Here is a 71,570-nt window from a genome sequence, read left to right as displayed (position 1 = left end):
CTAAATTCATCCATGTTTGTATTCACAATCTGAAATGAAAAGCCCGGTGGCTCGACACCTTTAAGCTGGAATGTGTACACAATTAGTCAAGGTAAACAACGCATCAAACATTAGTCAACATTGCAATCTAAGATGGCGTTATGAAAAAGCTGAAGGATATAGCCCATGTAGATATACACGGCTCCGTAGAACCCCACGACATGCTCCCAGGAACTGAAGGTGACTCGGACAACCAAAAAGTTCCACCTTCTAGAACCTCGACCTGCATCATGTAGCACAATAAGCAATTGATTTTGGCAGCTAGGTAGACACATGAGACAGCACCAAAATGATGACTTGTAGAAGAATAAAGTGTTTCACCTTTTCCTTTTCGTAAAAGATTGTACAGTGGTGATCAGAAGTATCTTCAGGTCCTTTTCTTGAAATTCCAAGTTGTGCATAACCTTTTCAGCACAAGTAAATAACTCGCATTAAGCTTTTAGTTTCAGAACAATAATGTGAAACTGCTGAAAATCAACTTCGGTAAAGAGCAATTTCATTAGAAATACAAGAAAGCGTATGAACCCAGAGGTACAAGAGGACAAAGCCTCTATCAAGTATCCAAAAATACACTCCATGAGAATGATCATTCCCAGGAGAAAGGAAAAGTTCTACTTTCGCATGTTCATTGGGTTAATATCCGCCCGCAATAGACTAATGGCAGTATTCCAAAATGTCGACTTATTTCCTAAACAAATAGAGGGGACTTACTTCTGAAGTATAGGAAGATCCCAGAGATTAAGTTTCTGTAATTTTACAATCAACACTCTTTCAAATTAATAATTATCTGTCTTTCCTGAAAATAGTTTGCTACATGCAATAAACTTGATTCTTCTTGAATTTCAAGTCGAACATGTAAGACATGTATGAGCTGATTTGCGGTCCCATAATCAATTGATTTATTGATGTAAGAGAGAGCAGGTAAAAAACTCTCATGCATTTATAACGGTAGCATACCATGGAGTATTCAAGTAGTCAAGGGGAAGCTTTGCAAGTAGGTAAGGGCAAAAAACTCTAAACCAGTGTAGAATGTATAAACATAATATATTGTTATCTCGGCGCATCAATATATAAGATGATTAAGATCCACACCTAGCTATTTTTCATGAAGCAGAGCGGAGACACAAGGTGTTTGGTAGTTGAAACCAATCAACTTCAAGTATTGCAATTGTTCGGTTGAGTAACTAACACATAGAATATGTCTATGTAAAAGGTGATGCACAATCTTCTGCAATACAAAATTCACTGGCTAATACCAAACCACATGCAACTAATATAAAATTAGAGTAATCCCCAAGGCAAAGTAAACATACTTCCATATGCTAATGTGCAAATCTTACGTCACAGGGCTATAATCAAGCTGGAACAGAGTTCCTTTAGAGGCACAATAAGTCAAGTTAGTAAATCTGCAATGCTAACAGTATCCCAAGCAAGAACTACCATTATTTAACTAGGTATATAAATCAGATCACCAATGCTTGTCATGTATCTAAGATCACTCCATTATTTTCACATATTAAAGGGAGAGAGATATCCCTTTCCCATCATAAATGAAAAAGTTAATGCTAGCAATGGACATGGAAAAAACACAAGAACAAATATTAGATGTGCCAACTTAACTACTTCCAACAGATTGAACAAAACTGGACAATGACAATCACAATCAAGAAATTTACCAGGCAAGCATTGTTGTAGGTAGTCCAATTGTGACTTCACCCCTATAAAACACAAAATGGTCAGAACTCTTGCCAAAGCAAATCAAACCCTAATGGTAAATCCAGATCAATCATGTCAAGAAACACACAATCCCCAAAAAACGAAGATTCTAGAGCGTAGTGAGAGACCTTGCTGTGTGCAGAGGATGATGGGAGAGTAGCTAGTGATGACTGTAACACACAAATCTTTCCTCTTATCCCATGAATTAGGGCTGTCCTCCGCCTGATCTTCCAGGAGATTAAAGGTCATTACAGTCAATGAAACGCTCATCTTTCTTGTTTGCTATGATTTTTTACTTCATCTTTGACTCAGAATCAACTCGATCACAGAATGGGACCTATTTTAGAAAATTTGCAGAAATCGCTGCTTGCTTTTCGGGAATTGAAATGGAAATCAACAGATTAATTGGAGTGGGAATTGAAACAATGTGGAAAGTGGAAACGGACATTTCTGAGAGGGTCATACAAACGGGCAAGTGTCGGGACGGCACGTGAGGCTTTCAAGACAGGCACGTGAGCCTTTTAACTCATCAAATTTACTTTTATTTATTTGTCTTGTTAATTTTTATGGTTTTGTACAAGTACTACTCCATATTATTGTTGTTAATTTTTATGGTTTTGTACAAGTACTACTCCATATTATTGTTGCTCCACTAAGTGTTCATGTAGTTAGTTTATTCAGTCTGCTTCTATTTTATATACATTTCCTTTTAAATTTTATTTTTACAGTTTTGTCTCACAAAACATATTCGGGATTTTGGACTAACTATTGTTTTTATTTCTAGAATTATTATGATTGTAATTCATGCTGTTTAGTTTAGAGGTGAATGTGCAAATACATATGTACTACTACTATTTATTTTATTGAATAGGTCCAAGGTCAATCAATCTCTTTCTTTAATGAATAGGTCTAAGGCCCTCGCTAACAATGATTATCTATTAAACTACAATTAGTTATGAAAAGCAATGTCACATCTAGTTAACACTACTATTAAATTAGAGTTGATTATTTTCTAATTAGAGCTGGTTTTCTTAACAATAATGTCACTAAAATAATGGAGTACCGAGTAAGAATTGTACTACTAGTTAACTTCGGAGTTTGGACTAAAATTTTACCACTTTTGCCTTTTTTTCTCTCATAAAGGAGGAGACCAACAATATACTAGGTAAGCAAGTATATCTGCATTTTCATTCAACAAATATGTCATGGTTCACTTCATTAACACATTCTGCCATCTCCAAAATGAAATGAAACACACACACATTCTGCCAACTCTATGTTGCAAATTCATTAACAAATTATCATCAATCAGATTACAAGCCACCATTTCATTACTCAATTAATCTCATTCACACACATGATAGGAAGTTGTGCAAAATAGACGATAGATACTACGCCCGACCAAACCTATAGAGCGTTGTAGAGAACAAAAACCAGCTCGCGTAAAATCAGATTGAACAAGAAACCACTTAAAATTAGGCAAGAAAAGGAGTTACGTCCATGAAAAACAACCCCCAGCCACATTTCCCACACATCCTTTATTACACATGCTAAGGCATGCTAAATACCCCAATATTCATCTGTCATTACTCAGTCGCCTCCTAGGACGAGTTCTTCAGCACCCACTCGACCAGTGTGGATATGCCAAACCCGGTCGCCCCCTTCTTTTTGTCGCTATAAACAGGCCCAGCCATGTCTATATGCATCCACTGCACTTTCTCGTCAACAAACTGCAAACATACCATTGTTCATCACATTACATAGCTACAATGAGAATTGGGTTTTAAATGGTTGACGCTTTTACCTGCTTCAAGAAGAGAGCTGCAGTGATGGACCCGCCTTGGCGGCCACCAGTATTTACCATATCAGCCACACCTGATTTCATAGATTCCCAATAGCTTTCTTCCAAAGGCATTCTCCAAAGTTTTTCCCCACCAGCCTCTGAGGCGCCTACTACCTCTTTCGCCAACTCATCACTAGGAGTAAATACACCTGTTTTCATGTACTTGTTTGTAAAATGATACGACCAATACTATCGACTTAAGACATCATTGTCAATTTGCTTGCTTCTGAATCTCAAATGGGATTTTCCCCCAATTCATACCAACTTAAGTCAAATGCACCTACCAGCAATAGAAGGTCCCAGAGCAACCACACAGGCCCCTGTCAGTGTAGCAAGATCAACGATCTGCATATCAAAAAAAGAAGTCTTTCAGAAGTCTACTTCAAAGTGACCCAAGAAGCAGTATTTTAGTTTTAATATTTCTTATGTTAATGGGATATTTGTTCCTCCCATCCCTATTTCATTCTCATAGCAACAGAATTCATCTTTTCTGATTAAAGAAATTGATATATTTAGCCTTCTTCAAGAATAATAGAACTCAGTAAGTGAATGCATAGGCTATTTCTCAAGAATACACTCTTCAGCCAACAATTTACAGACTAGCTAATTTCTGGTTGTCATTTCATGCCTGGGTTTTTTTGCTCCTTGAGAACAATGCCTCATAAAAACTGAAGACGCCAAAGAGCATTAAAACTTAGAGAATGTAATTTGCAAAACAGACAGCTCGGCCTACCTTCTCAACTCCTTGATTACAAGCATACACCAAAGCATCTGCAAGTGTAAGTCTGCCTTCTGCATCTGTATTGTTTACCTAACATCAAATAACATATGATATCAATAAAAGGAACAAATATTATTCCATACAAATATATATGATCACACAAAGCTGACAATTTACAGCTTTCAGTTTAGTAATATTTCATTTTTAGGATGATTTGTACTAATGTATCAGTTAATTTCAGTTCTAGCTGAAGGCCTTCCATATGAGGCTGTGATGATGTCTCCCAGTCTCCCTATCCAAAACTGATTGTAGTAGAAAAGCTATTTTAGGGAGAATAAATACCTCAATTGTCTTTCCATTTGAGGCTGTGATGATGTCTCCGGGTCTCATACCTTGATACGAACCTTGTTCGTATCTTTTCTCCGGCGTCCTTGCGTAGGATCGGCGGAGGCGAAGATCTGGCTGTGCGCGGAAGACCTATCCGTCGGGCAGCGCAGAATCTATGTAAAAGATAATTCTCAACTCGTCGTTGGGCAAAAGATTAATATTGTATTTCGTTGATTGAATGAATAAAATGATAACAATCTATCCTATTTATAATACTAGAATACTAGCTTAGGGAACAAGAAATAAATATAAGAAAAGATATGCAAATCTCTAAAATATCTCAACAAATTAATAATTCCTAAAACTAAGACTCGTATCAACTCCCCCACGGTTAAAATCCACCTTGTCCTCAAGGTGGGAACCACGAACTAAGGACGAGAGCTGAAAGCAAAAGCTTGGCGAGGCGTCTCCTCCTGGATCAAACACACACCGAGCAGTTGCTCGTGTCCCTTCATCACCCCCATAAAAAAGCAACGAAGGCCGACTGATGTGGTCACCCCAATTCCATACTAAAACAAAAGCTTTTCCGTACCTCGCAGAATGCCCAAACATGATGTTGCATTGCGCGGAGGAATCAACCTAGCATCGAGCGATGTTGGTCGATGATTCATACTTGTAACATCACCGACATTCAAATCCATATGGACATAAGCAATCATGGGCAAACCAACGTAAGAACCACCTCCTTTCTTCCCCAATTGTTTAGACTTTAATCTCGGCTCTTCTTCAAACAAGCTTCTCCTCACCTCCATTTTTACCTTAAGGTCCGATTTTGTTGTCTCACCTGCAGTCTTGTACTCAACTATAATATTCTCAATCTTCATTGGCTCTTTTCCTTCTTGTGTATTCGTTTCCCACTCTTTCTTCATGGAGCTCGGGATAGCAGCTGCTGGACGCTGAGTAAAGGTCGCAAATGGTGTCGTCACAGGCGGCGGGGGCACGAGCTGGAAAGGTCCCGGTGCGGAGTCGGACAACAGCTCCAAGGGCGGTGCTGGACTCGGCTGTTGCGGTTGGAGTGGTGGAGCCGCTGAGTCCTTGGGAACAAAACGTGAAGGCCCACAAGAAGCCTCATTATTTCTTGATGGAGGACATGCCATCTTTCGGAGTGGTGCAGAAACATGGGGCTGATCAAGATCGGGCTCGGGCTGCGGTAACGATCGTAATTTGCTGAACCGGCGATTTGTGGCTTCGAACCAAGTTTCTATCTTGTCACATGCTTCCATTAAGCGGTCTAACTTTGCGTTAATCGGGTCCTCCGCTTTGGTGGCTGGACGAGGGTGATATTGAGGCTGCCATGGCCGATATCGGGCGTAGGAGTTTCGCGGCTCGACGTATGAATCCGGGACCATATCTGGATCACGATACGGTGGTGGATAACAGTTATCGGTTCGTTGTCGGGGCGGATCCCAACAAGTGGGGCGGCGCGTCTGGACAGACCCCATTCGGTGAGGTTGCGGCGGACCGTAGGGTTCACGCCTGTACCTGGGTGGTGGCTGATCATAGGGCGGAAAACCCGGTGGATCGCGGCTGCCTGGAGGGTCCCAGCAGGTTGCACGTCGTGGTCGGAATAGCTGCTGTTGATCCAGGGTGTATTGTGCACTACGCCCAACTCCGGCATAGCTGCGTGACACATGGTTCTGGTCGAACTGGCGATGATAGTTGTAGGACATGATAACAGAAGTCGGAGGATGAAATCACTTCGACGAAGCGCGCGGGAATCCTTCCCGTCAGGCGTTGGCGAAGTAAGGTTGTCCGGCGGGATTCGAGATGGTGGGAGGGTCACCTCTCAATGAGAGCACCAGTTGATACGAACCTTGTTCGTATCTTTTCTCCGGCGTCCTTGCGTAGGATCGGCGGAGGCGAAGATCTGGCTGTGCGCGGAAGACCTATCCGTCGGGCAGCGCAGAATCTATGTAAAAGATAATTCTCAACTCGTCGTTGGGCAAAAGATTAATATTGTATTTCGTTGATTGAATGAATAAAATGATAACAATCTATCCTATTTATAATACTAGAATACTAGCTTAGGGAACAAGAAATAAATATAAGAAAAGATATGCAAATCTCTAAAATATCTCAACAAATTAATAATTCCTAAAACTAAGACTCGTATCATACCTGTTCCACTTATCATATTCTCACAAGCAGCAACTATGAAGTGAACCTGTGCACACATAAAAATTATTGGATTCACTTCTAGTCCCATGTTGAAATTGTGGAGTAATGGCATAAGATTGTATAAAATGGTGATAACTTAAACACAAGACAAAGAGGCAGGCCAACACATCCCGCCAGAAAGAAAAATATCCACCTCTACTCCGGCAGGCTTGATTTGGCCAAGAGCTTTTGCTGCACCAAGTACTGCTGCTGCACCTCCCATGTCAACTTTCATGAGTTCGATGGAACAACCGGGTCCAGTCTTGATGTTGTAGCCCCCACTGAAATGTAGACAAGAATTCAAGAATTTTAATAAGATCATCTTCACAAAAGATATTGATTAAATGGAACATCAAAAAGGCTCTCTTATCACCTGTCAAAGGTCAAGCCTTTTCCAACTAAGGCCAGCTTGTTTTTTACTTCTCCATTTGGTGGCTTGTAGCATAAATGGATGAAGTGAGGAGGATTATTCGATGCTGCAGCAACACCTAAGTAGGAACCCATTTTCAACTCTATGCATTGCTCCAAATTCAATATCTTTGCAGACAATACATCACTGTACTCAGAAGCAATCTTCTCGGCTTCCCCGGCAAGCACTCCTGCAATGTATTGAAATCAAGATAAAAAGTTACCACACAAACACAATCAAGTAGTAATATGATTGTAAAATAAAGCTATTAAAGCAGATAACTACAAACCAACCTGGAGTAAGAACATTAGCTGGAGCATTTACAAGTTGCTTCCCTAAGATGACGCCGGAACAAACATCTCCGGCATATTTGAGTTTCTTTTCAATCTCAGGCCCGGTACCAAGACCAATGATATCCACCGACTTGAGAGTCGCCTGCTTTGGCTCCGACTTGAACCTAATATCATCGAAGGTGCCCAACACAGCTCCTGCACAATTCAAAAATCAAACCAAAGTCACATTCATATAAGCAAAACAACAATAGTACTAATAATTTAACATCCAACAAGTGAAGTTTACCTGATGCTATAGCTGAAGCAGTGGTGAGCTTCAATTCTGCAGGGATCCCTTCAGGGGAAGCAAGAGTAATGGCAACACTGGTCGAGCGAGCAGACTTGGCGGCCGCAGCAGTGGCCTCGCCAAGGCTGCGATACGTTGATGTTGCTGATGCACCTGAGCCGAGTCCAATCAAGCCAACTCTCTTGGCACCAAGACCGGGAAGTCGAAGAACAGTCGACTGTCCAGTCTTTCCGGTGAACTCTTCCTCGGCCGAAGCTTCAGACAACAATCCTTGTAATTTGGAATCTAGTTTCTGAAGAAGTAAGTTCTTGAACTTGGAGTTGTCGTCTCGAACTAAGTCCTTCTCTGTGACACCCACAGCTAGTAAATCCCCCTTCCATTCTACCAAATCAGCATCTTTTGCAGCAAATGAGATCTAACATCATTCAATTAAACAAATTAGTCTACTTATAATCCAGCAATCGATCAATCAACCACACTCTTAATCACAAAAACATGCAATACAATTAAGAAAACAAGCAGAAATAATCAAACAAATCATTCCGTTTCAGGCGATTTGAATTGTGACAGGTGATCCAAACGAAAATTTCAATCTTTTTCGCAAACACTTTGAAAAAGCATGGATTGAAAAGAAGTCTCGGAGAAATGAGAAAAAAAACAGTGAAGTGATGGGATTGGGAGTCATAGAAACCTTTGGAGGGTCGATCTTGTTGGGCTGGGTGAGGCCAAGAGTGGCGCGAGCAATTGAGTGCGCCATGCGCTTTGAAGAGATGGGCGTCAAGGTCAATTTGACGAAAATGGAGGAAGAAGGAGCGGCGGTAGTGAGAAGAGTGAAGGAAACGGAAGATACTAGTCACAGAGTGACCATTGTGGCGATATAAATAGATACAGATATTATATTCATATATTTTGATACATACAATGTGAACACGTCAGTAGAGCCGGGCCAGAATGGGCCGAGCTCCGATTTTCTTCGGCTCACGCCTTATATTCTCTTGGGGAGTATAAATTCATAAATTTATCCGGCAATGTTGGGTTGATAGGAAAGTAAAGTTGGTATGAAAAATAATTCCCGGGAAAAATGAATCCCGAGAATATGATTCCTAATAACTTTATTTTAATGTGTTTAGAAGATATCAAGATTTTAAATTTTATATTTTTTAAACACCAAACTAAAATTATATTCTCTTGAACGAATTGTCTCTACCAGAAAGCACCGACGAAGTTGACAACTATTTTGTGTTTGCCTTGCCACTATGTACGTAGATATATTGAGTATAGTATCTTGATTGTAATACTTATAAATAAAAATAAACTATTTTTTATGAATGCAAGACACTATTTTTAAGGAAGAAAAGAGTTTTTCTATGTATAAATATTTTTAAAAAATAATTATATGCTATCTCACAAGTTGTATTTTGATCGGGCTCTAATCAAATAGACAGTATCAAGACGATTTATGAAGTTCATTTACATAGCAAATGGCTGTCATCTTAAATTGTGAAGCAAGATCAGCTATCTAATGTGTATTTTGGAAAATAAAATATAGTACTAATATGCATTATTATCTACGATTCAATTAATAAACATTTAGATATTGATGTGAATAATTTTCTTGTTCGAAATTCCGCTTATAATAAGTAATGAACATATACTATTGACTACACGCGGCTTAGTGAAAGAGAAAGATGACATCACTTTAATTATTAATAAGTACTACGTTTAATTATTAATAAGTACTACGTTATGTTTCATCGAGTGAACTACAAAAATATCCCTGGACTATGGATTTATCTCGCTCATAGTCTCTGGACTTTAAAAATATCACCAGACATCCCTAGACTAAGGGTTTATTTCGAAATTGGTCATTTTACTATTTTTTTATATGAAAATACCTCTTTGAGGGTTTGGGTAATTTGGTCTTTTTACACTTTTAACAATTTAGATTTGATATTATTTCACTGATGTATTAAATCTGATATTATTTCAAAATTATCATTCTTCTTCCCTTTTGTCATCCTTCACTTTATTTCTTTATTTCAATATTAGATTTAATTTTATAAAATTAAATTTTAAATTTAGATTTTTAAATGTCAATGAGTTTTTTATTAATTAAATTTATTAATTCATGGACACTATAAATATTGATTAAAACTATTAATTTTTGTTATTTAATATAATATTCAGTTGAATCGAAGAAGAACAGAAAAATAATATTAATCATGATGGAAAACTAAGAGCTATTTTACTTAGCCTTCGTTCGGTTGTTATAATTGCTTGTGGTTATATATTATGAAGTTGACTAAAAATTTGATACTACTAAAAATTTTATATAGGAGTATTTTATTTAAATTTTCTAGTTAATTTTGATTGTTTTCAAATAAATAAACGAAAATTATATTAGTCTTACATTATATGCATATTTATTTCAGAATAATCGTGTTATATGATCTATTTATGATTAAAACTATTAAATATTGATTAAAACTAAGTTGGCGTCGTCATACCTTATTGATTAAATATTAGACACTAAAATATTGATTAAAACTATTAATTTTTATTATTTAATAATTTTAATAATTAATAAAAATTTATTGATATTTAAAAACATAAATTTAAAATTTAATTTTATAAAATTAAATCTAATATTGAAATAAAGAAACAAAGTGAAGGATGACAAAGGGGAGAAGAATGATAATTTTGAAATAATATCAAATTTAATACATTACTGAAATAATATCATAATTAAAATGTTAAAAGTGTAAGAAGATCAAATTGCCCTTCCCTCAAAAGGGTATTTTTGTATCAAAAAATGCCAAAAAGACCAATTTCGAGATAAACACTTAGTCTAGGGATGCCTGGCGATATTTTTAAAATCAAGAGACTATGGACGAGATAAACCCATAGTACATGGATCATTTTTGTAGTTCACACTTCTTTATTATATATGGAGACAGCCAATGTAGATGGACCTTTTGGCTTTTCTCCTTGTTAGTTTTGAAATAACGATCAGTTAATTAAAGGATTTAGGAGTATGGATTCATTGTCATCATAATCTAGTTGTTGTCATTAGATTCGTTCAATTTTTATTTGTTGCTCTACCAATTATATGCTCAGAGATAATTTAGTATTCGAACTGCCCATTGCATCATGAATGTTGTGTTTAATCCCATTTCCAAATATATTCATGCATATGCATTTTAGTATATGGTAATATTAATTTCAAACTATTAGAAAGGATGTAGAACAATATTTTATCATATTTCAAGAACTACCAATCTCCTACCGGCTACCGCACAATTTAATTTTGCCACATTTTGTCGCTTTATATGGAAGATATATTCATATTGAAGTGGCCTAAAAATTATAAAGAAAATGTCAAATGTCAAACTATCAGAGGATAAATGGCATGAAACTAGCAACATATGATTCTTTAACTGAAGAGCATCTTTATGTTTAAATTTTAATGGATAATACCAGACGGCCACTATTACTAAATTATTGATGCTTATCATTTTTTAGGTAGTGTAATTATTGAAGCAAGTCCATTTATAACTAAATACCACCAATTTTAAGTTTTACTATTTAGTTTCCTTATACCATTCATATATGTGTGGCGTAAGAAACTTGCCTTCTTTTCTGTATATTTATTAGTATATCCTTTAAAAATTTTCATGGAATAGTTTTGGAGTAGAAGCTCTGAAATCCTGATGAATGTGGTTACATTTATGGATTTGAAATCTCATTTATTTAAAGCTCCTTCAATACAAGCTCATATCTCACTGTAATAGTCCTGATGAATGTGGTTACATTTATGGATTTGAAATCTCATTTATTTAAAGCTCCTTCAATACAAGCTCATATCTCACTGTAATAGTAGTACTTAGTTCTTAGAAGAGATATAGATTTCAAGTCAACCCCATTATTGACTTAATAAAAATCTAAGTACCCTTACTGCTTTTCTCTTTGATCTAAGAGAATTTCAAAAGTTCATAAACATTATTAAGCACCTAACTTTGTTTCTTACCACATATGCCTATCAACGATTTATGTCTTAGTACAAAATAACTTCTATGTAACTAAATCAACATCATTAAATTAACAACAAAGTTCAGTTTCTCTTAAAGTGTGTGTAAGAATTAATAGGAATCCAAGAAAATCAAAGATTTCTCAACCTACAAAAAGGATTCGATTCATTAAGTGCTAAGGACCTAAATCCTTAACGTCGATTTCCATACAAAATCAAGAAATGAGATGTCGTCGTTGTCGAGCGCCCAACGTTGGGTCGTGACTTGGACGGCAAAAAAGGGAAGCTAAGCGCGAGAAGTTCTCATCGGCAGCCTTGAGGGTTTGTTTCTTGATGCAAAAGCAATTGAGCCAAATATACGTTTATTTCGTAGATGATTGAATAATTGACTCCTTATTATGGAAGACTCCACACATATTTATAATATATGTGGATACAAAAAAGATATGCTAAATCCCTATAATATATAAACAAAATAATAATAGAAGACTCTTATCAACTCCCCCACGGTTAAAATCCACATTGTCCTCAAGGTGGGAACCACGAAGCAACGATGACAGTTGAAAGCAACAACTTTGGCGAGGCTTCTTCTCCTGGATCAAACACATATCGAACAGTTGGATGTCTCCCTTTATCACCTCCATAAAAAATCAACGAAGGTAGACTAATGTGGTCGTCCAAATTCAACGCTAAAATGGAAAGCTCGGTCACACATTCCTGAATGCTTAAACACGGCGTGTTATTTCGCGGAGGAATCAACCTTGCATCGGTGTCGAGCGATGTTGACCGTTGATTCATACTTGTAACATCACCAACATTCAAATCCTTATAGACACAAGTAATTTCATTGAAAACAGTGTAATCACCACCTCCTTCTTTACTCCAACAATTTGGAACATCATGGGGTGACTCTCGAGCAACATTAAATGATACTATGACCTTCACTTCACCAATAGAACCCTCCTCCTCTTTACTATTATTGGGGTTGCACAGCTGCAAGATTGGGGCCGATTGGGGCGGGCCATCGTCTAACAACTCCTCTTCAACTCCAACTTGATCCCGGCTAGGCAATCGAACCCTCACAAAACTAGGACAAGATGTTATTGATCCATCACTATCCTGTTTTGTTGTCTCAATTGCAGACTTGTACTCAACTATATTATCCTCAATCTCCATTCGCTCTTCTCCTTCTTGTATATTCGTTTCTCGCTCTTTCTTCATGGAGCTCGGGATAATAGCTTGTGGTTGCAGATTAGAGGCCGCAAATGGTGCTGTCACGGGCAGCGGGTGCAAGGGCTGGAAAGGTCCCGGAGCGGCGTAGGGTAGCAGCTCCAAAGGCGGTGGAAGACTAGGCTGTTGTGGCTGGCGATCTGATCAGGGCAGCGGTGGTTGGTAGTTTTGGCGAGGCTGCTTTGCGACAATGGTTGCTGATAGAGGTGGTTCGAAATCCGACCTACGATTTGTAGACTCAGTGGTGTGGTGTTGCGGTGGAGCCGATGAGACCTTGGGGTATAAACCCGACTGCCCAAGAGAAGCCATATTATTTCTCGATGGAGGATATTCTAGCATCCGGCGCGACGAAGAAACATCTGGCTGATCGGGCTGCTGCCAGTAGTGGTCGTTGGAGGGTGGAGCGGACGTTTCCCTGCAAAAGGTTTGTCGCGCTTGTGATGGGGCCCAACAAGAGGGCTGGCGCAGCCGGGGCTGGTCGTCGCGCTGGAGACCGAGCTTCTGGTGCCGTACAGACGGATCGTCCCACGGCTGACGGACTGCTGGCAAGTCCCAACATGTAGCTTGGCGTGCCAGGTGACCCGGCTGATGATATGCTGGCTGAGTATACGGGTCGGTGCGGGGGATAAACATGCCGCGATTCCCTCTCTGAGGGCGCTCGTTAGGGAGCTGTTCGCAAAACACAGGATTGCGGTTTCGAAAACGCTGACCATAAATCGGTGCGCGACGACACCTGTGATCGTCGTATTCTACCCCATAAACGCCGGGAAAATCGTAAGGTGGTTCAGGATTGGGCCGTGGCGGCGGCCGAAACTTCTCCAGTCTTTGGTCGTTCGCGTCCAAAAGCGACTCCAATTTGTCGAACCGCTCCATGATCTTCTCAAGCCCTACGGAGGAAATATCGTCTGCCCCCGTGATGTTGCGCGCGGAATTGCTCGATTCCTATGGCCTCGAGCCCCTTACCGGGGCATCACATCACCGTTGGTGTGGCGACCGCGGCTGTTCTCCTCCGGTGAATGCACCTCGGGGTCACTCATACGATAGGGCAGTCCTGGATCGAGTGGGCGCAACTCCCTGAATTGTCGTTGCCGTCGTGCTCGCTCCGATTGCACCAGCGGGGGTTCGCGCTCACGAGTGTAGATGTCAGGCAATCCAGATATTATATCAATTGAGGCAGAATCTATTGATCAATGATAAAATTCCTTTAGAGCGAATCACATTTTCTGCTTAAATTCCTTTCACACGCCTTCTGTCCAATGTATAACGTGATGTTGGTGGTTTATTTGGGGAGTATGGATGATGACGACGGAGGATGCTGAGCTCTGGATGAAAGCACCAGTTGTTAAGGACCTAAATCCTTAACGTCGATTTCCACACAAAATCAAGAAACGAGATGTCGTCGTTGTCGAGTGCCCAACGTTGGGTCGTGACTTGGACGGCAAAAAAGGGCAGCTGAGCGCGAGAAGTTCTCGTCGGCAGCATTGAGGGTTTGTTTCTTGATGCAAAAGCAATTGAGCCAAATATACATTTATTTCGTAGATGATTGAATAATTGACTCCTTATTATGGAAGACTCCACACATATTTATAATATGTGTGGATAAAAAAAGAAATGCTAAATCCCTATAATATCTAAATAAAATAATAATAGAAGACTCGTATCATTAAGTCAACAATAATTTTACATAACTTACTCCCTTTAAGGAGATGGGAGAAATAGCAATTGCACTACCATTTTTTTGGTCGTGACACTTCCTTGGTATTGGTGTATCATGATCATGAATCCCCATGTGTGTAATCACCACAACACTAGAGTTGTCAACTTCCATTGTAATGTGTTTTCAAACAGTACATCCAGCTGCATCTATAGTAGTTCCTGAAAATTCAGCCACGAGGTTTAAATTCAATGGAGCCAGAACGTAGATAGAATCTTAACAGTTTGGTCTTTCTGAATATTTAATTAAGGATTCTTGAGGCATAAGGTGGATGCAGATTGCTAAAAGACAAGCACTTTCAGGATAAAGGATTGTGGCCACACTATCCATGGTTTAATTTTTCCATTGGCCTCCCAAACATTATGAGCATTTTAGAAATAATGAATTACAATTGTACTTTATCTAATGTTCAAATTTGGTCGAATACATTTATTCTAAAAAAAATTGGTTTCATATATTAAGTATGTTATTTTTAGCCCTAAACATATTCTTTTACCTACAATTAAAATTAAATTAAATTAAAATTTATAAAATATTCACAAATATCATTTTTATTATTTGGGACCAAATCATATTGATTGAAAATACTATAAGATAAAAATATGCTTTAGAAAAAAAAGATTTTTAAAACAATTATATAAAGAATCAAATTTAGACTTTATTCTTGTACTAATTTATAACGATCCACTGTCTAACAATAATGGGAAATAATCACTGGCCAAATTTAAACACGTCTCAAGAGCATCCATAATAGGAAGGACTTCCCCACGGACTAGCACTATGATATCCCAAAAACACCGATTGCCATATCACTAGGACTTCCCACCCCACTGCCACATCACTAGGACATCCCACTGCACAATAGTGGACAAGCATTAGGATATCCCGACAGACAAGCACAATAATAAAAATTCACAAATTCATAAATATGCAATTAGGGAATTAAAATTTCGACACGAATACGGGCAGAGAAAGTGCAATAATAATTTTATTAAATAAAAAAAATTAAAATAATACAATGCAACAAAAAAACAACAATTTAAACAAAGTTTAGTATGCCTTGAATCTTTATAGTTTGCCACTAGCCGAACGAGGTCTTGCTGGGGGCGACGCCCAATTGCCTGGGGGTTCGGGGGGCGGAGTGCCCACGACCCAACGGTATGATATGTTTTTGTTTTAGGCCTTCATTTTCGACGATCGTTGTGCATGAAATGAAGTGCAACGAGACGAATATAGAGAGTTGAAATTACAAAAAATCGAAAAATGCTCTCGTCCGTCGGGATGTCCGTTGAGCACCCACCGGACGAGCGCCTTATCCGGCTCGTCCTTCGCGCGTTCGTCCACCCCATAGTGGACGTCCCGGAAGGACGACCCGCTTGCCGTCCGCTATTGTGGATGATCTAAGAAAAAATGAAATAATTGTAAAATTTGTGAATAAGTAAACTTTTATATTGGAGTATACTGTAAAGCTGTATATTCTCATATTATAAGATACACCTCATCATCTACTCCGATAGTATGTAGGGTTTAACTTTATAAGTCGACGCCGACATTTTTCTCAATATCTCTCATTGTTTCTCATGAAATTCAAATCCAATCACATAATAATGTTTTTTTTTATTTTAGGTGCTTTTGATCAAAACAGATAGTAACTTTTTAGATTTTAGATTTTAGATTTTTTTGAGCTGTGTGAGTCAGAGAGAGGGAGGATTTTTGGATTTATATACGACGGCGACGGAGACGATGATCAGGTCCAACGGGGCGGCCGCCCCCCATGAACCGGAATCCGATTCAGCGCTGTTCCATAGGAGTATTGATTTCCACCAGGCGAGGAAGCATTACAATGGGTTTGGAAACGAAAGTAGCAGTGATTTTAAGCTGGTGACGCTGAACCCTACATCTGGACCGCTCAAGCCTTCCGGTTTGGAAAAGATAACGGAAAAATCATCGGAGTTTTCTGAGGCTGCGTTGGATCCTGAGCTCAGCTTCGAGATTACGTTCCGCCGAATTGTGAGTTTCTTAACAATGCTCTTAAAATATTTAAATTTTCTGTTTGTCTGTATTGTGTAATGTGGTTTACAGTGATATTTAAAATTTTGGAAGAATTTTCATGAGATAGAAACCTAATTGCAGAAGTTCTTGTTTCACGTAAGTGGAAAGTTCATATTCGGTACCAATTGGAGGAAGGAAATTGTACAATGTCTTCAATCTGCTATGCATGCCCTGAATTTATCTTTTCAGTGTTGCATAGAATCTACTGCATGCTTGTGTCTCCTTCTGGTTATTTTCTTTTAAGAATGCATTTTATCTTCACATCATTGCTGAACGTATAATATGAGCAATGCTTTAAAGGTTACCTTAAAATGGATTCTTCCTGTACTGTAGCAGACCAGCAGGCATGCGTAGTAATGCTCCTACCGGCTTCACTTTGCATGGGCTCCCATTTTGCTTCTTTAAATTTGTGATGACTTTCGAAGGCTGTCCCTTGACATCCATAGTAATGCTCCTACCAGCTCTGATTAAAAAATCTCCTAAACTTGACTGCCCCTCTGAAATGTAATGATTAAAATTAAGTTCCTAAAGGAGGAGCTTAAATACCAAAAGTAATAAAAGGAACGAGGTCCAGCTTCACCTACCTAGTTTCACTTGTCTATTGATGAGGCTGTTGGGCGTTTTGTTATTTACTTTACTTTAAGTCCTATCTATTGTGATCTACAGTTTTGAATTCTTCTTTATGGATTCACATACCATGTAAAAGGCTCAAACATATTTCAGGGTGCAGGTTTGCGTAACCTCGGAAACACTTGTTTCCTTAATTCAGTACTGCAATGTCTGACCTATACTGCACCATTAGCCGCCTATCTTCAAAGTGGGAAGCATCAGAATTCTTGTGAGTTTTCCTCATTTTATCAATTATCTATCACATTAGTTTCCTATCTGATTTTAAAAAATGACTGGGCAGATATTTTTTGTAACTCATTTTCTAATACTCGTACTTGTTTATTATGACCTTCTATAATTTATGAAGGTCGTACTGTGGGGTTCTGTGCTTTATGTGCTATCCAGAAACATGTTAGTCGAGCACTGCAGTCAAGTGGGAGAATTCTAGAGCCCAAGGATCTTGTTTCGAACTTAAGATGTATCCTGTCAATGACATGTTCTTTGCATTGCAACCGATTCAGATTGAAAGTTGCAATCACTCTACCAACCCTTGCTATGATCTATCCTGTCTCTGTAAATTCTCTGGTCACTAATTATATGCTGACCAATGTTATTATTATTCTAAAACTTATCTAATGAAAATTCATTGATAGTTTAATATGCTTTTGACCATGAATGATGTTGTACTGGCTTCTCTCTGTTAATGATCCAAGTTAAGCACATATGTTTTGCTTCTTTGCTCTACGGTACTATTTACCACTTATCTCCCTCTGTTAGCCTACTCCAAAGGGCATGACCCTATAATCTAGCATACATCTATAGGCATATCATTTTTTAAAAACTTTTGCCAGGTCCTACTGATGATGTTGCTCAGTTCTTATTTCTTAAAGTATTTAATGTGAAGGTAGTCGTTTAGAGTCTCCTAGCGTCACATAATCATTCACATTGTTGCCTCTTTCCTCCTTAAGTTTGAGTCCTTAATCAAAATATTAGGCATATCTCGGAGTTTTCGAAATGCCAGGCAAGAAGATGCCCATGAGTACATGGTGAATTTGCTTGAATCAATGCACAGGTGCTGCTTACCGTCTGGAGTGCCAAGTGAATCTCCTAGTGCTTATGAGAAAAGCTTAGTCCACAAGATATTTGGTGGTCGATTGTGTAGTCAGGTACTTTTGTGATATGCATTATTTTCTTCTTGTACTGAAGTTGAGGCTCCCAGTCTTTTTTTGTTTTCTCTTTTGTGCTAATTATACTTTGTCATTTCCTAGGTGAAATGCATGCAGTGCTCCCACTGCTCAAACAAATTTGATCCATTCTTGGATCTAAGTCTAGAAATACATAAATCAGACTCATTGTATAAAGCACTTGCTCATTTCACCAGCAAAGAACTGTTAGATGGAGGTGCTAGGGAATATCAGTGTGATCAATGTGAGGAGAAAGTAAAGGCTTCCAAGCAGCTAACAGTTCACAAGGCACCCCAAGTTCTTGCTGTTCACCTGAAGCGTTTTAGTTCATATGCTCCTGGCCAAAAAGTTGATAAAAGAGTTGCCTTTGAACCTACCTTGGACTTAAAACCTTTCGTCTCTGATCCCTATGTAAGTTCTACTCTTTTTTTTTATATCATGTTCTCGACCAATTTAATATCTTAACCTTTTTGTTTATCTAGTGCTCCTACTACCATGCTCCTGCTCATCCTCCTGTTTGGGTCTTTTCCTCCTTGTATTGCCTTAGTTCTATATACTCCCTAGTCCCTCTGTTCCCTCATAGCTGAGGCGGAACTTTTCGGTACGGAATTTAAGAAATGAATATTTAATGTGTTAATTATCTAGATAAAAAATTAAGATAGAGAAAAAAGTAGAGAGAATAAAGTAAGAGAGAGTAAAGTAAGAGTAAGAAAAAGTGTTTGTTATTACTAGGGAAATGACTCAACTATGAGGGAACTTCCCAAACTGGAAAACTGACTCAACTATGAGGGAACGGTGGGAGTAGCTGTTTATCTTCATTGCTATCCGCGTTAAGTTATAATGACCTTGTTTTTCCCTCACCCTCCCCCCCACCCAATTATGTTTGTTCTCTATCAAATGCCTTCAATTTGTTATTTTCATCATATTTCCTCACAAGATTTGTAATCAAGGCCAACTCTTTTTAAAACAGTTCTTTTGAGATGGCCACTGGTGTAACTTGCCACCCTGGACATCCTGGCCTATGTGCATGCATTCTGATATTATGTTTTTTTATGTAACAACTTCAGGATGGGGATCTAAAATACACTCTCTATGGAGTTCTTGTTCATTATGGTTGGAGCACTCATTCTGGCCATTATTACTGCTTCGTTCGCACATCAAGTGGCATGTGGTATTCCCTTGACGACAATCAGGTATGAGAAGATGGCTGTTACTTTTGATGTGGGGATTTTTAGTAATTCTCATATGTTCTTCAGTTAAAATGCCTGTGCCCCTCTGCTGTAATGTGGTTCAGAACTTCAGATACAAACCTCTTCCATTTCTGTTTGCAAACTTATTTCAATTTTGGGTTGAGACATAATTCATGGGTACCATCATTTTGACATTTAATAGGTTTTCCAAGTTAATGAGAGGAAAGTTCTGGAACAGAAGGCCTATATGCTTTTCTATGTTCGTGATAGGAAAGACGTTGGTACAAAGAATCATGTTAATACCCTTCAGAAAGATAAAGATAACATGGTGATGAATGCTATTGGAAATGTAGCATATTCAAAATTGAACATGGAATTGAAAGAGAAAATCCAAATTGGCTCAAATGAGAGAGAGTTAAATGGCTCTTCAGCTTTATCCGGGAGGATAGCACCAGCGACAGCTCTACCTAACGGCAAGTTGACAGTGGAGCCTTTGGACCTTGCGATAAATGACAAGTGTGCATCAATGAAGCCACCAACAAAGTCTCCGCTGAAGGAAGATTCTCCAATGGAATTAAATTCAAGTGTTAATGGTTCTGATGGTGCTTCAAGTGGAGGTTATGTTGCAACCTGCCACAGCATCTTGAGTATTGTAGAAGAGCATAGTACAAGTTCTATTGTATTGTCTGTTGAAATGCCGTCAGGCTGCATGGATAATGACAAGGTAAAACCTAGCGAATCAACTCAGCAGGCACCAGACAGTGCTGTACTCAACAGATTATCTGGAGATCAATGCAAAATGGATCCCCCTATTTCTGAAACGGTATTTTGCTCATATATAGTCGGTTGCTAAAGGCATTATTTTAAATAAATACTGTTACTTTTTGCATTTTTGCTTTCTCTCATTGCTTCTTTTCATCCACTCAGAATGCTAGCACCAGGAGTTTGCCCATGGGAGCTATTGAAGAACCAGAGAAAAACATTTGCGATGGGCGGGCACCTGTCTCCTCTTGCATTGAAGCTTCCTCCATGAAGGCTGTTGGTCCAAATACTGATGTAACTGTTGAAAATGGGCAACGACTGGATGTGGAGTCCAAGTTATCAAACTTACCTGCAGCCACCACTGATCCTATCTCCTATTGCATTGAAGCTTCCACCATGAAGGCTGTTGGTCCGAATACTGATGTAACTTTTGAAAATGGGCAAAGACTGGATGTGCAGTCCAATTTATCAAACTTACCCTCAGCCACCACAGAGCCTGTCTCCTATTGCATTGAAGCTTCCACCATGAAGGCTGTTGGTCCAAATACTGATGTAACTGTTGCAAATGGGCAAAGAATAGATGTGCAATCCAAGTTATCAAACTTACCTTCAGCCACCACGGAGCCTGTCAGACTCAGGATAACTAAGAAGAAAAGCCAGAATCTTAAAGTAAAATGGAAGCTCATGAAGTATCAGGCAGTTGCCACATCACTCAGCTCTAACATTGTATTAGGTGTGGGTCTCTGCTTAAAAATTAAAAAGCACAAGAAACTGAAGAAAACGCATAGTTCTATGCTGAAGAAGTCTTCTGGTCTGAAGGTCATCTTGATTGAGAATGCCTTACCACCAAAGGTGGGGCAACCTGCATCTGTAGAAGCAATTCCTTCTGCTGTTGACCAATCTACCTGCTCCCGTAAAAAGGAAGGCAAACGTGTTTCAGATGAGCAAAACCACAACCCAAGCATACAAAACACTATTGGTGATAATAGCATATTAGGTGCTGCTATTGATAAGGATTTCAGAGAGAGGATTCTTCTCGATGGATCCACAGTTTCTGCTGCAAAGCAGCTTGATACAAGGCTCTCTACTGCTCAAGGAACTGGGATATCTGAAGAGCACCAAAGAGAATTGAGGCAAAATGATATCATGAACATGCTTACCAGGGGCTTAGATGAGACAACTGGTAAAGAACAGTTTTTTGTGATTTTTTACGAACTAACAATATTTATTTTCATTTATTTTCTTAAGTTTGTGTGCCTGATTGCAGTTGGTCGCTGGAATAATAATGGTGCTGCACTATCTACTAAATCTAAAACAAGAGCACCTGGGACTGTGCAGATCGGTTATATTGGTGGTGAGTGGTAAGCAATCGCACACTTACCGAAAGCTCAACTGTTAGATCATCTTGAAATTATTGTTTAAGCATGCCCATCGCTTTAATACAATAATTTATCCTTATAGATATGACAACCATTTTAGCATCTTCCATGGAAGATAAAAGTTTATTCAGTTCTTAAGCACACTCATGTATGGTTGTAACACCCCTCACTGACAGGGATGAGGAGTATGACAGAGGAAAGAGAAAGAAGATAAGGGCTCCTGTTGTTAGCTTTGATGGACCAAATTTGTTCCAAGAAATTGCAGAAAAAAGATCGAAAACAAAGAGATCGAAGCTTGAGAGATCCAGAGATGGGAACCAGCCATTTAGGATATGATGATAATTGGGGGTGGGGGGATGTCTTGACATTCCATGGAAGATAAGCTTACATTTACTGTGTAGTCCTAATGTAGTTATCGTGAATTTTGGTGTTGAGGTGGTGTCACAAGGCTTCCAAAGACCAGTATTCTGCAATTTTTCCTTGGTTTCTATTCATAAGTATGAACTTTCTGGTGATGAAGTATTCATTTCCTGCTTTCAGCTTCATTTTGAGAAGAGGCTGGAAGAGGGTAGGTAGGTAGGGTATATAGGGTGAGAGAGTGAAATTGCATAATCCCTCAAACTGTCCATCTATGTACAAAGGTGCAATTGCATGAATTGATTTACTTCTAAACGTCTGGATTCTGATTTTGATTCACTTGATTTAGAAATACTGTTATGAACTTTATTCTAATATTGTTCAAGTGACTCCCTCAAACTGTCTATCTTTATTTCTACTTTATTCTTTCTCTCACTTTATTTTTTCCACTTAACACAATAACATAAAATCTAATGTTGAAGAAATTGAATAATTAATCACATCTCCTAGACTCTAGTCATTAATCTGCTGCCCCTACAAATGCCCCTAACACAATATTAACAAATTATACACAAGATAAACACCCTTGGACTATCTTATCTACGTGTGCTCCTAATTTCAAAAGAAATACACAGTTGTATTGTACCTCAACTTTGACTTTAATCCTTGTCATGCCTTCCCTCTCTTTCAACCTCAATTAATCCATGATTCTCGATATTCACATCAGCAAATTACGATTTCCAATAAAAAAAACGGATATCTTTGATACTTTAGTTACCTAATCATAATTTCCATTAAAAATCGATCTCAAGATATAATTGTTTAAAATGATATTTTAGGTATTAATTATAAGTTTCTTTAAATCAAAGTGAAAATGTAAAACGGATAATATTTTTTTGAAACATGAAGTTTAGGTATTAATAATAGAATATTCCACACGTTCCATGAAAACAATCACTTTTTTTTTCATTTTGATTCGTCCCACAAAATTTGTCAATTTTTTAATGCACTCCGTTCTCAACTAACAATACTTCAATTATATTTTCTTTCTATCTTTTTTTTATCAATTTACATTAAAACCCATATGTGAAGGTAGGCATGCACAAGGGTCGTAAACCGCCGGTTCCGGGCCCGAACCGGCGGTTCAAGGGTCGAGATATTCACGAACCTGAACCGGCCCGACTAGCTTCGGACGGTTCCGGTTCAGGTTCAAAAACCGGCGGGTTACCCGGCGGTTCAAAACAGCCGGTTTTCGGCTTGAACCGCCGGTTCCGGGCCGGTTCGCCGGTTCCACGATTTTTTTTTTTTTGCATTTTTCAACTTTTCAATTTTAATCAAATTACATTACACTTTTCAAGTTTGTTTTTATATGCAATGTGAGTAAATAAAATTGAAAAAAATACGGCTAAAGTTGCAATTTTATTGAAATTGCATGTTTACAAATTACTCGTTACAAGTTACAACAATTACAAATTGAAAACATATGGCGGTCTTGAAGTGTTAAACAAAATTTAAATACAAATGAGACTACTAGTGAAGAACTAATTACAAATGACAAGAAACGACGTTGAAGTTCTTAAACGTATAAGTGTATTATATATATACTCTTAACCGGCGAAGAAGATCTTTCTACATAACTAAATTAAGGACACCTTTAGCAATTCAACTTTAAATGTTGAGTTTCGTCTAACAATCAACAATTATAGTAGAATTGTCAAAAGTTTCCCTCATTTAGCCGTATAGAGAAATATACTTCATCGACTAGAGTATATACAAATACAATTATGTAATTGTATTTGCATATTTTTAAAGTAGGAATTAATGGGAAAAAAAAGAAATAAAAGAAAAATGACTTGAGCTCAACTTAAATTAAAAATTTAAGTTGAGGTGCCTACGTATCCCAATTGCTCATTTGCATTAGGGAATCAAAGTCCACGTAGTTCTCTTACCTTACTTACCTATTTGGCTTGGCCGGCGGCGGTTGACGGTTGGCCTAATCTTCATCCCCGGTGAATTCATCTTGTGATCCCTCTTGACGATCATTCCAATCATTTTCTTGTTCTCGGACGTCAGCTTTGGCCCAATCATCAAGTAACAAATTTTTCATTACTTACTTGCATGCGTTCGGCTGCCAATCGGGAAACCTCTTCCATAACATCTCGACGACTAGGTCGTCGAGATTTTGAGGGACGCGTAGTGCTTTGATCTTGGGCTATTCCCTTGCCCCGATCACCACGTCCCGATCCACCACGAGAAGAAGACATATTGAATATATTGATAAATGAAAAGTAATATGGACTTGGAATGAAATATGTATTAAGACGTATAAAAGAAGTGGTAAATTATGAGCACAACAAGTATAGTAGTGACTAGTGAGTAGAAAGTGTAGAATTAAACTTGCGCAATTAGAGAGAATGAGGAGAGAATAGAGAAATAGAGATTGAGAATGAAATTCCGAAAATTCAAGGAATGAGGCAAGGAATAATGTAGGAGAAGTGGGGGTATTTATAGGAGTAAAATTGGATGAAAAAAAAAAATTTGAAATTTTGAAATCTGCCGTAAACCTCCGGTTTACCGCCGAAACCGGCGGTTCAACCCCAAACCGGCGGGTTGGTCACGGGTTGCGTCAGAAAACCGCCGGTTTCTGACCGAAAACCGGCGGTTTACGACCGGTTTTGCAGGCCTAATCACTGACCCTACGACCTAGCCTCTGAAAAGTGGCCGGAACCGGCGGAAACCGGCTCCCGAACCGCCGGTTTACCCCGACAAACCGCCGGTTTACCCCTTAAACCGGCGGTTTACCCCGCAAACCGCCGGTTCCAACGGCTATCCTCAACCCCTACGCGAACCCTACGAACCCCTAACCTACGAAACACTGTTCGACCCTTTGAACCGGCGGTTCGAACCGCCGGTTTTGAACCGCCGGTTCAAGGGTCGAGATATTCACGAACCTGAACCGGCCCTTTCGACCCTTCAACCCGCCTGCCGGTTCAAACCGCCGGTTCCGGGCCCGGTTCCGGTTCATGAACCGGCGGGCCCGAACCGGCGGTTAACCGGCGGGCCGGGTCGGTTTGTGCATGCCTATGTGAAGGTGTGACCGTGCAAATGACTGAATCAGTTCGAGCCGGGAGCCACTGGGCGGCTCAGTGAGGAGAGGCAAAGAGTGAACTCGGTTCATGAAGCTCAACTAGCCGTTGTAAACAGTTATAACATATTTGCAAATTAGAGTGAGTTAGTGAATTTTGTACTGTAATCTCTCATATATATAGCTCGATGAATCAGATAAAACACACAACACACACATTCTTCAGCTCACAGTTTCAGTTTGATAGTTAGCTCTACTTGTGATTAGCTTAAGCGTCTCAAATTGTAGTGAGGAACTCATTCTTCTCCTTCACGTTTGATCAATAAATTCCGTTGAATCTTCTCCGTGGACGTAGGCAATATCTTTGCTGAACCACGTAATTCTTTGAGTGTGCTTTAATTTCTTCGCCATAGTTCTTGTTGTTCTTGTTTGATAAGAGCGCAAATCCTTACATCATATCTTCTCTACAAGTTTTTATTTTTATAGAAGAAAGGGAGTATGCAATTATGAAATTTCAATTATTTCATATGCATATAAAATGATGACATTTAGCGATACCTTAAAACAAGGTGACATCATGAGGTTAGGAGAAAAGAAAAAAGTACAATAAAATGATATTGTTGCGAACCTTAGACCATCCACAATAGGAATAGCCCAGCAATAGCCTAGCCACTGCCACATCATCAGCACTAAAAATCCTCCTGCCACATCATCAAAACAAGCAACTAGCCCAGCAATAGCCCAGCCATAGCCTAGCCACATAATATCCACATCACTATTAACAAATATATACAAAATAAAATAATTAACAATCACACAATATACGAAATTTAATTTACGAGACATATACGGGAAAAATTTAATAATAATATTAAAATTTTAAAAAGTACAATAATTTAAAAAAATACATTAATTTAAAAATAAGTGGTGCGAATGAAAATGACGAGCAAAACGCGTATATATAGTGTTTCGGAAAAAAAAAATTTAAATTTCGCGCTAGGCGGTACGCTGGGCGATCCGGGCGCTGCAATAGCGCCGAGCGGACCGCCCAGCGCCACGCGACCGCCCAGCGCTGCACGGTTTCTCTCTCCATTCGCCGGCTGGGCGACTGCAATAGACCGCCCAGCGCCGGCGCTCGGCTGGGCGGCATTGTGGATGGTCTTATCAAAAGATAAGATTTATACACGAATGAGATAATCGAAAATTAAAACTTCTTAATTTAATCATATTTTCGAATCTATTAGATAGTGGCTGACATAACGTCTGTTTTTTAGTAATTGCTTTGATATCATATCGATAAAATATATACTTTGATTATTACTCAATATATATTCAATAGTACGAAGCTTTAGACGAATCCTATACAAACCCGGGTCGGGTTAGAAAATCATTTTGAGCTGAATTAAAAATCTGAGCAAGAAATCATTCTATAGCTGCACAATCAATCCCAAGGCCAAGATAATTGAAAATTTTCGTACTACCATTTTCCCCTTTCCCGGTATCATTAATTGGATACTCCAAAAGCCGTTGCGTAACGATGGCTGTCATTCCATTATAAAACCGTTGCATTATTCATCAATCTTGGCATAGTTGTCCCTTTACCTTTATTTGCTTTTGCAGACTCCACGCAACAACATTCGATTCCAACGCAACCAGCTCGCTCGCCTCATCTTCTGCAAAATATATTAGGTGCCCATTTTGTCAATTCGTTTTTTTCCCTGAGTTTATCTTGATCAATTGGAGCTAAATTGTTAGTTGTCAAGATTTCTTTTTTTTTTTGTTAATTTGTACTGTTCTTTATGAGTTATTGGAATAAAGAACTTATGGGTTGGGAATCTTGATTTTCTCTTTTTGAATCCTTTTCAATTTTCCGGTTAATTTACTTCATTTAGCATTGTATCGTTATCGGTGGCAAAAATTTGTTAATTCCAAATTTATCTTGTATGCCTTGTGCCTAAAAATTGAACGAGAATTGATTTAGAGATTTTTCGTTTCAGGCTTTAAAATGGAAGGCATCGTTGTTAGGAGAGTTATCGCTTCTGATAATAGTTGCCTCTTCAATGCAGTAGGGTAAGCTGGAGTTGTAATTCGTGTTTGACTTGTATTTGATGGCATGATTTGATTTGTTTTGGTTTGGTTTATGGCGGTCACATGCTTTTATATTGAATAACTGAGTTTTGGAATTCATATTGCAGTTATGTCATGGATCACGACAGAAACAAGGCTTCCGAGCTGAGACAGGTCGCCGATTAGATTACATTATATGTTTGCAAATATAGGATTTCTAAACTATGCCACCCTTTCTGCTTTTTAGGAGGGAAATTTGGATTCTAAAACCTGTTACCTGATTTCCGATTTTTTTCCCCTTTGTATGTTGCACATATCCATAGTCGAATGCGCTAGTTCTAGTTGCCATTTAACAAGTGGGGTGGGATTTTAGAGGAAATCAAATTATATCATGACTTTCACATGGCTGGGTACTTTTGGAAAGATTGCATTATGAAATTCATGCTCCTAAATCAATCCTCTTTATAGTTCTACAAAATGTAAAATAGGCAAACAATAATACTTTTATTTTACAAAATTGTTACAATCTTTTTCAGAATCACGATCTTTAAATCTTGATTGTGTAATGGACACTGTTAACTTAATTAACTATGGTTAGAGAGTGACATTGGTGTGGCTAACTTAATTTATTGTATTGAAATTTTATACTCTATGTACTTACTTGAACTGGCCATTGTTGACTTTCAGACTATACATTACATCACAACTCATATAATGAACATTGAGTACGAACAATGTTAATTCTTTGGTTCTTTTTGGTTTATTTCTTTCTTTCTTGACGACAATTGTGATTTTGAAATGGTGAAGGTTATAGCAGCGACAGTTGCCAGTGATCCAGAGAAGTATTCCGAAGCATTTCTTGGAAAGACTAATGAAGAATACTGTGAATGGATTTTAAACCCAGAAAAGTGGGGAGGTTAGTTGGTGCTCTGAGGATTCTTAGTTGGGTTTCTGTATCACATGATTCATTTCTGAATTGCACAGAATTTTATGTTTTTGTTATGTGTTGTATTGGATTCACAATCCATATGTTACCCTATGTAGGAAGTGTGTGCTATGTGTTAGTATTTTGTATGTTGCCTATACAATCAACTCTGGTAGATGTCTTTCGTTGATTTTTGTTTTGTCGAAGTCTTATCATTATCTTCTAAGATGGTGTTTGGTTTACTAGATGAAATAGTAGCAAGATATAATCTAGGATTAAGTTGTGAGATTATTTAGTAGGAGGGGGTTGGCTATGACTAATTATCACATGACTATCCATCTAGGATTAAGTCATGTGATTCAATCTCATGAACCAAACATAATACAAATTTAATAATCTTGCAAACCGAACACCCCCTAAATCTATAAATCAAACACATGGTAAATATTACTATGATACTCAAAGAAGCTTTGACAGAATAGCTATATGGGGTTAGTGGAGGTCTTAAGACATTGCTGAGACTGTGTGTTTTATATCTTTAATTGTGACGTAGCTCCTGATGTAATGTCTTCATGCCCCTTATATTTTGTACAGTATGATTTATGTCTTATGCTTATTTATGTATGTATAACAGCCTTATCTATTGCTAGTTAGGCCGTATTGATGCCTTTTTGTTGATCAATCTGTCAAGAACGGGGATACTTGGTAATTTGAAATTGTTGCTCGAAGTATGTAGAAACTTTTCTTGCCCCTATCTGGATATACACTCTTTATATAACATTTTAATAACATACCTTCTTTAGACACACACAAATTCCTGGCAGCTTAGTGATAAGATGTGAGACCAGTGATTTGTATTCCTCACACGCAAAGAAAAACTTAAAGCAGTGGAGTATGTTCATCAAGGTCTGATCTTTTTCTTGGTTCAATAGGTGCTATTGAGCTTGCAATATTGGCTGATTATTATGGACGAGAGATAGCGGCTTATGATATACAAACCACTAGATGTGATTTGTATGGGCAAGTAAGTGCTGGCAGCTAGGAGTCCGACCTAGGTTCATTCTTTTGAAATATGTCCTGGGTGGGATTCTTAACCATTCATTCATTTGAATTGTTGCAGGGAAAGAACTTTGGGGAAAGAGCAATGCTTATATACGATGGCCTCCATTATGATGCTCTAGCCGTATGGTTTTATCTCTCTACCATTTTTCCTAAAGATATGTGTGCATTCATGAGTATGTGATAGAGTTAAGGCCACCGAATTAAATGGTCACACTAGAAAGGAAAAACACAGATAGAACCAATGAGTGGGAAAAGAGAGAACTCGGCTTTATTGATTGAATACTGTAATGGAAATAAATTGAGAGAACAATCCTCACCAAGGAGGCCTGCGACTACGTGCCCAAAATACTGATTTCCCAAGATGATTTCTCTTCTCTCGGTTCCTCAATATATATAGGCTTTACAATAACAGAAATTGCTAAAAAGATGTAACAGAAAATCAGGAAATATCAGCTAACAACCGCCGAGATATTGTAGCTTGACTTCTTCTTTTACTCAACCGATTGGTTGGGCCAAACTACATTCCTACTTCCACGCTGGTACACTCTCCAGCGCGTATCAACTGCCCCGGCCATCGAAGAAGCCTTGTCCTCAAGGCGGAAATGAGGAAATTGACCCTGCATATACGCCACATCAACCCACGTGGCGTCGTCAACCTCCTGACCCAGCCACTGAACCAGGACCTGATCATGTGGCTCCCCATCCCGAGACACCGAGCGTCGATCCAGCACCTGATCTGGGAGCACCGGAGGGTCTGCCTCCCACAGCGAATCAGGTAAATTGTGGTCGGGCACCTCCGAACCTATCGCTCGTTTCAGCAAGGAAACGTGAAAAACCGGGTGTATACGAGAGCCCGCCGGAAGCTCCAAACGATAGGCAGTCTTGCCTATTCGCGCTCCCACCCGAAAAGGCCCGAAGAATCGAGGGGCCAGCTTCCTATTTGGCGCCAAGAAAATAGTGGCTTGTCTGTGCGGCCGAAACTTAAGGAAAACCATGTCACCCACAGCGAACTCCACATCCCTTCGATGCTTGTTGGCGGAGGCGACCATCCGCTGCTGGGCGCGTTCCAAGTGAGACTTCAATAAGACCAACATTTCGTCCCTGGAGCGAAGGCCGTCCAGTACTGCTTGGGAGCGGACTTCTCCTGGTAGAAGTCATGGATTGTGGGAGGAGGGCGACCATACACTACCTCGAAAGGGGACATGCCGGAGGCGGAATGGGAGCCGGTGTTGTAACAGTATTCAGCCCATGCCAACCACTTATTCCATCGTCTTGGCTGGTCAGAAGAGAAGCACCGCAAGTAGGTTTGAAGGGTGCGATTCAGCACCTCCGTTTGCCCATCTGTCTCCGGGTGGTAAGCCGAGCTCATCTTGAGTTTAGTGCCCGTCGCCCGAAACAATTCGCGCCAAAACGAACTGAGAAAAATAGGATCACGGTCAGAGACGATGGACCGGGGAATCCCATGTAGCCGAACCACCTCTTTAGTGAACACCTCAGCCACTTGCTTGGCGGAGAATGGGTGGCGAAGACCCATAAAGTGGGCATACTTAGATAGACGGTCGACTACCACGAACACACAATCCACGCCTCCAGCCTTCGGCAGGCACGATAAGAAATCCATACTCACATCCTCCCATATGCGCTCCGGAATGGGCAAGGGTGTCAAGAGGCCCGCCGGGGCCTGGGTCTCGGATTTGCTCCGTTGACCGGTTGCGCAAGCTGCAACGAAATTTGTCACGTGCTTGACCATGCCGGGCCAGTAGACGTTCGAAGCAAGGCGTCTATATGTCCGGTAGGCTCCTGCGTGTCCCCCACTTGGGGTGACGTGGAACTCTGCCAGCAGCTTTGGGATCCAAGAAGAGTTGGACGGAACAACGAAGCGGCCCTTGTAGAAAAGGATGCCATGAACCAGCTCATAATGTGGTGCAGCAGGTCGGCCGGCCTCCAACTCCGACTTGATTCTCTGGAGCGGATCGTCTGCTGTCAATGTGGATTGCGCGGTAGACCAGTCAGCCCAAACTGGTCGTGAGAGAGCAGCCAGCTCCAGCTGCTCAGTGTCCCGGCGTGAGAGGGCATCGGCAGCCCGGTTGAGCCTTCCTTCCTTGTACACAATTAAGAAATCATACCCCAATAATTTGGCTGCCCAGTTCTGTTGTGCTGGAGTAGAGAGGTGGTGCGCCAATAATTGTCGCAGTCTTCGTTGATCTGTGTGGACGACAAAACGTCGGCCTAAGAGATAGGGGCGCCAATGCTGGATGGCGAGTACTAATGCCATAAGTTCCTTTTCGTAGGCTGATTTTGCGAGCCAACGAGAGGACGTCTTGCTGAAATATGCGACAGGTTGGCGGTCTTGCATTAGGACAGCGCCGAGGCCACGACCGGAAGCATCGCACTCGATGACAAATTCCTTAGAGAAATCTGGAGTGCGGAGAAGGGGGGCTGTCGTGAGAGCGCGTTTCAAGGTGTGAAATGCTTTGTCTGCCTCGGCTGGCCAACTCCAAGTGCGTCGAGGTGGGGCCGGTTCTGCTTTCTTCAATAAGGCGGTGAGAGGGGCTGCAAATTTTCCATAATCTTTGATAAATCGGCGGTAGTACCCGGTGAGACCTAGGAACCCGCGAATTCCCTTGAGAGTGGAGGGGGTCGGCCAATGCATAACAGCAGAGACTATTGAGGGGTCCATTCTAACCCCAGCGAAGGAGACAATATGGCCGAGGTACTCCACCTCCGGTCGGCCTAATATACACTTCTTTGGGTTAACCACCAAAGAGTGGGTTTGGAGAAGCTGGAAAACCTGTTCAAGATGTCAAAGGTGTGCCTCCCATGAGTTGCTGTATATTAAGATATCGTCGAAGAAAACCAGGACGTGTCGTCGCAAAAAGGGGCGGAAGATGTCGTTCATGAGTCCTTGGAAGGTGGTGGGAGCATTGGTGAGGCCGAATGGCATTACCAAGAACTCATAGTGTCCCGAGTGTGTACGAAACGTAGTTTTGGGGACATCCGAGGAGGCGACGCGGATCTGATGATAACCGGCACGAAGATCGAGCTTACTAAACCACCGCGCGCCGTGTAACTCATCTAGCAATTCTTGGATAATAGGAATCGGGTACTTATCTGGTACAGTCCGCTTATTTAATTCGCGATAGTCCACACAGAATCTCCACGAGCCATCTTTCTTTCGAACGAGGAGAACAGGGCTCGAGTAAGGGCTTGTGCTAGGCTGAATCACGCCCGACGCCAGCATTTCAGCTACCAATTTCTCCATTTCATCTTTCCGAAGGTGGTTGTTCCTGTAGGGCCTGACTGACACGGGCTGTAGGGTGATGCGATGATCAGACTTCCGAGCTGGAGGGAGTGACATAGGAGCGTTGACGACGGCCGGAAATCGAGCAGTTAGCCGGCGTAGCTGCTCTTGTTCTTTCGCTGATAAGGCTTCGCTTAGCCCAAACTGGTCGGGCGTAGCGGCGCTGACCATTGAGCGTAGAACCCAGCAAGAATCGCCCACGTCTAATGTCTGGATGTCGCGGGCCGAGCCCGCCCGCCGAGTCAGGGAGGGGTCACCCCGAAGCACCACTAGTCGACCCTGTACTGAGAACTTCATAGAAAGATCATTTTAGTTTGCTGTGACATCCCCCAGAGAAGCCAACCATGATACACCGAGGATGATATCGATGTTTCGCAGGGGAAACACGTAGCAAGAAATAGTGAACACCTCAGATTCCAATGTTAGAGCGACATCGCTACATATTCCGGTCGCCCGAACCTTAGATCCATCTCCTAATGGGACGGAGTAAGGAATTGTTGGGGTCACCCGTAAGGCCAATGAAGTGGTGAGTTGTTCAGAAATAAAACAGTGGCTATCCCCACTATCTACCATAATCAGCGCCTTATAGCTACCAATATTTCTGCATAGCTTCATGGTTTGGGATGAATCCAACCCGTTTGAGGACATTTCAGATAACTGCAACTCCCCCGAAACATCCTCCTCGTCCAACCCTTCGGATGGGTCGACCTCCTCCTCGTCAAACACCAACACGTTGAGAGTTTTGGGGGGACAACGATGTGTAGGACCGAACTTTAGGCCACACCGAAAACACGTGCCTGCTGCGAGATGCTTCGGGTATTCCTCCGTTGTCATGTTTCGAAACCGGCGTGATGGGTTTCGGTTGGGTCCCCCGCCCGATTGAGAGGAAAAAGATTGGGAGTACCCTTTGGAGACCGGCCGACCAAGAGCAGGGGCCGAACTGACGGCCCGGTTGGAGCTGAGTGAGGGGCCGGAGTCCGGCGGATGGGACCCAGGGGTCTGGTCAATGTCGAGGGCAAACTGGACCGCATCTGAATAGTTAGTGATTTTGGCTGCCTTCATCTGCAACCGAACTTCAGGGCGAAGGCCAGCCAAGAAGAAACCCAGATATTGGTGGTAGGCCAAATCTGGTACCAAAGCGAGGCGCGATTCAAAAACCGCTACATAGTCAGCAAGGGACCCGGTATGGCGGACAGCAGCGAACGCTTCATATTCATCCAGAGCGCCGTTGTTACCGAAGCGTTTCATTAGCTCTTGAACAAAATGATCCCAAGAGAGAGTCGGGGTTCGTTTGATCAAGAGTTGATACCAAGGCAGGGCTCGTCCAGCCAACGCGACCATCGCCACCTTGACCCGATTGGCCGCTGGAGTATTAGAAACCAAGAAGTATTGCTCGGCCCTGGCTAGCCATCCGACAGCCTCGGAACCGTCGAAGGGGGGCATAGTAAGTGACGCAGCGGTCTTGTCCGTGGAATTAGAATCCACGTTGTCAGCAGATTCCTCATCATTTGGCCCCATTTTGCCACTGGATTTCCGCATTTCCGCGATGAGCAGCTCGAGTTGAGAAGCCACCTCAGCTATCCGGTCGTCCGTTTTTTGGGATCGGGCGTCCAACACGCCCACTGACGCTTGCAGCGAATCAACACCTTTCTCCAATTCTGCGGTCGCCTTCTCTAATCCTTCCAACCTGGAGTCCGTGTTACGAGTACCAACCATCGTCACCGCACCAATTTGATAGAGTTAAGGCCACCGAATTAAATGGTCACACTAGAAAGGAAAAACACAGATAGAACCAATGAGTGGGAAAAGAGAGAACTCGGCTTTATTGATTGAATACTGGAATGGAAATAAATTGAGAGAACAATCCTCACCAAGGAGGCCTGCGACTACGCTCCCAAAATACTGATTTCCCAAGATGATTTCTCTTCTCTCGGTTCCTCAATATATATAGGCTTTACAATAACAGAAATTGCTAAAAAGATGTAACAGAAAATCAGGAAATATCAGCTAACAACCGCCGAGATATTGTAGCTTGACTTCTTCTTTTACTCAACCGATTGGTTGGGCCAAACTACATTCCTACTTCCACGCTGGTACACTCTCCAGCGCGTATCAGTATGCTTTTAGGCCTTTAAGTATGTAATTAACTTATACAAGAGTTTTAACTCTATATGATTTGTCTTTTCAGAGTGTAATTCTTGCGCATATGTGCACCAGACTCACTTATTTTGAGTTATTTACATTTGATTAAGTAGGGCTTTCTTTTCTGTTGTAGTCAAGTATACAGGTCACTAGGAGCTTTCTCAAATGAGTTATTTTGTCTAAGTTAACTTAATGAAAGCACTTGATGCCTAAATGGGTGCATCTTGATGTTGAGATTTGTCTCGAGAATCTGGTTTCCTTCAAATATTTATGTGTAATTTTGAATTGAGAGATGTATATTTTAACAGATGTCGCCCTCTGAAGGAGCTCCGGAGGAATTTGATCAGACAATATTCGCAGTGCAGAGTGACCGAAGTGTGGGTGCAGTTGAGAGACTCGCCCTTAATCTTGTACAAGACCAGCAGAGGTTTACCGAAATAGCATAAGCATTTTTCTCGTCTGTTGATTCTATTCCTTCCCTTCAACGCTTTCATGTTTATATTATTATTTTTTATGTTAGGTTCCAAATAGTTTTTTTACATGAGAAGGGTTAATTGGATAATTAGTAGTATGATATTTATTTCTTCATTTTGGCCAAGGTTGCAACCAATTCTAAATGTTTATATCCTTTTATGTTTTTGGTAAAATGGAGGAAGAGGAGCTATACAGATACTGCAAACTTCACTCTGCGATGTGGTGTGTGCCAAATTGGAGTTGTGGGGCAGAAGGTATGAATGTGATCTTGGTTTCTTCATTTCTCGAATTGTAGACGACACAGAACAGAGCTTGACTTTCGATGATGCAGGAGGCGGTCGAGCATGCCCAAGCGACGGGACACGTCAACTTCCAGGAATTCAAATGAGGCCTTCATTCTCTCGAATTTGTTGTTGTAACACTTTGGGAAAATCCCTATCAAACAAATAAATGGTATGGTATGTTGTTAATTCATATAGAAGAAACTCGTTTAATGATTTGCATGATGGTGTTACTGTTACCCCTACTACCATACAATTTGTTTAATTACAGTATATCGGGTTCTGTTAATCCTGTATTAGGGTGTTTCTTATTCACAATTAGCATTTAATTAAGGTGGATGAGCTGAGTGTGAATCATTATATATTTTCTATTCTACTAAAAAAAGAATAAGAAGAGATGAAGCCCAGACGTGGGCGTATATGAGCAGTTTGTTTGGTGGAAAAAGTGGTTGGAATAAGAATTATTTTGTTAATGTTTGGTGAATTTTTTAATAAGTTTCCAGAAACGAGTACAGCCTTCCTTGTAGATGCGTCAACCATGGGATAATCATACTTAGAAATTTGATAAGTTTACTCTTTTTACACTTCAATTTTATGTTGAAGGTCAAAACAACTAAAAGCAATTGAGACTAAAGCAGAAACACACCAAATGTTTGGACCTAATTGCAAGTAGCAGTTCTAACTGCTCACATGCGTGGGAGGTGTTTTATTCCACAAAATATTACAGTATCCAATACTATAAGGAATCATCTTTACTAAAGTAAAAGATAAAAAATTGAAGTATAAGAAAAAAAGATTGCTGCTGCTGAACCAACCCTCTTTGTTCAAAAGAAGCTTGACCTTGTCACTTTTGATGGCCCCATAAAAACAATCAGAATAATCAATAGAGAGATACTAATAGATAGAATTGGTCCCATTTAAATATCAACAACATCTACCAAGACCTAAATCAACTGTTGCATATGTAAACACAAGCATCATCCAGTAGCATCAAAGACAATCCAATCATATACTCTTGTTAGATCTATACACTCAATTTTCACTTTCTATAACCAACTGATATATGAAAAACTAAAATCTAAACCAAGATAGAACTAAGTCAAATTCAAGAATCACATAATTGGAGGAAGCCTAGTCTCCCACACATCAAACACATTCTCCTCACTATGCAATGCAAAGAGCCTATCTCCCCCAATGGAGAAGTCACAGATGGAGCCACCGTAACCGTTCCTCAGCCGCGAAGTGAGCACCCAATCCGGCCCACAGAAGACGGATATGGTGTCGTTCATAGACGAGAACAGCTGCCCCTGGTGCAGGGCGAGCTTAGGGTAGCACGGCTCATCCGGCATCTTCCCCTTCATGAGCCGGCTCCTCGATCTCCACCTCATCACACCCCCGGATCTCCTCAAGTCCATGAACCCAAGATCCTCAAACTCATTCACCACACATATAGAGCCACACTCCTCCATAGCTATGGCGTCCCTCACCCTACGCTCGTCCCCCACGGGCGCCCCTGCATCCGACCACGCCCACACCATCCTCTCCTTGTCCCGAAAGTCCAACAAACTAATGTAGCAATTGTCCTTCCTAGGAAACAGGGTAGCCACCATCAAGCAGTTGGCGCCGTGCAGCCACTGCAGCTTGTCAGCCTCGCCCAATGACCATCCGGGCGGCTCGTAGAAGAAGTCGACTTGCTTCCCGGTCACCTGATCCCAGACACCAACACCATACTCATTGCTCCTACCTCTGCAACTAGCAAACAGCCTATAATCAGAGTAATTCAAGCTCAACGCTCCACCAGTGAAGCTCTTCACTTGATCATCATGACTGACGTGGAATTTGTGTTTCAATTCACCAGTAGAGGCATTGAACAATCCCATCCCACCATCATCCCTCCCTAGCCTCTCGCAGGCGCTCAACACAATGCTGTTGGAGTCCACCCAAACGGCGTCGTTTACCCTCTGGTAGTCGAGGTTCATTGGCGGGTGCTCCTCCATGGCCCAGTCGTAGACGTGGACCATGCTCCCGTGGGCGACGCAGCAGCCGCCATCTGGGCCGGCCCGGATGGCGGTTCCGTCGCCTGGGGCCCGGCCCGGGATGGAGCGGGAGAGGCGGAGGGTGTTGCCGTCGAATGGGCCCCATTTGGCGGCGCGGAGGTGGTCGGAGAGGCCGTAGAAGAGGGCCTCGCGGTGGAGGAGGCGCTCCGGGATGTTTGGGGGGGTGTAGAGCTCCCCCGTGCGGAGGAGGTCGAGGAGGACGGCGAAGCAGTCCGGATTGCGGTCGATGAAGTGCTCGTCGGCGGCGGCGGTGGGGTCCAGATCCCAATTCTCATCAAACATGGCGCCGAAGAGGGAATTCCGCCCCGCGATTGCCAGCGTCGTCGCCGTCGTCTCGAATCGCCTGCCGCCTACGTTGAACTTCACTCTGTCTTTCTGAACTCCCATCGAATCAAATGGAATACTGACTGTAGAGAAACGGGTTTTTGATGCGATTATAAGAGGAGAAATCAATAATTTTTTAATCGAAGGGGGAAGGGGATACGAATTCAAAAGTTTGAAAACTCGTTTTATCACGAGAGATCTTTAATTGAATATCGAATTGATTCTGGTAAATAACGATCGCGCATAAAACAGTTGGAGGAAAGCGCGTACTGACATCGATCAATCAGAGATGACGAGTGCGTTGGAAATCAAACATTTACTATTATATCCGATTATTTTAGGAAAACGCAATCAAAACATGATTCAAACTCAAGCAATTCCATCTGAGGAAGAAGGGAAAAACGACCAGAAAATGAAACATCTCGGAAAATCTGGGGATTTGAGGTAAGAGATTTGGAGAGAAATGAGAATTTCAATTGATTTTGGGGAACTTAATGAAATTGGAAAAAGAGAAAACAGAGCGGGTTTGAGGTGCAGAATTATGGATTTGAACAAAAATTAGTTTTTATAAAAATCAAATGGACTGAAAATGGTGGGGCACTAGTTTCTTCTTCTTTAGTTTGTAGCCGTTGGATCTTTGAGGACTGATTCAACGGTGTAGGGTACTGAGGGGATACGTGAATTTTGGTTAAGTCAATGAAGTCAGTCAGCTCTTATACAATTGGGTCGTTTATCATAAACACTTCATGCTTTTCCAAAATAAATTACTAGTACAATTTAGGTAATCTATTTTTTTAATCATGTCTATAGAATTTAATGCTACTATATAATATAGATTGAAGTATACTTGAAGTTAGGGATTTGAGCTGACTGGGTTGGCATTTAACGTAATATTTTGGGAATCTTTGAAATTTCTATTTTTACATTTATACCAATACTAACTTTTTGTTTTTATTTTATAACTCTGTCCAGCAAAATTGTGTGTTTCGAAAATCATTAACGTGTGATACACATTTGTTTTGGAGAATTGGACATTTCATGGATAAATGATGTAGAAAGACCCTTAATAAATTATTGTATTAATCTTTTTGTAGTGATTTGAATTAGTGTGTATTGTCACAAAATAGTACTACTCCCTATTACATTAAGCACAATCTTATCCTGTCGATTTTCACACTTGTATGAATAAATTGTCATATAGTACTATATTTTTTTACAAGAAGTGATTTATAAATAGTATCATATGAATTATAGGAGTACTATGGAAAAATAAAAGTGTCATCCAATTTATTAGGTGTGACACAAACCTCTCAATTTGTAAAAATGCTGATGGCACATCTCATCTCCATGTTAAGATTCCTTTCTATAAATGCTCAACTAAATAAACAAAAATAAAATTGTCAACTCTAAGAGCATCCACAACCGTGCTCTTGCCAGCGGCACGGTTGTGGGCCCGGGCGGTACTATTCATGTCTGCTCTCTGGCAAGAGCACAATACCCACAACTGTGCTCTTCCGCAAGGACGAGCACAATTAATATAAAATTCAATTAAACAAAAACATTTCCATAATATTAAAATTCATTTAAAAACCACAATAAATATTACAAATTACAAATAAAATTAAAAATTACATAATTAAAATCCTAAAAATTAAAAATTACATAATTAAAATCCTAAAAATTAAAAATTACATAATTAAACTCCTAAAAATTAAAAATTACATAATTAAACTCATAAAAATTGAGATTTAGAGAGTTGTTTAGTATAGTGTCATTTTTTGTGTTTGAAATGAGAGTATTTATAGATGAAAGTATGAATTTTGGGGTAAAAATAATGAAAAAAAATAAATTAAAAGTGTGGAAAAAATGGATATATATTATAAGGAAGTGAGAAAATATTTTTTTTATTAATTTTGAATTTTTCAGATTTTTTCGATTTTATTAAAAAAATAATAATAAAAAATGATAAATCAACGGGCCAATCAGAAGCTGTCGCCACCTCGTGCTCTTGCCGCTGGCACGGACGTGCTCTTAGCTAAGAGCACCACCCTGCCAGCGGCAGGGCGCATCAACGGACGAGCTCTGTCCTTGCCAGCGGCAAGGACGGCGGTGAGCATGCTGCTCACCGCTGCGGATGGTCTTGTAATCATCCTAGCTAGATATTATATATACTATTCCAATCATTATTATTAATAATAATATTATCTAGAGTTTTAAAAGATCCAGGTACATATCTACTGCCTGCATTTTGTACATCATCCATAACATAGGTATTGAATCTTATGCTACTCCATATACGTACCATTCACATTTCAATGTATTTTATTTTACTACTGTGTCACATGGAATGTGATATTCCAACTCTTCTTAATCGATAAAAATAATAGTAATAGAAAATGGTTTAGTTAATGATAGTTCCGACACATAATTAAGAGATTGAGTTGGATGTATTAAGTGTGAGTGTGTGAGAGGTGACACCATAAAGAGATGAAATGATTAATCTTAAACTTGATGAAATCATCATAACCTAACTAACAAAAACCTTATGTATAAAGCTATTTTATACTTCAAGGTGAAAATGATGATATACCAATAACAATTTAATTTGATGTCCCCAAAGAACTGCTAATAATTACTATATCAAATAGAAAATGTATAATATTTCTAGCAAGAGAAGTTGTACATCTCTCAATAAAGAGGTCCAACATAATTTCAAGATTTCAGATATAAAGCTAAGGAAAAACTTTACTGTCTACAACATAAATCGAAGGGTTCTAGAGGATTCAAGATTCAACGATGACCACAAAACTTTGTTGAATTTAATAATGCTAATGCCATCATAATTTTTTGCATAATCTAGTCTTGTGTTCCACTAAATTTAAATTTCAAACTGGTGTAGTGGGAGCAGATCCCAACTTAGGTAACCCCACAAAAAATTGAATATATAAACAAGTTGTACAAAATTGACTTCGGCCGGCGATTTGCATAACAAATGAGACAATTAATACCAGAAACCAAGGTTTTTAATTAATGCATCAACAATGATTTAACATTTGTTGCACTACACAAATTACTAGGTCCACAAACTCGGTTAAAGATTGATGTTTGGATGAAAAAATTAAATAAAATATCACTAGTCATCATGAGAAAATTTAATCCTATGCTATGCGGAATGCATCATAGTCAAACCACCTTCTACAAAGAAAAGGTCACGTTCCCATTAATATTATCCTAGTTTTCTTTTAATCTGACCCCCAACTAAGAAAAAGAAGAAAGAGAAATATAATATAAGAGGTAATTTGATAGGTAGGTAATTCATCTATCATAAAATGATTTAGAATATGTGTTTTAATTATACTTTGTCTTATTTATTATGTGTATTATCTAATCACAATGAAGAGTGTCGTTGAGCTGGGCCTCCACTCATCTAAGGGTATATGAAGCGTCGTGTGATGGGCTTGGGCCATTGTGAAACTAGTGATAACAACAACAATTGGGTTCGAATTAATGCAAACATCAACTATTTTACATAGCGGCCTTATCATCTACATTGATACACACATTTGTTTATACAAAATTGTTTAGCCTATTAATAAGAAAATGGTCTAGAGCCACAAATAAAAACAAGCGCACAACAACAACAATAATAATAATAATAATTATTATTTCACATACCAATTTAGCTTATTCTGAACGTTTAGAAATTAGAGTCAGGAAAACAAACGTCGCAACTACTAATGTGTTTAATCTGATCCATCCATTTTTTTCGTCTAATGGGCAATATATCTCTAGCTTGATGCTAGAAATTAATTCAACATTGTTTATAACTCTCTGTACATATACCCAAAAAATTATTAGTAAAAAAATTATAAAATTTGATCAAATTATTATAATTCAACCACCTAAAAAGTTACTGGCAAAAATCTTATACCTAAAATTTACTGGCGCAAAAATCCTACTCCTATAGCTTTGCAAATTTTATTTCACCGACAAATTATTAGAGGGTAGCACATGAAATTTTCTTGTGCTTCCTAAAACGAAGAGAGGCAAATAAGTACTTAGAGCATCTCCAATGGCGGACGTCCGGTCGGACATCCGGTCGGACGTCGCGACGGGCGACCGGGACGTCCGCCATGTGGCGTTTAGGTCGGATACGGACGTCCCGTGAGGACGTCGGGTGTCCTCGGACGTCCCGGCGACGGGCGGGCGGACGTCCGCCACTGTGGCAAGGGTCGGACGTCCCGGTCGGACGTCCGGAAATTATTATTTTTTTTAAAAAAAACTCTATATATACGGCTCGTTGAACTTCATTTCAACGCGGAGTGAGCCGGGGATGTTGGATTATGTATTTTTGCTCGTATTTTGCTTTCCCGTATTCCGTGTCAAAATTATATTTCCGTTTTTACGTAATTAAATTATTGTGATTTTTTTTATTGGCGGATGTCCTAGTGGGAAGGGCGATGGGAAGGGCGGATTGTGCATGGGATGTCCTAGTGACGTGGCAGTGGGATGGGAAGTCCTAGTGACGTGGCAGAAGGTGTTTTTGGGATGTCCTAGTGGATGTCCTAGTGGGATGTCCGCCCACTGGAGATGCTTTATTAAATTTCTCAATTTCACCCCACCATCATACATAGTCATAATTTTATTTTATAAAGAGAGACAGTGTCATAAATTAAGGTCTCACTTTCACAACAGCCTTTAAATTAAGTAAATCTATCTCCAGTAAATATTCACAAAACTCGGCTGCAAAAAGAAACAAATATGATTATTTAATGAATTACTGAGAGCATCTGCAACAATGGACGGACGGCGTCCGTCAGTCCGTGCCAGCAGCACGGAAGACGTCGTCGGCGCTGGCACGGCGCTACTCGATGCATCGAGCATGTCCGTGCAAGCGAGCAGGTGACGTGGCCGGCTCTGATTGGGCAATGACATAGCCGTTGCATTTGAATTTTTTTAAAAAAATAATCGGTTTTTAATTAAAAAAATTAATTAAAAATAAAAAAATATTTTCCCACTTTCCAAAAAAAATATATCCGTTTTCTACCCACTTTTATTTTTTATTTTTAATTTTTTTCCCCCAAAAATACACATTTTCATCTATAAATACCCCCACTTTCACACCAAAAAATTCACACCACACTATACAGTTCTCATCTACATTCTCTCATTTCCATTCTCATCTACATTCTCTCATCCCCATTCTCAATCTTTCTTCCACTCCTACAACATAACAATGTCCGGCCAAAGCGATCACCCTCCGGGCTCCCACGGTTAGAACCCCGATTGGTTCGGTTCACAACTGTTTCCTTGTCCGGAAACGGAATATTCGGCCCCTCCTCAAACCCAAAGTTCGGGCGTTCCAGGTGGCTACCGGCCTTACCCGATCAACGACCAAGATGCCACCGAAGGGCTATACGGGTGGACACCCGAGCCTAAAGCGAGGTCGACCGCCCCCTCCCAAACTCTGACTCCTCCTACTCGCGGTGTCCGCACACCGTACACTCCGGCGGAGATGGAGCAATTGTTCAAGGCGTTCTTGTCAATCTCCTAAGATCCGGAGGTTGGCACGAACCAATCCGGCGATCACTTTTGGTGGTGCATTTGTCGCCGGTACAATGAAAACCGGCCGGAGGGAACAATCGAGCGCAACGAGAGTATGGTGCGCAACGCCATCTACAGAGCCAAAGAAGAAATCAAAAAGTTTCAGGGTTATTACCTCCAGGAAGAGCGGTCGGCGGGGAGCGGCCGGAGCGAGGTTGACGTCATCACTGCCGCGATGAACACCTACCAATCCATGAACTACAAGCCGTTCAAATACCTCAGCATTTGGCAGGAGACGCGGTCGCATCCGAAGTATAGAAGTATAGGGGAGGCGTAACATCCTCCTCTAGCGGCTCCTCCAAACGGTCAAGGTCGGTATCCCTATCCGACGCCGGCTCCGAAGACGTGGTTAGCCAACTCGCCGGAGCTAACTTGGGTAGCCCCGACGCCGGCCCGAGCGGTTCCCAACGCCGACCGCAAGGAAGGAAGAAGGCGGCGGCCAACCGCCGTCGAGCTGCGACTCCATCCGGCGATGCTCCCGAACCCGCTCTCGTTCCCGTGCCCTATGCGCCACCTCCACCCCCCACCAACTCGTTGTGGGCGATTTTGGCCCAACTCAATACGGCCGATAGGACAACTATGACCCCCGCGCAACTTCGATCGCACGAAGGCCATGATATTGGGCTTCCAAAAACAATTGGGGGTAGTGCCGCCAGATGAATAGTCTTCCACGGGGATATTTTTAGCTTTAATTATGTAATTTTTAATTTTTAGTATTTTAATTATGTAATTTTTAATTTTTAGTATTTTAATTATGTAATTTTTATTTTTTAGGATTTTAATTATGTCTTTTTTTTTTATTTGTAATATTATTTCGGTATTTTAATGAATTTTAATATTATGAAAATGTTTTTATTTAAATTGAATAATAAAATGGTGGGACCTTGTGCTCGTCTTTGCGGAAGAGTACAACTATGAGTGTTGTACTCTTGCCTAAAAGCAGACAGAAAAAGTGGCGCCGGATCCACAACCGTGCTCGTTGGCAAGAGAGCACGGTTGTGGTGCTCTAAATATTCCCAGAGTAAATGAATAATAATAGGAGTGTACGACAAAAACAAAATCAATGAAATCATGTAGCAGTAGTATTGTCGTCAATAAATTGATGATAAAATCACCATTTCTGTACCGAAAGAGAAATCACCAACGGCCAACGGGATCTTACATCGCTACAGGAGCTGAAATTTCTTGAGCTGGAAGCCACAATCCCATTCATGAGATATCTGGTTCAACAACATGACTAGTAAAGAATCAATGGATTTGGGTGGCGGCGGCAGAAGAAGAAGCATCGCCCCCAAAGCAGGCTCTGTTTGGGAGAGCAGAATGAAAATCGATCAAGTCAAAGGCGGCATCAAAGTTTTCAATGAGAATTCTGCACAAAACACTCTAACTGCTCCTGCTGATGATGCTGTTACCGAGATTGAGATTTGCAGAGATGCGATTCCCAAACAGAGCCCTAACGGTGTGAGCGGGAAGAGGAAAACCTGGAAATCCGAGAGTGGCGATGGGAGTCCAGTTAAGATTGCGGGCCTGAGATCTGAATTGAGCAGGAATTTGGATGAACAGATCAACGAATTGAGCGATGCGGTGAAGAAAAGCCCCGTTTCGATCAGGAAATCGAGTTTGAGGAAGGCGAAATCCGACTCTGTTGAGATGAACCCAAGAGCATCTGTTGCAGAGAAATCTGATGGTGATGGCGACAGAGAGAGGAAGGCCAGATCTGATGAGGGATGTGAGGAGATCAAGGCTGCTATTACGCCCCAAATCAATGGTGGAGATGAGCCAGATTTCGATGAAGATAAGAAAATTGAAGTTGAAAATGTAGAAAAGATAGTCGTTGGTGATCACAAGCACAATAAAATTGTGATTGAGGAGAAGAGATCGGTTCTGAGAAATCAAAAATCAGTGCCCAATTCATCATCAATTGCCAGAAAGCAGCCTCCTCCTGATACAAATCATGCTCCATTTGATCCAACCCCAGCAAAGATCAATACTAGTAAGTCTCATTTCTCTCTGTCTCTCTCTCTCTATATGTATGTAAATTTGATTGTGTGATTTCTCTTTGCTTTCCATTTCAAGATTCAGAAAATTTTCCAAGAAGCAGCAGCAAACTACAAAGTTTTGGTGAGTTTATTGAAGCCAGTTGTTAGTATGTGTGTGTATTTTAATTGTTTGCAGTTAATGATTTTAGCCCATTTTTATTGGCTGGTTGAAATCAGTCCACCTAGTAATGTGGAGAGACGTATCAAAATCTGCATTTGTTTTTGGGATTGGAACATTTGCTATTGTATCATCTTCATACACAAAGGAGCTAAACATCAGGTTTAATTTGGATTTAATTTTTAATTATTTCCTAATTAGGAGATGAAAAACTGACACAGAATATTGTTCAGCTTCATCTCTGTGCTTTCCTACTTGGGACTTGTGTACTTAGCTGCAATTTTCCTTTTCAGATCCCTTATTAGCAGGTAATTAGTAAAATATTAGACCTTAATTATTAGTAGCAATTACTATATGAAAAAAAATGAAGGGTTTGGATTGAAAATGTGGCAGAGGATCAGAGAGTGGAAATGAAGATTGTGTTATTGGTGAAGAAGAAGCAGTGTGGGTGATGAAAATGCTTCTGCCATTTATAAATGAGTTTCTTCTCAAATTGAGAGCCCTTTTCTCCGGCGACCCTTCCACCACGATGAAGGTAGTAGTAATAATTTGGGGCCGTGTCTGTGAAATTCAGTCGAAAAATGACAAGTTGTGTCTCCTCTGCAGTTGGCAGTGCTGCTGTTCATTTTGGCAAGGTGTGGAAGCTCCATTACTGTCTGGACAACGGCCAAATTAGGTCAGTTTTTATTTTTAGATATTCTCTGACTGTTTTAGAAATTAGGAATCATTATTTTGAGATCACATGCAAAGTGATGTTGACATGTTTCTTTATAGCTTATCAAGGCAATATCAACAGCCCATTATGAATACTCTATGATAGATTAGGTTATTATGATTGAGAGGATTCAAATTCAAACTACTACTAGTAATTAATTTTTTTTATGAATAATTGATACTACTAGTAGAAATTGTGAGTCCATTATTAAAAATAAATGGGCAATGAATTATTAATTTGATTAATTTTATGGATGTACGAGCGCAGGCTTTATTGGAGTATTTACCGTGCCTAAAATCTGCTCAGCGTACTCCTCTCAGATTACTGCATACGGTAAAAACACATATCTCTGAATTCTATGTAATTATTATAACCACATATTCCCCTCATAATTTTGGGTAATTATAATATATGCCTTACATTAAGGTAGGGCTGGGTCGATACGATATATCGTATCAAAAATATCGATATGAAAGAATTTCATATCGTATCGTATCGAAAATTATGATATACCGAAAATTCGATATTTTTTCGATATTTTTCAATACGATACAAGCGATATATCATTTTTTTGATATTTTTCCTCAGCCCTATATTAAGGTAGATACACACGAATATATTCTCTTTTCTTTTTAGGATTGAGATACATAAAAAGAAAGACAATATTTGGCCCACAGTTTGGACCACATTGAAAATGTTTGGAGGTTTTAAACTTATTGTAATTATGTACTACTACTATAGAATAACAAATGATTAAAGGAGTTAAAAAATGAAGGTGGTGGGTGAGTGGGGACCACTGAGTTATGATTAATTTGGTTAATCCACATTGAAGAAAGCAAATTAGTGTGTAAATATGATTGAACTTGAAGGTACATTTTGGATAAAACGATTTGGAGATGCATGGGCATCATGTTCTCGCAAGAAAGCAGTGGGATTTGCCGTCTTCGCTCTTGTTTGGAACTTATCCTCCCTCGTCGCCCGAATTTGGGCAGGTACTTATTCATTCCATTTTTTTATTCTATTCTTCTCTCTCATTTCAATAGCTTCAATATCTGTCTCTGGTTGTTAAGAATTAAGTAACTCTTCTTAATAGACACGTTTATTTTCAACACTAAATTAAGAAATGAATGTTTAATATATTGAGTAGATGGATACTAAAATAATAAATGAATAGAAAATAAGATATAAACAAATAAATTAAGAGGAATGATTCTACTAAAGCAGGAGCACTAATACGCTAAAGTCCACAAATTAATCACGTACATACGCTCATAGGTAAAATCAAAAAGTTTTTTTTAATACGAAACCAACTTTGGATTGTAGTCTTTATATTAATATAGGGGACCAGGGTAACTTAGTTGAGACCTTATTTCTCCAAAAATAGAAGAGAATCATTAATTTTACGTACTAATAATAAGTGAGAGATAGAGATAGAGATAGAGATAGAGATTAGAGATTAGAGATAGAGTAAGTGGACTAATAAGATATGGCAATTTATTGGTAACTAGTGTAACTGTGTAAACAAGAATCATGCTTGATAGCTTATTATTACGTACACCATTAAATTTATCTATATTTATGCAGCAGTTACTCATGTAAAGTGAAATATTAATCAGTTCATCTTCTGATTTGGTATCCAGTATTCATGTTGTTTGTGGCGTTCAAGCACTATCAGCAGTCATTGATCGAAGAGGGATCGGCCCAAGACAAAGCCATCAACGGTCAAGATTCTTCTTGCCAAGGGTCGACCCTATTAAGTCGTAGAACTACAATACAAAATACAGAGAAACTAAAAAATGTGTATTGACATTATTTGAGTACTTTTTTACTTTCAGAATAAATTATAGGCGTTGCGATGCGTTTCAATTTATTTATTTTCCTATCTTATCAAATTCATTTAAATTTCTAGAAAATAAAAATAAAATTACATGGAAATTAAATCAAATATGATAAATATCACCTGTTTCAGATTGTAAGTAATTTCAGATTTCAATATGCACCTACGCAAAAAGAGGTACTTCCTCCGTCCGCTATTAGGTGTCTCATTTCTTTGCGGCACGAGTTTTAAGAAATGTTAAGAAAAGTGAGTGGAAAATATTAGTTGAATAGATGCTCCACTTGTATATATTAGTTTTAAATGAAATGTTAATGAAATGAGTTAGTGGAGGTGGGACCCTATTACAATCTATGGTAAAAGTGAACCGAGACTCCTATTCGCGGACGGACTACAATGGAAAAACGAGACTCCTATCCGCGGACGGACTAAAATGGAAAAACAAGACTTGTATTCACGGGACGGAGGGAGTAGACGATTATATTCGACAAAGTTAAGGTCTAGCTAGACAATAAATAAGAACATCGAGCCAAACAATATGTGTCTTATCAAATGACTGGGTCAAACGAGAGCCTCTATCAATTGCCCTAGTATCAATACACCAGGAAAATGTTGACAATTATGTTCAGCAAATGGATTGGGATCCAACTAGTTCTTCAAACTAGAACATCGAGCTAAATAACTCTCGTCTTATCAATTTACAGGGTCAACACGAGCTCATATCAGTTGTCTGGTTTCAATGCCTCTGTTAATGTCGACAACTACAAAGTCGACATGAAACATCAAGATTACAGACAAAATAATTTTACATTTTTTAATACTCATATCGGGTTTAATGTAGACACTTAATAGGGCGGAGAGAGTAATAACAGAGTATTAAATTAAAACACAAATGAAAACTCCAAACTTTTATACTCACTTAATTAGAAAACCGATAACCGAAAACACAAATTTTTCGTTTTTAGCACTACAAAAAAAGTTACATATAAAGACGCTTTTTTATTCAATTAAGGACGCTTTGCGTTGTTAAATATATCACCTACACTTTAAAAAGCGTCTTTATCCGTAGTGTGCCAAATTAGAATAAGGACGCAAAGAGAGAGTGTCGATGAATTCATCTCGAGACGCTTTTAAAAAATGTACCTATTAATATTGACAATTTTTAAAAAAGAGTCCCTATATGCTAACTAGGAGTCACTATTGGGAAGCGTCTCGAAGTGCGTCTCGATGTGCAATTTAGAGACACAATTAAAAAATGTCCCAAACAATTTTGAGTCATAATTAAAAAAAATGTCTGTATGTTGCACTTAGAGACAAAAAAAGTGTTGCACTTAGAGCATCGGTAACGCTAGGGGCCGGGCCGCAAATTGCGAGTCCCGGCCCGTCCCATGCGTTACACGGAGGCGAGTCACGGCCCAGGCCGCTCCCGGGGCCGCGTTCCCGGCCTGGTGAGCATCCCGCGGCCCGGCCCGGCCTAGGGTTACACGGTGCGGGACGGGCCGCAAACCCCCAAAATGTATTTTTTTTTTATTTTTTTGTCCATTTATACCCATTTCTTCAATATTCTTCCACCAATTTCTCCATTTCTATCCTCTAAATTATTTCAATATTTTTTCTAGGACGTGTAATTTTTATTTTTTAGGATTTAATATTTTTTTTTTAGGATTTGTAATTTTTTTTCTCTAGGATTTGTATTTTTTTCTAGGATTTGTAATTTTCTTTTTTCGACTGAACAATGTATTTTCCCGGTTTGAATTGTTCAACGTATTGCATTTACGAATAAAATAGGTTGAAGTTGTGAATAGTGTCATTTATTAGTTGCGGCCCGGGCCGCAACCTGCAGGGTTACAGCAGTTGGGGTCTGGGCCGCAACTGTAGAGGAATGATGACGTGGAGGGGACTTGGGGCCGGAAATGGGGACGGGGTTAATGATGCCCTTAGAGACACAAAAAAAGTGTCAACGATATATTCAAATTGGGCTACAAAAAGAGTTATAGCAGCCACACAAAATTCGTTTGAAATAATCCTCCTACATCCATCACACTATCAAAACATCATCTACATATCCCATGTTAACAAGATAAGAAACTATTTCAGTGAATCAATACACGATTTCGTGTCGTGCAACATCCATAGGTAGCCAAAATTTCAGTGCTCTTTTTTTACATGTAGCGTTTATATAATTAGAGTATGCAACACTAAATACATACATGTTAAATAACAAAAAACGTATAAGGCAACCCGTGACTTTGTTATACTACTTGTTTGGAACAAAATGCAACCTTGACTTTGGTACAACACTCATTTTGATACCCACACAACCGGTGTATGTAACATCTAACACTTATATTGCCATATGAAAAACATCTATTTTACCACAAGAAGAAGCATCGACTAGCCCATTCACAAATTTATCATTTATGATATGAAGTTCATTAGAATACCAAATAAAACCTGTTGCAAGTACTTCTGAAACTGAACACCAAACGATCTTGGCAAATACTGCAATATGCATAAAGGTTCATCAAAATAACATACTAAAATGCACATAAAAAAATTGCAAGAAAAAAATTAGTAAGACCATGGTATAGTCAATATATAACCTTGATAAAATTTCGCGATAAGCAGCTATCAACAATCAACCATAAACCCTAATTACTAATTTCGTGACAAACAGAATTAGAATTTTTGCAACGTTGATAACTTGGAGCACAAATACCCACTAGCGTTTGACATATTTAACAACATGTCCATATTGTAAACCAGTTAGTGGCATCTAACAACAATAGCAAAGAAATCAATAAACTAGATAATAATGGATGAGAAGCTCCAGCAAATAGCTAACAACCTTATCCATCCAGAAAGCAATCTTCAAAATTTTTTGTAATTAAAAAATATTCAAAATAATAAAATCCAAGACAAAATCAATTATTTTCTTACAATTTAGTACTTCTTGTTAATTGTATTCCATGATGATAACTCAGTCTCTGTTTTCATAGTCACTTTCTTCAACAACTTAATCCATGATGCCAAATCATATCTTCTTCATCCCAATTCTCCTCCCAATCGATCTAGCATCGACAAAGTAGAAATGTCCACATGGATTGCTCTTCGGTGTATATTTTCGAGGGCTTGTACTAAATTGATCAACTCATTTCTCCTCAACAGACTTCGCACAATGACGTTGTATGTCACCCTATCAGGGCGTACTCCTTTATCTCTCATTTCATCGGGTGATACACCTTTGCGGATAATGTCTAACTGAAGATCCAAAGTTCCTCCAATATTTTCAGCCTTGCACAGCCCATTAATCAAGGCATTGTATGACTTAACATCGGGTTCCCAATTAGTGATTTCTAAACTTCTAAGCAAATCATACGCCTGATAGACTTGCCCATCTTTGCAAAGCCCATTTAGCTTTGAAAAGAGCGTTAACTAGAGCTGTTAAGGTCACTGTATTGGGTCAATGCCCGATCTTTATGAAAAGACCCATCACTAGAAATATAGTATCTGTACGACCCATAGCGATGCAAGATTTGATAGCGCTGACAGATGTAAAGATATTGATCGAGACACCCCTCTGATGTATCTCGTCAAACATTTGGAAGGCGTATGATGGTGGCTCTTTTCCACATATGAACCTAGTGGCTAAGTATCCGCCAAATGTACCCAGAAAATAAAACGTTCCAGCTAAGGGAACGATGCATGAGCCTAACGCGTCTCATCTTCATATATAGAAACTCTACGTCCCAGAACCTGCCTTTATATCTTCACTTTCCTGCCGGCAAAAATCGACCACAATTGGACCTCTAGCAGCTCTCATTCCTATTAAGTGTTGTTAGGTAATATTTGACCCTTAATTTCAATTATTATTGCTATTTTGAGTCTATTTTTGTTGGATATCGATATATAGGGTTTATAATGGTTGGTTATAGAATTAGGACAATTTATTGTTGAACTTTGTTGACAAATTTGTTGTAATTCACAAAAGAGTATTGAATTTTGTTGAATTTGATATTAAATTTTGCTCTAATCCACATATGTTTTCAGAGTATATGATGATTTGTTTTACTAATGTTGTTTTATTGTACTTATTTTGCAGAATTGATGGTGTTACTTGTCCGGTGAGTTGGGATAATGAGATTTCACCGGTGGTTACACTTTTTCAATGGATCGTAATAGTCTAGTTTATCTATGCGTCAAATATTATACTTAAAGTTATGTACTGTATAATAGAATCTCATGCTTCATCCATCCCATGTTATTCACACTTTTCTTTTTAGGTCATAAATAAAAAATTAAATTTTTAGTATAATTAAACTACTTATATTTTAAGTTTAATGAGAAAATCACTTAATATTTTAAGTTTAGTGAGAAAGTCACTTAATAAGTTTAACTTTGGGCTTCCAATCAAATTTTAATCTTACAAAAACTCATATGCCGCATGGATATGTCCAACTTTGCAAAACTCAGCTCTTAACATGATTGGATTTACATTCTCTAATTCAAACATGATTGGATTCACATAGTCTCTAATTCTTAACTTGCATGAACATTTAGGCGCTGTTTGGTAGCTACGTTACAACTAGATAATAGGACTTATCCGGGTTTAGCTGTGTGTTTGGTAGCCATGTTACAAATCTGCATGACCCGTATTTTGTATCCGGCCCGGACAAAGCCCTCCTAAATCCCTATGTTTTAAGCAACGATGTAAATACCCAATTACTTAAGTTACATATCTAGTCTACCTAGAGGAAAATACAATTTTACCCATCAATTTTATATATAGCCATATATATACTCTATATTTTATACACATACATACTTTAATTATATTTCAATAATAAATAATAATTAATGTAATTAATAATGTGCAATAATATAAGAAAAAAAGAATTAAACTATATAATTATTCATATAATTAATGTACGATGAGAAATTCTAAGTTATGGTATGCTTGGGTATTTTTAATATATATCAAATACATAATAAAAATAAACGTAATAAATATAGTTATGATCATATTTATTTAATTTCTCATTTTTATCATTTCTATATAATAAGAAATGGTATGCTTGGATATTTTTCATATAAATAAAATTATATAATAAAAATAAATTTTAAAAAATGTAAGCTATGATCATATTTGTTATGTACTCCATTTTTAGCATTTTATATAATAAGAAATGGTATGCTTGAGTATTTTTCATCGTCAGTTAATTGCCAAAACAATCCAAAATTAAGACAACATGAGGATATATAGTTTAATCATTAAGTAAAATTAATGAGGATAATTTTGACAATTCTGATTTTTATTTTTAATTATAACTTGTTGTACCAAACATCAAAATAGGATAACTCACAACTATCTTTAGCTACCAAACACTCAATCAAGATAAATTAACTAATCGAAAATATGATAACTATCACTATTTATATCATGTCTAGTCGAAACATAACATAGCTACCAAACGATGCCTTAAAAATATTCACAATAGATTCAGGCATTCATCGCTCCACTGCCCTCCCAAAAATACCTCACAGTCCTCCCACAACCCTCTAATAGCCCCCAACCCTCCCAATATCCCTCTCATTTAATTCATTTTGATTGTTGATATTTTTATAAGGAATCAGAACAATAAATACGAAATTAATTGGAAAAAAGGAGGAAAACTCAAAATACTTTAAAAAAACAAAAAAAACAACCTTCTTAAAGCTTCAACAAGATGCCTAAAGGACAACTCTTTGACATTGTCCATGGTCTGGCCGCTGGTCATCGAGCAAACGTTGTTGTCGTAGATGCCGCATAATCAGGAGACGGCCACCACAAAAAACTTACGGCTTACGAGAAATTAGTAGCATATATAATTTGTTGCTATTAGTCGCGAATTGGCGGCGGAATATCCAGTAGTAACAGTACAAGCGCAATTAGTAGCAAATTTATGATGAATTTTGATTCATCAATCACATGTCATAATTAGCTGGGTATATAGCAACAAATTGATGGTCACGGGTAAATAGCAACGAACAAATGTTGCTGTTAATAAATTACCAACAACATTGTTGCGGACTAATTTTTACTGGTAAGTAGCAACAGACAAATGCTGTTGGTAATAAATTACTAACAAAGTAACGACGGATTTTTCGTGAGTAATTATCAACGGACTGATGCTGCTGACTATAACTTACCAACGAAATTGGTTGCTAAAAGTACTAGCGGAGAATGGTCAGTGGGAAATCAACCATGGATAAATTTTGTTTGTGATATTTTTCTCTTTAATGAATAAACAAAAAGGTACGTACATCTCCAAACTCAAATTTAGAGCCAGTGGATAATTATTTTAGCAAAAAGTTGCAAAAAATATTTATTAATAATAACTCTGACTTATATTATTATTATTATGTGTGTTATGAATTACAAAATATTAATAATAAAAAGACATTTTCAATCATACTCACTCCGTTCAAGTGAGATAATTATTTTATTCTTTTTATCTCTCCAACTTTTACTCTCTCTCATTTAATTAAATAAAATTTTCTAAAATCCGATCTCCAAGAGAAATCAATCTTTTATAATAGTCACATGGCATTGCTACTGTCATTAATAAAATTTATATTATAAATTTATAACTATTAGTTAATTATGATTTTTTGTTTCTCATGAATAGAATTAGTAAGGTAATTTTGTATATGTATTATCTTAATTCATAGTGACCAATACTATATCTTTTACTAATATTTGTGTAAATTGTAAATCTCAATTTTTTTATATTTATAATTTTGTTGCTAGTTGTAAAATTCTCACTCTAGATTAATTATCTACATTAATGTAAATTAAAATATATTAGAGTTGTTCCATTGACAAAACGTGTTTGATTTATAAGATTAAATTTCACGACTTGATCATGTGATAGTCAGTTATAATCATTCCTTCCAATTAAAATAATCTAACAATTTAATATCAGAGACATTATTATAAGATAATTATTCATAACAATCAAATGGCACCATTATTGTATAGTATAATGTACTGTAATATTTAAATCATTGAATAAATAACAATCCTTCAAACTATATCTTGAAAGTCGTTGAGTTAATAAAAATTAAATAATAACATAATGACAAAATAAACTAAAAGTGATCTATAGGGAGTATCATTTAATATTTATTTCCTTTTATTAATTTTATAGTTTTATTCCAAATTCATTTTATTTCCAGAATCCCAGCGGCTGCACTATTCATTCCGCTATAGCGCGAAGAAGCCTTCCACCCAGCTCTACCCGCGAGGCCGACGACAAAATTCGCCGGTGGAACAGCAGGTCCGCACTGAGGGTTTCTAAGTTCCAAAGGCAGAGTATGACTCATTCCTTCTTCCCACTTCCTTCTCTTGTTTTTGTATCGAATTGATGGATGATAGATAATTAGTTATCATATAGTATGCAGCTATCTACCTATATGTATGAATGTGTTGAGAATTGATGTAGAATTGAACTAGCTGTATTTTTTTTTCAATTTCCGATAATTCTGACTGATTTGTTATGTCTCTATTCCATCTCTGCAAACTCCGACCCTAGACTTAATCCCAAATTCTGACTCTCCAAATTTGAAATCTACCCATGATTTTGAATTCAGTAAATACACTTCACACATACTATACTCCTTGTTCCAAGCTTCGAAGGACTGAATTTGTGTGGCTGTGTCATCCTTATACTTAGTAGATTTCTTATAAAAGAGAAAGAATGAGCAATGCTTTGAGAATCTACTTTTGATCCTTTTGATGATTGTTTTCATTAATTTTAATTTTAAAGATTTTTCAGGTACACACATTCGCATTGTCGCAAGAGGGAAAAGAACTAAGTAAAGATTTGGGCGTAGAGTTTGAGAGAAGAGTTAATTATAAAGGTGAACATACTGATCCCGTTTCATTTTTGTTTTCTATACCATGACCAAAATGGTGGTCATGGCATTGAGCGTAATGTTTATAGAAGCATGCTATAGGATTTAGTTGGTGGCTAGGTTTGGGGTGGAGCTTTGTCGGCTCCATGACTCCATCAACTTGATTTGTTGAGTAGTGAGGTGATTTTGTTTTTTTGATCTTATATGGTGATTTAAACATGTGTTTGAATGCTTATTAGTTTTATTTTAAGGATGCAAAATCATGTGTTTGAATGCTAATTAATTCAAAGTTTCTACTATCTGCCTATCTAAACTAAAGATGTGTTATACTGATGCAAGAATGATTAAATAGGGAACTGTGTCCCGCACGTGGGATATTGTGATTAGCCAGTGTTGGGAGAATCGCTATCGCGATTCATTATATCTACAGAGAATGAGAGGTGAGAGAATGCGAGGTGTGAATAAAATTTGTTATGGACCCGTTTTTTAAAAAGTGATTGTTTTGAAAATTTTGTTACTCACGAATTAATTCTTACATCTTCATACATCATACTTGCACCATTCTCCAAGCCACCCTTAAATTTCTGATTCATATGGTATTCCCGACTCCACTTTCCTTGCGCGTGTGTATTTAATGTATATTGAACTCATTTCGTAATTCATAACGTATCTTCATAGTGCACTACTATGTAGATGACAAACTTCATGCAATTTCTGGTTCATGAAATCCTAAAATTGTTTCAACAGTTAGAAAGTTGAAGAGTATAACTTAATTGTTTGAGTATGTTTAACAACACATACAATGGGAATGTTGTGACTGAATAGAGTAATTGTGTAATCAAGATAAACAGAAATGTAAAGAACACACAGATTTACGTGGTTCGTCAATTGGCTACATCCACGGGCAGGAACGGAGAACAAATTTTATTCATAGTGTTTTCAAATTATGGCTACAGATTTCAGATTGGACCTCAAATCACAGAATTATGTGCCCTGGAAATAAATACTTCCATTCAAGAATAATTGCACAAGGTGATTGCACGCAGAAATATCAAAAGGGTCTTGATATTGTTTTGGGGCGAGAAAGCGTAGTCCTCATCCTTGATGACACACAAGCGGTAAATACTTTAATTTTGATCTTGCAGTAACTTCTTTTGCTTGTTGAATCCATGTCAAATATGTTGTTTGCTAGCACATGATTGTAGATTTCCCTTAACTGTTTTTTAGGTATGGAAAGAGAACAAGGAGAATTTGATATTGATGGACCGATATCACTTTTTTGCCTCAAGTTGTAAGAACTTGGATTTAGCCATAAGTCCCATTCTCTACTAAAAACTGATGACAGTGAGACCGAGGGGGCTCTGGCCACTGTTTTTAAGGTGCTTCAGCAAGTACACTGTTTGTTCTTTGACAAGGTATCTCCTCATATTCACTAAAGTTGAACTTATAACCGGTTAATTTTTTAGCTCCAGTCGTTAATATTCTTTTTATCCTTTCAGGGCCGCAAGGATAATATAGAGGACCGAGATGTGAGACAGGTAAATCTTTGTTGAATGGCTGAGAAGCTCTGTTCTTTTTACATTTTAGTATTTTACACCATGATTTATCTGATACATGCAAACATAACAACCCAATAAAGGAAAGTAGAATGGGCTCCTTTTAGGTCATCAGTTCAAGAAAGCCAAGTCTGTTTTATCAACATCAACCCAGCTTATCTATAGAATCAATGGAATGTTTGACACATAAAATAGCTGAAGTGGGCCTGACAGAGCTGATGTTTTAATTAGGCAATATCAAAACTAAGTTGTTCACATCTTCCTCTAGTCGATGAAATACTGCATAGTCTTCAGTAATGATCTGCTTATTCATTCAGTAAGCTTTAGCTGCTTTTATCTCACCTTTTGAGGTGATGAAAAACAAGAGGTTGCTAGCTTGACATTCAGATGTTCTGCCTGAGATATATATATATATATATATATATATATATATATATATATATATATATATATATATATATATATATATGATATGATATTATCATATTTCATTCTTTATTCGCAGGTGCTAAAAACTATTCGAAAGGAAGTTTTGAAGGATTGCAAAATAGTCTTCACACATGTTTTCCCGACCAACTACACGGCTGAGCATCATCACTTGTGGATAATGGCAGAGCAACTGGGAGCTACTTGCTCAACTGAAGTTGATCCGTCTGTTACACACATGGTGTCTGGGGATGCCGGGACGGATAAATCGCGCTGGGCCGCGAGGGAGAACAAGTTCCTGGTTAATCCCGGGTGGATCGAGGCTTCCAACTTTTTGTGGAGAAAGCAGCCTGAGGAAAACTTCTTGTGTGTTAAGTCGAAACAATAGATGGGCTTCTTCATATCTAGCATATGCTTTGTTTTCTAACCTACATGTATGTATATACTGTATGTCAGAATAGACCGACCTATAGTGTTCAAAGAGCAATGGTTTGAAATGGCTAACACAGTTAGATTTACATTAGCAAAGATTTTGTAATGTCAATAGTCATCAAGCTATAGTCTTAAACTCAAGATTCTGTACTATCCATATGGATGGTGAAATTGCAGGTGAGTCTTATCTTTCTTGACTATACTAAATTGTGCAAATACTATTTCATACTAACTAATTGCAACACAACAATAATTGTTATTATGAAAACCCTAAATCATGCCAATACTTTGGAGAGAAGTACTAATAAAATTAAGATTCCATCATATGATTTTGGAATTAAATATAAGCAAGTGATTGATAATCATTGAGAAATATGATTATTTTAATTTCATTTCAACAATACAAATTTCATTTTCAACTGCTATCTTACTTTCATAGGAGTAGTAAACTTTGAAATTATGAAAATCTCGTACTACTAGACTAGTAGGTAATTGACAGCATAACAGCTCGAGCTTATTTTCGACACGTAGGCGTGGTACATTCAAAACAACACTACATAAAATCTCGTGCCGAAAAGTAAATGTTGCATATTTAATAGGACGGAGGGAGTATATAGGCATAATTTTCTTGAAATGCCAAAAATAATTGAGACCTTTCTATATCATTGGAATTTTTTATGCAATGAAGCGAGTATATGTAAGAAGATTTTTATGATAACACTGTTTGAAGAGAGTAAATATTATTGGATGCATGTTCTTCTCCCACTAATTTTAGAAAAAGCATACACTTACTTGATTTGTTGCGTCAATTATTTCCCCACATAATGAAGGCGTGTGTAACGATTCCTTGAACAGACTAACTGGAAAACAATTTAAAATATTCGAATTAACAAAATATTATCCGAAACTTTCATATTAACAATAGTTATAACATCAATGTCACCCAAAAAGAACATAAATACATTCTGTAAGTGGATATTGTCTCTTTAAAAATGAAAGAATTACTTGGTTAATTTCTGATATTGTCCCTTTAAAAATGAAAGAATTCCATCATACTATGATTTTTAAAAGTTGTAAGAAACTTTATAAATTTTGTGATAATTTATCTTTATAAATAAATATTACTAGTATTTTTTTATGTAATATATCAAATTATGATAGCTAACACGGATTTATTAAGACGATCAGCAAGGATATATACCACAACATATAATTAACATCAAACATTCAATATTCTGTTTTTTTATACAATCTGGCTTTGATGCAATATTGATATTCATCCCTAGCTTGGCTATATACCTTACAATTCAAATTTCAACTTACTAGGTACAAATGATAAATATAAGTAGAATTTGCACCACATATTATATTCATTTTTAAAATGGTGGGTTCTAGGGCATTGATGCATCGCACGTAACTACATTATAAATTGACAATAGACAAAGGCTACAACATAGTTATCAAATAAAAACATCCTTCTACCCACTTCTTAGTCAACTAGTGTTGCTGTATTTTGTGGAAAATGTCATTATCTAAATTTAAATCAATTTATGTGATTTTACGCAATTTACATGAGACAAGAATCCATGGATGCATACGTGTCTTGTTTACCCGAAAACTTACATAAATTTTAGTATTATGCTTTATGGTCATTTTAAAATACATGCATTATTCCAATACCCACCAAGATTAATCCTACATCATTATATATTAAAATGAATGGATGGGACTAAATCTCACAAATTTCTATAAATAATAGATAAAATATCAATAAATGGGTAAAATTATCAATATGTCATAAATATGATAATTTTCGTGGTTTTTCTGATGTCAACATAGTCTATTAAAGATATCAACACATTGATATAGATATTTCAACACATGTACACGGAAACTTCAACGCAGTTTTATTGATAATGTATATGCATATATTGAAACTTTTTGATACATTTATTGATATAAAATTTGATTATCAACATATACAAAATTTGAAATAAAAATTATAAAATTTCAACATCCGATCATCATCGAAATATATGTAATTGAGATCTCGTTGTTATCATTATAAAATTACCTTTAATTTGATATATCAAACATTAATGCTCTTTCCATCAAAATAGCTATTAAAATAGTAGACGTTTCTTTGTATTCATATAGCTGATTATATTGATCACGATTATAGGAATATAATTCCCCAATCAATCGGTACTACTAATTGAGATATGTTACCTAGAATGACTAAAATTAGGATTTTCTATTTTGCTTGTAGAAAGAGGGATTATTGTAGAATCAATCCTGAAAATTACATAATGAAATTCCTGGCGCCTATGTAGATACATATTGTATCAAATTGGGTAAAACAATTCCTTGCATTGATCTCATTTAAATTTGTAATTGCATGTGTTTATTTCAACACTAAGAGTTCAATCAGTTTTAGTAAAACTTTAAATTAACATCCGATGTTAATTCCAAAGTCGTGCAAAGAATTAAAATAGACGAATTTACCACACAAATTGAAAGATTAAGATATACAATACAATGAAACTTTAAAAGAAGGTCTAAATATTTTAATATAAATAACAATAGAATCTTACGTATATCATACCGCGTTAGTGCGAATTGAGTAAAATCATAGCTAAATTGTTATATCGCTTACTTACGAAATATATAATTAATTATATAGAAATCATTCGATTCCGACTGATCAAAGATTTATCTTCCTAAAATAATTAATTTGATTACATAAATGAAAATTTCCTTACAAGCTGCATATCAATTTCCAATTGATCAAAGATTTCTCTTGCTAAAATAATTGATTTGATTGCATAATTAAGCATTTTACTCCAAATTCAGTAATTTCAAAAGCAAAATAGGATTAATAAGAGGATTAAAAAAATTGCGAGAAAAGAAGAATATAAAATCCAGTAAATTAAAGAGATTTGGAGTCGTTAAGACGACGACGACGATCCCTGTTTAGCCTAATCTTCTCTAAAAAAAGGTGTCCATAGCGTATTGGCCTGGTGGATCCTTGTCGCCTTCTTCATCATCTTCTTCACTTCTCCACATTTCAGCTCTCTTTTGCTCCCAACTTGTTAGAGCATTCACAATAGGAAGTGGACAAAAAATAACTTAGCCATAGCTCAGCCACAAACTCCTTCTGCCACATCATCAGCACTAAAATTCCTCATGCCACATCATCCGGACAAGCAACTGGACAAGCAATAGCCCAGTCATAGCCCAACCATAATAAACAAAATTATAAAAATAACAATCACACAAAAACGGAATTCAACTTATGACACAGATACGGGAAAATGCAATAATTTCATTTAAATTAAAAAGGTACATTAAAAAAATTACAAAATTAAAAAATTACAAAATTACCAAAAAAACTAACGCCGTGCAGTCCTCCGCGCCCACAACTCTTCAATTAAATCCTTTTGGAATCGAATATGAGCTTCCACTTGGCGCATGTCGGCATGTGCTTGGAGGCGGCTGACTTCATCGTGAGGTACCCCACTTCGTACGCTGGGGGTGGCCACGCCGTGGCTTGGACCGGCTTCATCGTTGGCCCAACTAGTCAGTTGTACACCTTCATCTTCGACAATCATGTTGTGCATGATAATACATGCGTACATTATATCAGCAATGCAGTCGACATGCCACAAACGCGTTGGACCCCTAATTGCCGCCCATCGAGACTGGAGCACACCAAATGCGCGTTCCACGTCCTTGCGCGCCGACTCCTGCAGTTCCGCAAAGTAGGCCATCCTCTCATCTGATGCGCATCTGATCGTCTTCACAAAGACGGGCCACCTCGGGTATATCTCATCCGCCAAGTAGTAGCCCATATCATGCTGGTTCCCGTTGGCGATAAAACTGGTGGCCGGACCGACGCCCTGGCACTGCTCATTGAAAAGGGGCGACGAGTTGAGGACGTTGAGGTCGTTGTTCGACCCGGCTACCCCAAAATATGCATGCCAAATCCACAGCCGGTAATCAGATACGGCCTCGAGGATCGTCGTGGGATTCTTTCCCTTGTAGCCGGTCGTGTAAAACCCTTTCTAGGCAGCAGGGCAGTTCTTCCACTCCCAATGCATACAATCTATGATGCCTAACATACCCGGGAACCCATGCTTCGCCTCGTGCATCTGCATCAGCTCCTGGCAGTCTTCGGGGGTAGGGCTTCGAAGGTACTGATCACCGAATATTTCAACCACGCCCTGACAAAAATACTTCATACATTCAAGGGAAGTCGTCTCGCCGATGTGGAGGTACTCGTCCCACATGTCTGCCGCGCCTCCGTAGGCCAGCTGCCTGATTGCCGCAGTGCACTTTTGAATAGGTGTGTGGCCGGGTCTACCAGACGCATCGTGCTTGAAGCGGAAACACTTATATCGACGCTCCAAAGCGTCAACAATACGCATAAACAGGGCCCTGCTCATCCTAAAACGCCACCTGAAAAGGTTGGCGTTAAACCGCGGCTCCGGTGCGAAGTAGTCGCCATATAGCCGCTGATGTGCAGCTACGTGATCCCGGTCAATCACTACTCGGCGGTGGATAACGGGTCGAGGTCGAGGTACCGCCGGCTGCAAGGCCCGTTGTAACAGCCGGTCTATCTCTCGGGACGTATAGGCATCCAAATGTTCGTTCAAACGCCGTTCGTACTCCTCAGCATCCCTACCACTACCACTACTACTACCACCCGCGTTACTCATTTCGCGTTGTTGATCTTGTACAGAAATTAAGATAGAGAGAGTACTCGTTAAAACAAGTGGTGCGAATGATAATGACGTGCAAATCGCGTATATATAGTGTTTCGAAAATTTAACAAAAAATCCGCTCGCCGATCGGGAGCCTGCAATAGCGGCCAGCGCACCGGCGAGCGCTCGGGAATCGGCGTGCGCTCGCCGTTTTTTTCGCCTATTTGGTGCTCGCCGGCTGCAATAGTTCGGCGAGCCGGTGCGCTCGCCGCTATTGGAGATGCTCTTAAGTAATAAATCTTCAGCTTCAACAAGTTTCTTTTTCTTTTTTCCCTCGATTTCTCCATATTTTCTTCTTCTCCAGATTTCTCCACATTCATTCTGATTACTTTGATTTGATTTGGGGAAATTGCATTCATATATATATATATATATATATAGAGTTGTGATCAATGTCGAACTAATTTTAAAGACCGAACTAGAGACCAAATCTGGGCCATTAGATCTAGTTGTTTTTATGAGATGTGCTGCTGTGTAAATTTTTCGGTCTTCATTACAAGCCCATTTTACTTCATTGTATAGGTTTATTACTTCATTCCGTACGTAATACCTTGAAACTACAACATGCTTTTACTTTCTTCCAGTAGGTTTTGAAATGACTCAACATATGTTTCATTTGAATTCATTGACCCGAGTTTTTACTTTATTTACATTAAAAATGTAATTTATTCAAGTGCGTTTATTACTTCATTTAGAAACGTTATTACTTTATTGGATAAGGTTTTTACTTCATTCCAATAGGACTACAAATGCTTCTACACATACTTCATTCCAATAATTTATTACATCATTCCATGTGTTTATTACACCATATCAGCGTTGTGGCGGTGGTGATAGATATTGTAGAGAGAAATAACGGCACGCGACGACGAAACCGCATTTACGTACTGGAATGAAGTAATAATCCAACTGGAATGAAGTAAAAACCTACTGGAATGAAGTAAAATCTTCGTAACATGTTAGTATGACTTATTTACCTTCGGATGAATTAAAATAGGCTCATGATAAAGGCGAAAAATAATTGATAAATTTGTGTCTCTCATCCATAAAAAACTAGATCTAAAACCCTAATTTGGTCTGGTTCGGTGGTTCGGTCTTTAAGAGTGGATTTGTGAATAATGGGACTCTCCCCCTCTCTCTCTCTCTCTCTCTCTCTATATATATATATATATATATATATATATATATATATATATATATATATATATGCCGATCTGTTCTCAATGGCCGACTCACACGGCCCAAACTACATTACAACTTTCCTTAGAGCATCTCCAATGGAGGCTAGTGGACCAGTTAGCCGATTCCCAGCGCTGGCCGGTCTGCTAGCCCAACCATTGTAGGCGGCGAGCGGAAAAACGGAAAGAATTTCGGCGAGCGCACGCCGATTTTTTAGCGCTGGCCTATGCGCTCGCCGTTCCGCTGGCCGCCATTGTAGGCAGGCGATCGGCGAGCGATCGGCCAGCATTTTTTTTAAATTTTCGAAACACTATATATACGCGATTTGCACCGCTTGTTTTAACGAATTTTCTCTCTCACTTAATTTCGACAAGAGCAATAAAGCAAAATGGAGAACAACAACGAGTCTACTCCAGTGACGAGCGGGTCTCAAACTCCCACGGTACCCGTGGGAGGTGGATGGGGTCCGATGGCCGGGTACTACAACATGTACCCTTTGATGCAGATGATGCCGGGGTGGGCAACCGGGATGCAGATGATGCCGGGGTGGCAGTCAGGGATACAGCCCGGGATGGAGAGGACGCCGGGGGGACAATGTCTATCGCCCCAGTCCTGATTTTTTTACTACTTCTGTCACACCTCAACCCCTCTGACGTATACTCTTATAATAAATAAATCTCTTATCATAAAAGTAATCAATACACGTGTCTAATTCAAAGAACACTCATATTATATAAGTTCAAACCAACACTTATCCGATACATATTTCAAAATATCATGTAAAGTAGTGGAACCCTCTCACCGCTCTATATACTATACATTTATCTACATGCAAAATGATGTGGAGGAGAAGGTTGTCAATATGCGTTAGCCGCCGAACCTGATAACACGTGTAGTTCCTATGACCCATGTCAGTCAAAACTTTACTGTTATCTTATTCCTGAAAAATTTAGTGGTTTATATGAGCCACAACTCAATATATATAAATCTCCACCTTTAATCTCACATGATACAAACATCAAGCATATTCTTTTATCAATACATATAATCAGAAACTATATATATCATAATTTAAAAACAAACCATTTCATATTCATATGCATATGCCACTCTATTCAGTTTATTATTCTGTAACAGTCAAGCCTGGTATCTGCCCGGGATTCCTCTATGACCCGAAGGTCTCTCTGTAATTGGACTCATAGGTCCCTCTGTATTTGACCCGAAGGTCCCTCTGTATTTGGACTCATAGGTCCCTCTGTATTTGACACGAAGGTCCCTCTGTATTTCAGATCCAGTACAAGGCTGTCACAGATCCTCTTTAATCCAATGATTCACATAATCGGTATCATAAACATATCCTTTGCACCATTGACATATCCATATCATATTCCATCAATTTATCCAATATATCTAAACAAACACGTCCATTTCAGCAATCAAATATTCATATCATATTCGACCATCAAAATCAAACAATTCATAATCATATCAATTTCACACCATATAATCAAATAATTCACTCCAATTCAACATATAACAAGCAACCACATAACACATGTAAAACTAAAAGTGTGATTTATACACACCTTGACTTCGATAATAGTTGTCTGAACTTTTAAATCCATCTTTCCATCTACGGCCCTTGTTCCTTCAAAATTTCCTTCTACTGGAATAATATTTCCCTTCCCCCTTTCTTTTTCCTTCACTAATTTCCCTTTTTCTAATCCTCTGTTTCTCTTCTCCCCTCCCTTTTTTTAACCATTCCTCCCCTCTTGCCTAATAAAGAATTGTTAATGAAATATATGTGTGTCTTAAGTCGGTTTGGCCGATGTGGGGAAACTAAATAACTATTGCTCCACGACCCTTGTAAATAATTTAATATGAAGAAAACATTTGCAATTTATTGCTTTTGTGTATGAAAGTTTAATAAATGGCCACATATATTACATAACCTTTTATTTACATTATTTAGTTTAATTACAAATGGCACTCCTGTATATATACTTATGCATGCAAACCTTAAAAATTTGACACTTGTATACTATCTTCAAAACTATATGCTCCTTATTTAATTGATAATATAAGCCACATCCTTATTAATGATATATATGTACTATAATTATGATACTATATCATATAAGAACCACGTATGACACATAGCTTAGTAATTAGAAAAATACTCCCAGTCTAACACGTACATATGCATAAACATCTAACACATAAATTCATTATTCTAATTTAAAACTTAATTACACGTAATTATGTGACACATAATTGCTAATATTATGAAATATCATGAAAGTATATTTCTAGATATAAAAAGTTATAATTAACTTAATCTCTTATAGTTTACTAAACACCATAAAATATAGCAACCCACTTAAAACTCTAAAATTCTAATAAAAATGTATATCGTGTAATTATAATAAAATATGTAATTATGAAATATGATGTATGATTTGGGTCACGGGTGTCACAATTCTTCCCCTCTTTAAGAATTTTATCCGCAAAATTCATTTCTTTCTAACATAAGTATAATTCTCTCTGACTTACCATCTTTCTGTTGGTGAAAAATATTACTAAAATATAATCATGTCTCCATAAATAGTAAATTGCAGACCTCTGCTAGACATAAAAGATAGAATACCATATAATCGTACTGCATCTTTTGCGCACTTTTCAGCTAAGTGATATAACGAACAACGCCATCTTATAGGTAAGAAATGTACTATCGGTGACCCTGTACCAAAATTTATGGTAATGTGTTCTCCTTTTAAAACTAGAATAGTTAAAGGCTTCAACAAACCTGTAGGTACACACTGTTCTGCTTTAACCTGTTGACATATCAAACACCTTGAAACAAACTCTACGACTTTCTTCTTCATCTTCGACCACCAATAATACTTTAATAATAATGTTATTTGCATATGTTTAATCACTCTGCTTGACTTGTAACTCAAAGTATCTGTAACAACATTCACCTTCTTAAGATAGTATTCGATGGTGCACTCATATTCTGTAAGAAACTCCATCCAATGTCTTAGTCTCATATTCAACTCCTTCTTACTCTTCAAATATTTCAAACTCTCGTGATCAACCAGAATTCGACGTAGTCCTCCATACAAATAATGATGCCAAATCTTTGAAGGAAAACCACACTGTTAAATCCAGATTAGAAATAGAATAAGAAGCTTCATGTACTCGTGATTGTCCTTGACGCATAAGCAATAAACTTTCCATTTTTAATAGAAGAAAACCAAATCCATGTTGCAGTGCATTACTGTAAATAACATAATATCATTTACCTGTGGAAAAAACCAATATAGATGACATAGTCAATCAATGGTTCAACTCATCAAAATTGTTTTGACATGCTTCACTCCATATAAGATGACAACTCTTCCGTAATAACTTCTTCATCAATTCAACCATAATCGAGAATCATTTTCAGTTGACAAATACTTCAATATTCTGTATATCCATTTCTATTCTTCAACCTGATACCATGTGTCCCAATAATACCATATGATCTAGCTAGACTTACACTTACCCAACCTTGCAATAAGATGTTTATCTCGCAAAACTTGTAATACTGACTGCAAGTGATTAACATGCTCATCTGTACTTCGTGAAATATAATAGTAAGTCAATAAAAAAATCACTAAGTGATATAGGAATGGTTGAGAGACTTCGTTCACCAATGCCATAAATAATTGTAGGTGCAATAGTTAATTTGAAAGGCATAACCAGAACTCATAATAGTCGTACTGAGTTTAAAATGGTGTCTCTGCAAGATTCTCTTTAGCTATCTTCAACTGATGGTATCATGATCGAAAACCAGTACTCGAAAACAGTTGCATACCTTGAAATTGATCAAATAAGTCTTCTATTATCGGTAATAGATATTTATTCTTCACAGTCACTTGATTCGACTTCCAATAGTGTATATAATGTCGCAGTGTGTCGTCTTTCTTCTTCAAAAATAATATTGGTGCTCTCCAAAGTAAAACAATGAGTCATACACATCTCTTGTCTGACAACTCTTGTAACTATTATTTAACTCTTGAAACTCTAATCAAGACATTTGATAATGATGAATAGAAATAAATGTAGTACCTGGTAGTAACTCAATAGTGAAGTTTGTCTTTTGATCAGGTGATAATCCAGAGAGATTTCCACTTCGACCGAATTGAAAAGTCGATGTAGCTAATATAAGAGAAGTTGCAATTGGTCGATACCATTAACTATCACTCGATCTCGTCTCGATGATTATTTACCATTTCTTTAACATGACAAGTTGACTTAGTTCGATGAAGTGACAACCAATTTATACCCGTGATAATATCAAATTTGTATATGAACAAGGGAATCAATATCCACTGGCAGCTCAATTGAGTTAACTCGCACCACGCAGTCTAGATAAACCGTGTATACTAAAACAAGGCCAGCTCATAATCAATAACAAACATAGTTCTTGTTTAAAGACATAATCTCTCTTTACTTCATCATCACAATACACTTCTTGCGTATATTTATCATTAAATTCTCTAGGAAAATCATCTGAACTGAGTACCAAAGGTTGTATAATAGATTGTGGGACTGTTTCTCACCAATAGTAAGTATTGCTTCAAAGAAGAGGCACTGTGTAATGCTACTCTGACATACTATTCATCTGATTGAACCCATGTTCTAACCTTTTCAACCATATCTCAGCCTCGGGCGTATCAGTAGTCTCATCAAAACAATAATTCCATTTTTCGGTGCTATTTAATGTTTCTACCTCTTTGACTCATCATTGGTCCATGTAATTACTAGAAATCACCATATGATGCAATATGTATATGAGATGTTTCTATAATTAATTGATGATGCCGGGCGGCTGACCCTTCTCTCCTCAGTGAGACATGTTTATGATAATTGAAATGCAAATGAAACTTCTAACCAAAATGTATCATATGATATTCATAAATGCCATGTCCCAGCGGGATTCTATCCCCGCTCTGATACCACCTAAACTGTCACACCTCAACCCCTCTGACGTATACTCTTATAATAAATAAATCCCTTATCATAAAAGTAATCAGTACACGTGTCTAATTCATAGAACACTCATATTATATAAGTTCAAACCAACACTTATCCGATACATATTTCAAAATATCATGTAAAGTAGTGGAACCCTCTCACCGCTCTATATACTATACATTTATCTACATGCAAAATGATGTGGAGGAGAAGGTTGCCAATATGCGTCAGCCGCCGAACCTGATAACACGTGGAGTTCCTATGACCCATGTCAGTCAAAACTTTACTGTTATCTTATTCCTGAAAATTTTAGTGGTTTATATGAGCCACAACTCAGTATATATAAATCTCCACCTTTAATCTCACATGATACAAACATCAAGCATATTCTTTTATCAATATGTATAATCAGAAACAATATATATCATAATTTAAAAACAAACCATTTCATATTCATATGCATATGCCACTCTATTCAGTTTATTATTCTGTAACAGTCAAGCCTGGTATCTGCCCGGGATTCCTCTATGACCCGAAGGTCTCTCTGTAATTGGACTCATAGGTCCCTCTGTATTTGACCCGAAGGTCCCTCTGTATTTGGACTCATAGGTCCCTCTGTATTTGACCCGAAGGTCCCTCTGTATTTCAGATCCAGTACAAGGCTGTCACAGATCCTCTTTAATCCAATGATTCACATAATCGGTATCATAAACATATCCTTTGCACCAGTGACATATCCATATCATATTCCATCAATTTATCCAATATATCTAAACAAACACGTCCATTTCAGCAATCAAATATTCATATCATATTCGACCATCAAAATCAAACAATTCATAATCATATCAATTTCACACCATATAATCAAATAATTCACTCCAATTCAACATATAACAAGCAACCACATAACACATGTAAAACTAAAAGTGTGATTTATACACACCTTGACTTCGATAATAGTTGTCTGAACTTTTAAATCCATCTTTCCATCTACGGCCCTTGTTCCTTCAAAATTTCCTTCTACTGGAATAATATTTCCCTTCCCCCTTTCTTTTTCCTTCACTAATTTCCCTTTTTCTAATCCTCTGTTTCTCTTCTCCCCTCCCTTTTTTAACCATTCCTCCCCTCTTGCCTAATAAAGAATTGTTAATGAAATATATGTGTGTCTTAAGTCGGTTTGGCCGATGTGGGGAAACTAAATAACTATTGCTCCACGACCCTTGTAAATAATTTAATATGAAGAAAACATTTGCAATTTATTGCTTTTGTGTATGAAAGTTTAATAAATGGCCACATATATTACATAACCTTTTATTTACATTATTTAGTTTAATTACAAATGGCACTCCTGTATATATACTTATGCATGCAAACCTTAAAAATTTGACACTTGTATACTATCTTCAAAACTATATGCTCCTTATTTAATTGATAATATAAGCCACATCCTTATTAATGATATATATGTACTATAATTATGATACTATATCATATAAGAATCACGTATGACACATAGCTTAGTAATTAGAAAAATACTCACAGTCTAACACGTACATATGCATAAACATCTAACACATAAATTCATTATTCTAATTTAAAATTTAATTACACGTAATTATGTGACACATAATTGCTAATATTATGAAATATCATGAAAGTATATTTCTAGATATAAAAAGTTATAATTAACTTAATCTCTCATAGTTTACTAAACACCATATAATATAGCAACCCACTTAAAACTCTAAAATTCTAATAAAAATGTATATCGTGTAATTATAATAAAATATGTAATTATGAAATATGATGTATGATTTGGGTCACGGGTGTCACAACTTCTTCGCACACATCGACCCCATCGAAGACGCAGTTCACTGGGTATGAGACTTTCTCCTTAGAGGAGTTGG

The 71,570-nt window shown here is 38.2% G+C and overlaps 6 protein-coding genes and 1 pseudogene across 10 annotated transcripts in view; 4 read left to right on the top strand and 3 right to left on the bottom strand.

The window, feature by feature from the left end:
• The window catches only part of LOC121807448, a 3,487-nt gene extending 1,229 nt beyond the window's left edge, over positions 1–2,258 (bottom strand). Inside the window, exons 1-5 of the mRNA XM_042207682.1 lie at positions 1,884–2,258; positions 1,716–1,757; positions 361–443; positions 161–262; positions 1–74 (exon numbers count right to left, since the gene is read on the bottom strand). The exon at positions 1–74 is cut by the window's left edge and continues 141 nt beyond it. Of these exons, the coding sequence (XP_042063616.1) occupies positions 1–74; positions 161–262; positions 361–443; positions 1,716–1,757; positions 1,884–2,025 (443 nt within the window). The 5' untranslated portion in view covers positions 2,026–2,258. The remainder of the gene's footprint in view (positions 75–160; positions 263–360; positions 444–1,715; positions 1,758–1,883) is intronic.
• A 760-nt stretch (positions 2,259–3,018) lies between these two features.
• On the bottom strand, positions 3,019–8,723 carry LOC121808350 (leucine aminopeptidase 2, chloroplastic-like). The gene is made up of 11 exons (XM_042208777.1): positions 8,543–8,723; positions 7,852–8,266; positions 7,566–7,760; positions 7,237–7,462; positions 7,018–7,144; positions 6,825–6,870; positions 4,662–4,711; positions 4,332–4,409; positions 3,883–3,943; positions 3,560–3,747; positions 3,019–3,485 (listed from the first exon to the last, which is right to left on the bottom strand). The coding sequence occupies exons 1-11, from the start codon at positions 8,606–8,608 to the stop codon at positions 3,357–3,359; spliced, it is 1,581 nt and encodes a 526-aa protein (XP_042064711.1). The 5' UTR covers positions 8,609–8,723; the 3' UTR covers positions 3,019–3,356.
• Positions 8,724–16,331: 7,608 nt separating this feature from the next.
• LOC121808418 (ubiquitin carboxyl-terminal hydrolase 23-like) lies at positions 16,332–22,730 on the top strand. Of its 4 annotated transcripts, none has more exons than XM_042208898.1 (10): positions 16,332–16,832; positions 17,598–17,712; positions 17,851–17,961; positions 18,477–18,649; positions 18,752–19,078; positions 19,735–19,860; positions 20,060–20,680; positions 20,785–21,802; positions 21,887–21,973; positions 22,175–22,730. In XM_042208898.1, exons 1-10 carry the CDS (start codon positions 16,566–16,568, stop codon positions 22,210–22,212), a joined length of 2,883 nt encoding a protein of 960 aa, XP_042064832.1. In that variant the 5' UTR covers positions 16,332–16,565; the 3' UTR covers positions 22,213–22,730. The 4 variants fall into 4 exon arrangements, with proteins under 4 accessions (XP_042064832.1, XP_042064831.1, XP_042064833.1 ...); XM_042208897.1 differs by having other exon boundaries at positions 16,333–16,832; positions 21,887–21,980; XM_042208899.1 differs by lacking the exon at positions 17,851–17,961 and having other exon boundaries at positions 16,695–16,832; positions 18,556–18,649; positions 21,887–21,980.
• A 4,086-nt stretch (positions 22,731–26,816) lies between these two features.
• LOC121808459 (OVARIAN TUMOR DOMAIN-containing deubiquitinating enzyme 2-like) lies at positions 26,817–35,981 on the top strand. 2 transcript variants are annotated; one of them, XM_042208968.1, is made up of 10 exons: positions 26,817–26,938; positions 27,061–27,129; positions 27,438–27,510; positions 27,636–27,681; positions 28,315–28,423; positions 29,365–29,456; positions 29,553–29,615; positions 35,246–35,364; positions 35,590–35,665; positions 35,743–35,981. In XM_042208968.1, exons 3-10 carry the CDS (start codon positions 27,446–27,448, stop codon positions 35,797–35,799), a joined length of 627 nt encoding a protein of 208 aa, XP_042064902.1. In that variant the 5' UTR covers positions 26,817–26,938; positions 27,061–27,129; positions 27,438–27,445; the 3' UTR covers positions 35,800–35,981. The 2 variants fall into 2 exon arrangements, with proteins under 2 accessions (XP_042064902.1, XP_042064901.1); XM_042208967.1 differs by having other exon boundaries at positions 26,865–27,129.
• A 530-nt stretch (positions 35,982–36,511) lies between these two features.
• Positions 36,512–38,739, bottom strand: LOC121809576 (BTB/POZ domain-containing protein At2g24240-like). Its single transcript, XM_042210287.1, has one exon. The coding sequence runs from the start codon at positions 38,134–38,136 to the stop codon at positions 36,805–36,807; it is 1,332 nt and encodes a 443-aa protein (XP_042066221.1). The 5' UTR covers positions 38,137–38,739; the 3' UTR covers positions 36,512–36,804.
• Positions 38,740–44,732: 5,993 nt separating this feature from the next.
• On the top strand, positions 44,733–48,419 carry LOC121808493 (reticulon-like protein B21). The gene is made up of 9 exons (XM_042209020.1): positions 44,733–45,670; positions 45,754–45,798; positions 45,894–45,996; positions 46,068–46,142; positions 46,228–46,369; positions 46,441–46,510; positions 46,817–46,882; positions 47,419–47,541; positions 48,190–48,419. The coding sequence occupies exons 1-9, from the start codon at positions 44,911–44,913 to the stop codon at positions 48,354–48,356; spliced, it is 1,551 nt and encodes a 516-aa protein (XP_042064954.1). The 5' UTR covers positions 44,733–44,910; the 3' UTR covers positions 48,357–48,419.
• Positions 48,420–55,602: 7,183 nt separating this feature from the next.
• On the top strand, positions 55,603–58,893 carry LOC121806622 (annotated as a pseudogene).
• The last annotated feature ends 12,677 nt before the right edge of the window (positions 58,894–71,570 follow it).

Source organism: Salvia splendens, chromosome 6 (genome assembly GCF_004379255.2).
Source record: "Salvia splendens isolate huo1 chromosome 6, SspV2, whole genome shotgun sequence".
NCBI lineage: Eukaryota > Viridiplantae > Streptophyta > Magnoliopsida > Lamiales > Lamiaceae > Salvia > Salvia splendens.
The sequence above is the reverse complement of the archived record's forward strand: the minus strand, read 5'-3'. Positions and strand labels throughout refer to the sequence as shown.

Bases quoted from the DNA above. Each gene is read 5' to 3' on its own strand.
- LOC121808459 (XM_042208968.1), top strand. From the start codon at position 27,446: ATGGAAGGCATCGTTGTTAGGAGAGTTATCGCTTCTGATAATAGTTGC. The intron at 28,424-29,364 runs GTTAGTTGGTGC...TTGGTTCAATAG, and splicing joins AAACCCAGAAAAGTGGGGAG to GTGCTATTGAGCTTGCAATA. The intron at 35,666-35,742 runs GTATGAATGTGA...TCGATGATGCAG, and splicing joins TTGGAGTTGTGGGGCAGAAG to GAGGCGGTCGAGCATGCCCA.
- LOC121809576 (XM_042210287.1), bottom strand. From the start codon at position 38,136: ATGGGAGTTCAGAAAGACAGAGTGAAGTTCAACGTAGGCGGCAGGCGA.
- LOC121808350 (XM_042208777.1), bottom strand. From the start codon at position 8,608: ATGGCGCACTCAATTGCTCGCGCCACTCTTGGCCTCACCCAGCCCAAC. The intron at 8,267-8,542 runs GTTTCTATGACT...GAATGATGTTAG, and splicing joins ACAAGATCGACCCTCCAAAG to ATCTCATTTGCTGCAAAAGA. The intron at 4,410-4,661 runs GTATTTATTCTC...ATTTGATGTTAG, and splicing joins CAAATGGAAAGACAATTGAG to GTAAACAATACAGATGCAGA.
- LOC121808418 (XM_042208897.1), top strand. From the start codon at position 16,566: ATGATCAGGTCCAACGGGGCGGCCGCCCCCCATGAACCGGAATCCGAT. The intron at 16,833-17,597 runs GTGAGTTTCTTA...AACATATTTCAG, and splicing joins AGATTACGTTCCGCCGAATT to GGTGCAGGTTTGCGTAACCT. The intron at 21,981-22,174 runs GTAAGCAATCGC...CCTCACTGACAG, and splicing joins GGTTATATTGGTGGTGAGTG to GGATGAGGAGTATGACAGAG.
- LOC121808493 (XM_042209020.1), top strand. From the start codon at position 44,911: ATGACTAGTAAAGAATCAATGGATTTGGGTGGCGGCGGCAGAAGAAGA. The intron at 45,997-46,067 runs GTTTAATTTGGA...AATATTGTTCAG, and splicing joins ACAAAGGAGCTAAACATCAG to CTTCATCTCTGTGCTTTCCT. The intron at 46,143-46,227 runs GTAATTAGTAAA...AAAATGTGGCAG, and splicing joins TTCAGATCCCTTATTAGCAG to AGGATCAGAGAGTGGAAATG.